Source organism: Megalops cyprinoides, chromosome 22, assembly GCF_013368585.1.
Source record: "Megalops cyprinoides isolate fMegCyp1 chromosome 22, fMegCyp1.pri, whole genome shotgun sequence".
Lineage (NCBI taxonomy): Eukaryota > Metazoa > Chordata > Actinopteri > Elopiformes > Megalopidae > Megalops > Megalops cyprinoides.
In genome coordinates, this window is record NC_050604.1 from 5,815,637 (window position 1) to 5,887,725 (window position 72,089).

At 40.3% G+C, this 72,089-nt stretch overlaps 3 protein-coding genes across 3 annotated transcripts; all 3 read right to left on the minus strand.

Moving 5' to 3' along the window:
* Positions 1-13,060: 13,060 nt before the first annotated feature.
* On the minus strand, positions 13,061-14,247 carry LOC118769356 (guanylate-binding protein 1-like). Its single transcript, XM_036516388.1, has 3 exons — positions 14,142-14,247; positions 13,464-13,636; positions 13,061-13,273 (listed from the first exon to the last, which is right to left on the minus strand). The coding sequence occupies exons 1-3, from the start codon at positions 14,173-14,175 to the stop codon at positions 13,061-13,063; spliced, it is 420 nt and encodes a 139-aa protein (XP_036372281.1). The 5' UTR covers positions 14,176-14,247.
* Positions 14,248-16,019: 1,772 nt separating this feature from the next.
* On the minus strand, positions 16,020-17,422 carry LOC118769388 (guanylate-binding protein 1-like). The gene is made up of 3 exons (XM_036516422.1): positions 17,317-17,422; positions 16,639-16,811; positions 16,020-16,448 (listed from the first exon to the last, which is right to left on the minus strand). The coding sequence occupies exons 1-3, from the start codon at positions 17,348-17,350 to the stop codon at positions 16,236-16,238; spliced, it is 420 nt and encodes a 139-aa protein (XP_036372315.1). The 5' UTR covers positions 17,351-17,422; the 3' UTR covers positions 16,020-16,235.
* A 1,772-nt stretch (positions 17,423-19,194) lies between these two features.
* On the minus strand, positions 19,195-52,996 carry LOC118769357 (guanylate-binding protein 1-like). Its single transcript, XM_036516389.1, has 20 exons — positions 52,813-52,996; positions 37,674-37,801; positions 35,623-35,732; positions 34,742-34,935; positions 32,226-32,468; positions 31,337-31,617; positions 30,930-31,130; positions 30,313-30,415; positions 29,716-29,888; positions 28,841-28,943; positions 28,288-28,460; positions 27,904-28,101; positions 25,343-25,447; positions 25,001-25,201; positions 23,571-23,673; positions 22,931-23,103; positions 22,588-22,788; positions 20,492-20,594; positions 19,814-19,986; positions 19,195-19,623 (listed from the first exon to the last, which is right to left on the minus strand). Exons 1-20 carry the CDS (start codon positions 52,985-52,987, stop codon positions 19,411-19,413), a joined length of 3,354 nt encoding a protein of 1,117 aa, XP_036372282.1. The 5' UTR covers positions 52,988-52,996; the 3' UTR covers positions 19,195-19,410.
* Between the last annotated feature and the right edge of the window lie 19,093 nt (positions 52,997-72,089).

Consider the following 72,089-nt stretch of genomic DNA (forward strand, 5'->3'; position numbering starts at 1 on the left):
CGCATCGTCGCACACACTATGAACGCAAGAATTACCGTAAATGCCGGTGAGTCGAGCTTATGTAACCCAGGTGTAATTTAGCCAGCTTGTGTTTGTTGATTTTTTTTTTTATTATTTTACTAAATAGTTGCTGTCACTTTAAGAGTACGACAGTAGAAGTTTTTTTTTCACTATTTTACATAACCCTGCAATATTTTCCTGCTAGGTGAGCATGGTTATTTCTGTATGATATTTTCTGTAATATGCTGTGCATTAAGTACAGTAGCTTTGAACTTGAGTATGTGAGAATTGTATTAAATTTACACCTACTGCCGATTGCTAAATTGCCGCCATTGCGGACAGGCTCGTTTAAGCGGGTTCCTGAGCTACCTCATTGTTTTAGCACGCAGTTTTCATGCGGGTTATGTTAAATGTTTAAGCTAACAAGCAAATACATTTTGTTAGAAGGTAACGTGGAGAAAATGTGAACGTAGCTGACGGAAATTTGACATGGTAAAACAGGATTTTGTTACATCCTAAGGGAATTGAGTATGAGTTGATTACTCAAAGAAGATGTGTTGTTTTATGTTGTTTTAACTGTAGTAACCAAGCCGCGGGTTCAGATCGCAGGTCTGAGGAGTTGTGTGGTCCTTGCCTGAGTTTCACTATTGTACATAACCCTGCAATATTTTCCTGCTAGACGGAATGTCTTTCTCTGGTAGTCCCGGATGCCGGACACGCTGCGGAGAAGAGCTGGCGGAGCTGTACTGGTCACCTCACCGGGACAACTTGAGTATAAAAGAAAAAAAAAGATACACACAGAGTTCTATGCATTTTTTGGGGGGGTACCCCTTATTTTCCTCTTTTATAGAATTTTTTTTTTTTTTTTGCTTTTAAACTGAAGTGCGGTGATAAGAACACGCACAGTTAGGATTCAGTTAATCTGTTGCCGAAGCAACAATTTATAAGATGGTTTAAGCACTGTCCACAACTGTTAATGGATTTTGTGTTTAATTAACGCCTTTGAAGTAGTAATTGGGGAAAATTTAAACTTTGTGAGAATTTATTTTTTTTGTATTGTTGAACAAAAGTTGAACAACATTGTTGAAAAAGTGTAATATAAACAAAGGTACAATAGAAAGGATATAGGACTATAGGTGGAACAAAAATCTTTATTTTGGTGAATAATTTACTTTATATGTGATCATACTGAAAAGAAACAGTAACATAAGTAACATCACTGGTTAAGGCTCCACTCTCGAACAGGAAGTACGTCACCTCCACTTCCCGGTAAATGTAGAAGTGGTATGCTGTAGGTCTTTTAATTACAATATTAGGTGCTTGTTTTTTGCGGGCACAACAGTTAGGCTAGGTTTCTCACTCTCCTCCTTTCCCCTCTCTAATATGAAAAGTTTGACTACTCCTTGGACTATTAGAAGTGTAGTTGTGCAAAAAAATGACAGAGAAAGATCAGCCTAGTTAGAGATTTGTTCATTTATTGTCTGAATTGTGTGAATTCATGCTCTGTCATAATTGTGTTTTGACACTGAACTGAACAGGTGTAGTGAAGTGGAACACTGTTTCAGTGAAGCACAAAGAGACCTACAGGAAGCCCTACACCATTTCCAGGTGCAGTCGCCTACAGTGTAGCAGGCTTTACAAAGACTGTGGGGCTGGCTACTGGGTCAGCGGGGAGCCCTTTGGGGGTTTTACTCTTCAGATGACCACCCTGGATACTGCAGCTGGGACTGCTATTTAGATGACGGAGGCCTTGAACAATAGCTGACTCCCTTTCATCCCTCAAACCCATTCTGTTTTCTTGTCCTTTTCAATTGTTGTTCTATTGTTGTTGTTCTGTTACTTCAGTGGTGTTTATATTTCTAAAGATAAGAAAGGAATAAATAATGAATAAATGAATGAATGAACAAGTGTGTTGTTAATATGTTTACTCTCTAAAATCTATGGAATGTTACGTTGGCTAGTTGAACTGTATGCGGAAAAAAATATGAACAAAGTCAAAATACGTAGGTTAAACGTATTGTGATGTTTTAATGTAAGTAGTACAAATTGCTGTGGAAAAATACTCTCGATGCCTTCCTCTCATATACAGTAAAAGCTTCGTCTAACGTTTCGATTCAACTACTTCCTTATTATCATCGCAAGTGGAGGTGACGTACTTCCTGTTCGAGAGTGGCGCTCCACTCGCCTCATAGGTCTACAGCCAGACCCTTGTGTCCAATTATCTAAACCTCATAGAATAAAAGGGGACAGCCTACCCAGGTTACAATTTCATTCCGAAGGAAAAAAAATTGTACGTGTAAACGTAGCTAGTGTGAACAGCTGTAGTCGGATCAACATTCTTTAAAAAACCGTTAAGAACGTTCTTCGGATTCCATCTTGCTCTTTCGAGTAAGTCTATTAAAATATTTTGAGAAATACTTTTAATGTACTGTTGTGATCATTTCATGCACCTGTTTGTCTAAATGTGAAAAGTTCAGTAAAATAGACCTTTTAATTAGTCTTTCCCCTTCATCATAAAACATCGGCAATGAGAATTATACTGGTGCACATTCTTTTAAAACTGTCATGACTCAAGTTTAGCTATTTAGATTTTGGCATCACTTGGATATACTTCCTGAGAATCACCCAACAAGTAGGCTATATGACACATTCACACTTTTACTTACATACTTTAAAAAATTAAAAACATAGTGTTCAGAAAGTAATCCAACTTATTTAAATTACGTTACCAGGCTTAGGGAGTAACGGAATACATGTAACGGCGTTACGTAATTAGGATACAAAAAAGGTAACGATATACTACCATGCACATGCGCACACATTAAAACACTTAACGAGTCTCACACCACTCTGGTCTCGAGTGAAACCATAGGCAATCTTACAGTTGCCAATTCATTATCATGGCCTCTAGTGAAAAAAAAATGCTCTCACTGGGTGGAAATTTCATCATTAGTTTGTCTTTAAAGCAGAAAAGGGGAACAACATCACACTACAGTGCAAGTTATGCCTTACAGCTGTGAAAATGCTGTCATTATCCAAGGACTCGACATATAATTTTAAGAAACAAATATAGGTAAGACCAACCGCTAATGTTAACTACACAGAAATCCAGTTAGCTAACGTTAACGTTTGATCGTTAGTAAAGTGCTTGAAAGCTAAATTAGCTAGCTAGCTACTTGCACATTCAACTGACAAGTACGAATACCACCTTACAAAGACAAATCTAGCTAGCTAGCTACAATACAAACAAAACAATAAACGTAACTAGCTAGCTACTATCACGCTGACAAATACAAATATCACCTTGCAAACAAACACATAGCAAGCTTAGCCAGCTACAATAAAAAAACAACGTAGAAAGCTAGATAGCTGGGGGTAAGTAGAGCGTGAGCCGTCCCTGTATGAATTGCCTTTGAAGTTTTTGTACCTGTGTCCCGGTTGTGGCGGGCGGATCTGATGGGAGAACCTGAGTTGGGTGACGGGGGTCTGCGTTGGCGTTTGTGGCTCCTGACATTTGCATCCCACTTTGTACGAAAAATAATATCACTATGCTGGAGACAATGCAGAAATTTGCTGTTATTTCAAAACCGGATTACTTGACAAGGGTAAGTTCTGCTGTTTATTTTGATATGCGGTACGTATGTATCGCATTATGTATGACTCTGTTAAGGGCTGTGAAAACACCTCTCTCAGGACCATAAACATCTGTTCTACTGATATGGCTTTTTATTGGTGGAGCTTTGAGGATCCTGGTTCATAAATACCTGCTGTCAAGCACTTTCCTCTCATAAGTGGTCTTAGCATGCCAACTAGCAATGAAGGTGAGCTATTTTACTCTTCTGTGAAAACACAATACTTGCTGGTAGTGGTATTCACTCACAGGGGGTGGGGACTGCTGCGCTTCCCCAGGAGGCTAATCAGGTTCTTTTGTGTTTTCAAAGGAATCCACCCATCTCCCCCCAGCAGACCCAGGATGCACAGAGTAAGATTCAGCTCTTTATTAGACATTAATTCATTAAAACATTCACACGTGCACACACACACACAGCCACAAAGACCTCCCTGTTGCTACCCTGACTTACTTTCTTTCTTCCTTTTTCTATTCCATGCCTAGAAGACCTGTTGTTAGACAGATGAGCTCTCAGGAGGTAATGAATTTGCACCCACTACACACACTTCACTCTAAGCATTTTTTCCCCTTTTTCACATCTGGTCCTGCTACACATGAAAATCTACTCAGCACTGCACCCCAGGTATCGTCACAATCAAAGATTTCCCCCCAGGACAGACACCTTCCACCCCACCATGTGACTCCCCTGTATATGACTATATTCCACCCTCTACTGGTAAGGCAAGAAACAGTAACAAGAGAGCCTGCGCACAACCACTCACACCCTCAAGGAAAATAAGTGGGGGTATAGTGTCATCCAGAGTCAGGCAGTATTTCTGTTTCTGTTACTTGTATCTGAAATACGTATTTCAATTACTCTTGAGTATTTTGTAATTTGTATTTGACAGGAATGAAAAAATTCAAATGTAATTTGTAACAAGACATTTTAGAGTGGAAGAATTTTGTATTTTCTATTTTCTAATACTTTTTCTATGACTCATAAAACATTTTTTTTTAAAATCATGTAAATACATCTTAAAAGGAAGAACAATACACTTGTTCTTCATCTTCTGTGAAGTGCCCCCCCCCCCCCCCCCCCCCACACGCACCTTAAGCAGGCCAGCAGATACTTCCTGCCTCAATCAGTGCAGTGGACTGTCCGTCAAGGTAAACATTCTATCTGAACTGCAATAACTATGTACAATTAATCTTACTTTTTAGGATGTACACATGTTGAACGCCGTAGCTAAAGGCTAAAGATAAAAACAATCGATACATGTGGCCCGGTGGTTGAGTAAGTGAGTGAGCCAGCAAGCTAGATATTAATTAGTGCTACAAGTTAGCTTAGATTAGTTAACATGAAACACCTCGACTAGCATATAAGACTGAACTGCTTAGCCATGGGTAGCCAGCAAGTGTTATCTAGATGTATAGTTTATGTCTGGCTAAATATTGCATGGTACATGGTGGTTAATATTATAATATATCAAGCAAGCGATGCCAACAAGCTAGTGACGCTAGCAAACTGTCTAGGCTGGTGCACAGCTAGTGGCTTGCAAGTTAGCTTCTCAGTTGGGTAGCTATGGGAAGAGGGAGATCAGGAGCTTGTACACATTTTATGTTTATTATAACCTTATCAATAGATGTCTGACCTAATTCTTTTCAACTGCCATGTCTTTGAATTGGACAGAGAACAGGTTTCTACATACTGTACAATACTATTTTCAGTGTTTTTTTTTTTTGTTTTTTTACAGTTTTTCTTAGATACAGTAGCATTCTACTTCCTGTTCGTCCTTCCTGTAGGGTTCAAACTCTCACCAAAGCCTTGTGTATATTATAATATCTGAATCTTCTGCCATTTTGTACAAATTCTGTCAGGGCACAGGCGCAGACAGGGGTGGAGGATGCACAAGGGTTTTATTTAAATCCTTAGGGAGAATCCAGAAAATGGGGTCCAAACAGGCAATGTCAAAAATCCAGATTGCTGGTTGCGACACAGAATAACTGGGACGAACTGGCAATGAGCTAGGAAAGAGACGGGGTATAAATGCACACGCTAACAAGCAAACAAGACACAGGTGAACAAGCGGGCAGGTGAAACAGATGAACATTCAAGCCACAGGCGGAGAAATAAGGGGCAGGGCAGGCAAATGAGAGCACAGAAAACAAAAGCACATGGCCGGGAAAACAAAAACAAACCAGCTACAAAGCCCCAGTACTGACAAATTCAAAATGCCCAATGTTACAAATGTATTTTCCTGTATTTTGAAAATACAAAACACATATATTTTATCTTGATACATTTTCTGGCACCAGTAGTTTGTATTTTATTTTGATACACTTATTTGAGGGGTATTTTGTAGCAAGATGCGTTTTGATGCATCTTTGCCCATCTCTGGGATCATCCCATGCCAGTCTCACACCTAGGAAAGTTCATTAAATGTAAAATTGCAAACTAAGATGTGTTTGTTTTATCATTTTGTAATTTATACAACAATTTTATTTGGGTCATGTTATAGGAATAATGAAATTTGTTTAGCTTTAGGTACCTTAGTTTTAGATACAATAGTGTGGCATTAGTAAAACTATCATAATATGGGTGACACTGGGTAGGTCAACAATTATATACAATAAGATATTAAAAGAATAATAAATGAGTTATGTTTTAAGATAACATTTTAATGAGAATTTGAACAGAGGATAAATGGGAGATGTTTATTTTGGTAAACTGTGTGGTGATAATGAAATTAGTTAAAATGTTGTGTAAAGTATCCCAATGTGCATCTACTGCAAATATGGGACAACTGAGTGTCCTGTCCCAACGGAGTCGCTCCTCTCAGACATGATTCCTGTCTATACTGGTCCCTCAGTGGTGGAAGGAACTCCCCATGGAGGTTAGGACAGCGGAATCGCTGTCCACCTTTGACGCAGAGTGAAGACCCACCTCTTCAGACTGCACCTCAGTTCCACCTCAATCCCTGCCCCCTAACACCTGATACCTCTAGTATTTGATATTTAATTTATGTGTAGTGTTGTGATGTATTTTAGATTCTGTGTTCTAGGGACTATTGTATCGTAGAATCCTTGGCTTCCATCAGGCTGCACAAGTTAACTGGTGGTAGCGCTCGAATACTGTTATGCTCATACTCACTGGTCTGTGAGTGTTGTTAGCCTGGTCCGACATTTTTTCTCATTTCAACTTGAAAGGGTACGCTTATGTTCTATTGTGCTGGAAGTCAGTCTGGATAAGAGCGCCTGTTAAGTACATGCAATGCATTGTAATGTAATGCAATATAGCTAAAGTATCACAGCCTGTATGAAATCAAATCTTAAACACAAAAGTATCTTTTTGTTAATCAATTTATTGTGAATTTTTGAATATTCAACATAAAGCCCCAAGGAATTTTTAGAAGCAACCACAAACAGCATAAGTACAACAATGGTGAAAGAGGGTGTAATATTACTTTTTTTGTCAACTAAAAATTAACAAAGTGCATGACCAACAGCATTACCATTGTTCTGTTGGGAAGAGAACACCAGAGAGATTTCCCGATTTAACCCCTACCTGTAACCATATGGGAGTTTTCACTTGCTAGTAGCCAAAAAAGAACCTGTAGTACTTACTTTATCTATATTCCCAATGGTGATTGCTGTTTTAAATGCTGTTCCTGTCACATAGATACATTTATTAAACCTGGACCAACACTCTTACTAACTACCTATGTAATATTGGCCTTACAGCTTTCTCGGGAAAACCATTGCGAACGTCCCCTCATACCAAGTGAAAACAAATGAGACATTACTATGATAACCAAATGAGCTTCACACATCATAAATCAAATTAAACAGACATTTTAAGCTCTCCTTTTAAATACAAGCAAGAAAGGCAAAATTACAGACAAGATGCAGTAATAATAATTTGCAGGCATTCCATGTTGAGGAGTTAGAACACCTGACTAATGGTGAATGTTTCACATTAGATTTCAGACAGAGTTGTGGTCTGAAGGCCATTCACTTTCTGTGACAGCTCAAATTCTGACCAGCATTAAACTGGAATAAATAAAAGCAATAATCTGAGGTTAGTAGTCTACAATATGAACACATGATAATTTTTATTTAATCACAGAAAATTCCACAGTTACTACATTGGTTTCACTTCTTCTCATTAAATTTTTCATTTTATTTAATACTTTATTGAACTTTATTGAACATGCTAAATTTGAGGGAATGCGCTACTGCTGCTGTGACACTGTGTAACTGACTCTGTCACTGATTCCACACTTCACTGTCTCATATTTGATGTCCTTATTATTCATTTTTTTCTCAGATCAACTTCGAGTTTTGACTTTGCCTTTGCAGACATTGATACTAAAACACAATACCTGTTCCCATTGCATTCCAGAGTATTTCCATCTGCTTTAGCTCCCATGAATGCACCTTCCTTCTCATACATCTTTTTAAGTAGTTGTTCATCACAGTTAACTGACGACTTAACAAAGCCAACAGCAAACCTGTTTGTATAAAGAGCATAATTGTATGGCACAGAGAACATTATAGCAAGACATTCCTGTGAATCCTTGTCATCTTCATAGATGTTGTACATCAGCACCCCAGTAACACCAAAAGTTCCAAACATCTTGGTGAATGAACAGGTTTCTGTTTCCTGGGGTCCAATGGTAGATTGGGGATGATCCTTGTTTTCACCATAATTAATGTGGAACCTGTTATAAAGTAAATACATACAAGGTAGCTTTTTAACAAATTAATGTGCACAGTTAAATTGAAATACATAATAAATTACAAACGAAATGTTTTTCAGAGCTTTAGCCTACTTGGTAGTCTGATATGCAAGGACAATAGCCTATGAATAGAAAATGTGAGGATGCACAAAAATTGATGTATTTTTTTAAAGTCACAGTTCAGTAAGAAGGACTGGCTAAAAGTATAGTTAATATCTTTGCATCATTTTGTCATTTGCATCATTTAGTCACTTAGCTCAAATATAATTAGCATGCACTAACAAACTACAAATTGAGAGATTAATGGAAATAGCCACTGACTAACAACCACCAAGTGGTTAGTTAATTTTTTGGAATGGTTTTAATATAGATGTAATTAATAATGCTGCAGCCAACAGACTAGATGGCTGCTATACCAGGTTGCTAAGAACAGCGCTCAACATTAGAGATGATGCTTCGCATCACATCTCAAATGAAGACCTCTATGGTGAGCTACCATGTCTCACTAACATGATCATATGGAGAAAGATGAGGTTCGCAGGACACTGCTTTTGCTGCAAAGACGAAGTAGTGAGTGACCTCTTGTTCTGGATCCCCACCCATGGAAACAGAAGACAAGGGAGACCAGCATACAACTACATAGATCAAACTAAAGCAGGACACAAGGCTTGACAGCATCAAGGAGATCCAAAGTGTTATGGGCAACTGTGCCACCTGGAGGCCCATCAGTGATTGAGACCAGCGGATGGCTCGATCAAAGTAAAAGTAAGTATAATTAATAATACCATAGGAAACTAGGTCATCAAATCATTTTATAATATATAAGGTTATTGCAAAATTAATAACTTAGATTAATACTGTAGAAGACTTCATATGAATTACTGTTGCACAAGAAAATACTATTTTACATTTTGAAAGTACACACATAATTGGCAAATTCTCATGCTGCTTTCAGGCACATAGGTCACTCCAGCAGTGTTTGTCCAAAGATCATCCAGTGTTCGACCTTTGCATTTACTGAGAATAATCTTCAGATTCTCATAAAGAAGGATCCCATGAATATTGATGAAAGTTTGGAGGAGGGATTTTATCCAAGCCACAAAACGTTCATGTAATGCCACTATACAATAAACAAGTGTTATGTGTATTTATATAATAGATATGGATAAATCATAAGATTTGGGCGGTAGTCCTTGGGGAATGAAAAATTCAACCCTGGAGAGTCCCAACTGGTTCAGCCAGCAAGGCCTTCACTTTGAGCACATGCTGACCTCTATAGCCTGGGTCCAAAACTCAGCCATTTGCTGACAATGGCTGGGATTCCACAGCAATGGAACAAGGTGACTTCATTCTACCAGGGAATGGAGTGGTCCATGTCATTTTTTATGATATAAATTTAACAATATAATAATTTAGGTTACTTGAATATGTAAAATGTGTTGTATCCTCTTTTAATGTTGATTTTTATTGAAAGTTTTGAAAGCTTTTTTTCATTTTCTCCAACTCTAATTTGCTCCAATTGGCTAACAGCGTATACAACAAGTACAGTATGGCTTACTTGTAGGGCTTACAGGTATGACATGTGGCTTGCTCAAAAGTGCAATATTGTATCTGACTCAAAGCCTATAACAAGTTAGAGAAAATATGTTTAGAGACAAATGACATGTTGCTCTGGCATAAATTGTAAAAAAGCGCAGATTAAAGAGATGGGGGTCCTCTGCGTAATCCTCACACTGAGTGAAATCCTGAATAATCAACCTTGTCTCTTAAAAGACACTGTCCTTGAAATGTCATGCTGTCTGTCCTATAAAAGACAGGCCTACCAGTATTGTGCCCATCATGATTTCTCTTTTCTTTTCATGATTTTCCCCATGCTGGGGCGATTTTGAGTCTGGAGCAACCCCATGTGAACATCCCAGCAATTAATATACATTCTATGCAGTTAAACTCCTACCACCATGAATCCATTGAACATAGTCTTAAATGAGTTGCTAGCAAATAGACAGTCCTACTTAAATTATATGTAAATATCTCAAGATTAATGCTATAAAGATTCAGAATTTACCTGGGGTCTTTCAGGTAAAGGTTGTCAGTGTCATTGGATATCACACATGTCACACTTCGACTGGCGTTATCCTCTTTGGATGCTCCACCCTATAAAAAAAAAACAACATTGTAAAATGAACCATGTGTGTCAGTGCTCCCCCCCACTATCTGTTGTGTTTTTCTCTTCCCCACCTGTCATCGCGGTCCATGCGCTTTTGTTTTTCCTTGTGTTCCAGCCCTGCACCCCCGCCCCCCGCCCCCCCCCCCGCCTTGTCTCCACCCGCCTGATTGCCTGCACACCTGCTCCCCATCCCCTCGTCAGCCCTGCCCTATATCTTCCCTGCGTGTCTCTGTCCTGTTGCTAGTTCGTTGCAGTGTGTTCCTACCTGTTTCGTTCCCGCCATTGTTTCCGCCTGTTTGCTTTCCCATGTTCCGACCTTGCCTGTGCTCTGACCTGGTTCCTGCCTGCCGCCTTGCCCCAATCGCCTGATAGCCTGCCTGCCTGGTCCTCGGCCCTGCCTGCTCCTGTTCCTGATCCTGGGTTTCCCTACGGACTGCCTTCCTGGACTCCACCCTGCCTGTTCTGAGTTTGCAATTTTGCCTGACGATTTAAATAAACCCGCCTGGAACCAGAACTCCCGTGGACTGCGACTGAGTCCTTGCCTGAGCCGTAACACATGTGTATACATTAAAAAATGGGGAGACAGTTTTCCTTAACAAAATCAATATGGCATACTAATCTATAATATTTTCTGACAATGACACCACACCATCAAAATCAGGCCCTTTTAATCTTTGTTTTGTGTTTTCAATATTTGTCATTGAACATTACTCCATTTTTGAACATTAGTCCATTTTTGTCATTACATCAGACAGTAGTTGCTTTTAATGATTAAGATTCTTCTTTTTAATTGATGCTTTCATGTGTATGATTGTAAATTCTTTGATGGAAATTTAAATTTATGCAGCTTATTTTTTCATAAAAAAAAATGAACTCAATGTTGCCCACTCATATTCACCATTCTTTTCATAAGCTGTTTCATAGCCAGCTTCTGTGTTTTTATGATGTCATTCATGGGTATTACCTCTGCTTCTGCTTTTTCACGCCGTTTCCCTTTCTTTATTTTATTGTCTTTATCTGTTGAAGAAACAAATAATGAATTACGACCCACATCCTGTTTTTTTTTCCAATTAGCTGTTGGTAATGTACACAACATATATTTACACCAAGATTTAATCTGTCTTCTTTGTTCTATCCAAAACTATGGATTTGACTGGCTGTTTGAGTGTTTTTAAGTGGCTTTTTTATTACAAGACCAACATCAGTAGTGCTCAATATTACTGAAAAATACATCAATAAAAAAATGAGTTTTAGCTATATACCTATGATTGCTCATTCTACAATTGCAAGATAACATCCCAAGAAAAAAGGCATATATTAGAAATTATGGCCCAACAGAGATCCTCAAGTGTCAGATTTCATGTGGGATATTATGATTCTCCCTGATTAGGTCCCCTCATAACATCTATGTTACCCTTGATTTCCTGGTCTTTCTCTGTGAAGCATTTGTCTGCTTGTTCGACGACTGCTTGAAGTCTCTTTTGATTTTCCAGATATGTTTCCAATGCATGATCTGCCTGTAATGCAAAGTCAAGTGCTTGTTACATTCTACAAAATTTAATGAATAAAGGAACACTTATGGAATTGGCATTAACAACCCTTTTGACACATAAAATATACATTTGTGTGATTTATAATATGTTAAGCTCAAAATGCGATGTAGGCCTAATTTTAAACTGCTAAATGTTACCATACAGCTCATGTGGGATTATTTTAGGAAGGATGCTAGATAGCCAACTAACATCTGGAAAAAAATACATTTTTGAAATGAATGAACAGACTTGTCTTTACATTAGTGTGTTTTGCATTCAAAGAAGCTTTATAAGCTGTGGAGAAAAAAGAATGAGACAAGACTATAGCGTTCGGTCTGTGTCTGTGTGAAGATGCGTTTGGAAAGGAAAACAAATGGAGGTATAGTTCTGCGTTATCGATATATGTTGTATTTAAGTAAGCGTGACCTAATATAGCCTAATATACTGACTTAGTTACTTTATTAATTGTTGGTTCAGTCCCTTCTGAATATTACTCAGCCACCCCACAGTCAGTGGTTTAAACAATGCTATGGCCACCACTGACATGTTCTAAAATTGATTTTAGTTATTTAAAACCGTGCCTTCAGTTTTCTTTGCCCTGTTTGTGTTTCCCCTCTTTGTTTGTCTTCCTTATCAGTTCCAGCATTGTTTCACACAATGTGTTCAATCATCCCAAGCAAGGATACAATGTAAATACAATGGAAAACATGATTTCCAGTACTGATTAAACTTTAAAACTCAGAATTCCCCCACATCTTTTCCATCATAACTGAAGCCAATACTGAGGAAATTATAGTAGTTCACAGGGGATGATAATGAGGATAATGTGAATATGATGTGCTGGTAAAGAGCCAAGGCAAGGTTTTCCTTACTGTAATGCACAGAGGTTCAAACAGAGTAGCCATTTTGCGTAGATATAGACACAAGATTGAAATTATAACCTCACAACTGCAATGGATTATCCAATTTCACAAAACACTATATGTGTGAGATTTGCGTTTAAATATTGTCATTAAAATGGTACCCCAATGCCTTTGCCAGGTGTATCTTTGTACTTCTGAATGATGGTGTCCAGTTGCATCTTGTATTCTTCATAACCTCCTGATTTCATGAAAGCCTGTGGGATCAGTCCTGCTGACAGCTGGTTTAGTAGAGCGCTGCAGTGTCTCTCAGAGAGGTCTGCATTCTCCTTACACTTCCTCTCATACTCCTCATTCATAAGCCCCTTTTAACACAAAAACAACAACAACACTTTCACTGATGGTAAACATTAGCATTGCCAAGCATTAAAAATTAGTTAAATTCTTTACTAGCATCTCGTGAAATTGCTTTCAATATTATATTAATATAAAATGTTAAAACCTGAACAGACAGTCTCCACAATAGATTTTGGTATTGAAATAGTTCAATCTTACAGTGAGTTCTCTCTCGCACTGCTGATTCTCATCCTTAAAGTTGCAGGCCTTGAAGAGCTGCAGTGCCACCTCCTGGCTGTCCTCATGAACTCTGTCGAGCTCCTCCTGTGTTTCAGTGGGCAGCTTCAATCGCTTTCCCAACAGGTGCTTGTAGTGGGCGTGTGATTCCTTTACTGCAGTGGAGATTTCATGGTGAGTCAGGGCTAACACTACATTCTTATATGAATTATAATCCAGATCTTTAAATACCTCATTTTAAAAAATATATCGATACGTTAAGAATGGGATCAATTAAGAGACAGGGTGATACTTTAGGGACAAGGACCACCCATCCCTGTTTTGTGAACAAGCTGTTGGTATTTTACATAGCAATGAGCTAGACTCTGATTTATTCTATTTCTTATTGGTTTTATCCTAACTGTGTATTTCAGCAAGTGGCCTTTTTTCAGAACTTGACCAACCTCAATAGTGCTCATTACTAGTTAAAAGTAAATTCATGTAAAATGAGTAGCGATAAGACATGAACAGTTTTGATTACTAACTATAATATTACAAGCCAACAACAGAAGAGAGAAAGGCATTTGTTAGATATTAGTGTCTATCAGACTGTCCTCAGGTCTGATTTCATGTGTGTTACTCTGTCTCTCTGTTAACATTCTTTCATACCATGCATATTACCTTTTTTTTCTTTCTCTTTGTCTACAAGGCCCATCTCTGCTTGTTGGATGACTCCTTGAAGGCTCTTCTGTTTTTCTAAAAATGTCTCCAAAACAATATCAGCCTGTAATGCAGGGTTTGTTGAATGAGATCAGGCAAGTGCTTGTACCATTCTACTGAATGTCCTGAAGAATGAAACCTTGATCACTGACCCTATCAATGAATGATGAATCCAGCAGTGGCATGCCATCAGGGCAAGCAAGGCAAGCACTGCTTACCTAACTTTTTCTTTCCTACGTGAAAATAAATGTCAAAAGGTATATCTCTTAAGCGTGATAATTTTCCACGTAATATATGTACAATACACAATCTGCTACTGTCCATTTTAATACATTTCTCCAACCATCCACTCAACGCCCTCTTGTGGCGTTTTTGCCCTGTCTCGCTGTGCTTTTCTGCCGAGAATAAGTTGTGCTTGCTCACAGCTTGTTAAACACAACGGCGGGTCTGTTCAGCTGACGTCATGTGTCCCGTTGAAAAAAGTAGGCGAAGGCAAGCGGTTTTAAAATCGCTTGCCCTGTCCTGACATCAGTTTTTGCATTAAAAGTTTGAAAAAACACACTCACGCTTGCATATTGTGACCCTCCGATGACACTATGGCAAAACTAGCCAACTAGCATGCTACTTTTACCAACGTTTCCACTGAACTCTCTACAGTTGATGTTATACAGCTAACATAGCTGTAACATAGGAAAGGCAAGTGGTCTTAAAACTGCTTGCCATGTTCTGAGATCAGTTGTGTATTTGGGTATTTGTGTCCTACTGCGGCGGGCAGTAAAACGATTGAAACGGTCCACTGGTAGAGACTGCCATCCACTACACAATTTTAACAGACTTTTTACCGGATTGAACAAAGCTGTATATGGCAACTCATGTACACTATATGGACAAAAGTATTTGGCCACACCTGTTTTTCAGGGTTTGGGCTAAGGCCCCTTATCTCCAGTGAAGGCCAATCTTAATGCTTCAGCATACCAAGACATTTTGGACAATGCTATGCTTCCAACTTTGTGGCAACAGTTTGGGGAAGGCCCTTTTCTATTCCAACATGACTGTGCCCCAGTGCACAAAGCAAGGACTATAAAGACATGGTTTGATGAGTTGGGTGTGGAAGAACTTGACTGGCCCGCACAGAGCCCTGACCTCAACCCCATCCAGCACCTTTGGGATGAACTGGAACGGAGATTGCGAGCCAGGCCTTCTTGTCCAACATCAGTGCCTGACTTCATAAATGCTCTACAGAATGAATGGGCACAAATTCCCACAGAAACACTCCAAAATCTTGTGGAAAGCCTTCCAAGGAGAGTGGAAGCTGTTATAGCTGCAAAAGGGGGACCAACTCCATATTAAAGTATATGGATTTGAATACAATGTCATTACAGTCCCTGTTGGTGTAATGGTCAGGCATCCGAATACTTTTGTCCATATAGTGTATTTCTCTGTTTTAACTTCATGAGCTCTGAGCAACTGGCACACTTATCATACTAAGGCTTAATAAATTGATTCTATTATATTATTAAATATTGGTTCAGCCACCTCTGAATATTACTCATCCAGTCCTCAGCCAATGCAGTAATATAGTGCTATCACCAACACTGATATAACATTCTAAAATTACTGTCAGTTATTTAAATCTTCATTTCCACTTTTTTGTCTTCCTTATCAGTTCCAGCATTGTTTCACACAATGTGTTCAACCATCCCAGGCAGGGATACAATGTAACTACAATGGAAAACATGATTTCCAGTACTGATTAAACTTTAAAACTGAATGGCCCCACAGCTTTCCCATCATAACTGAAACCAATACTGAGGAAATTATAGTAGTTCACAGGGGATGATGATGAGGGTAATGTGAATATGATGTGCTGGTAAAGAGCCAAGGCAAGGTTTTCCTGACTGTAATGGACAGAGGCTCAAACAGAGTAGCCATTTTGCATTGAGATAGACACAAGATTGAACTTATAACCTCACAACTGCAATGGATTTTCTAATTTCACAAAACACTATATGTGTGAGATTTGTAAGATTTAAATTTCACGTTTAAATATTGTCATTAAAATGGTACCCCAATGCCTTTGCCAGGTGTATCTTTGTACTTCTGAATGATGGTGTCCAGTTGCATCTTGTATTCTTCATAACCTCCTGATTTCATGAAAGCCTGTGGGATCAGTCCTGCTGACAGCTGGTTTAGTAGAGCGCTGCAGTGTCTCTCAGAGAGGTCTGCATTCTCCTTACACTTCCTCTCATACTCCTCATTCATAAGCCCCTTTTAACACAAAAACAACAACAACACTTTCACTGATGGTAAACATTAGCATTGCCAAGCATTAAAAATTAGTTAAATTCTTTACTAGCATCTCGTGAAATTGCTTTCAATATTATATTAATATAAAATGTTAAAACCTGAACAGACAGTCTCCACAATAGATTTTGGTATTGAAATAGTTCAATCTTACAGTGAGTTCTCTCTCGCACTGCTGATTCTCATCCTTAAAGTTGCAGGCCTTGAAGAGCTGCAGTGCCACCTCCTGGCTGTCCTCATGAACTCTGTCGAGCTCCTCCTGTGTTTCAGTGGGCAGCTTCAATCGCTTTCCCAACAGGTGCTTGTAGTGGGCGTGTGATTCCTTTACTGCAGTGGAGATCTCATGGTGAGTCAGGGCTAACACTACATTCTTATATGAATTATAATCCAGATCTTTAAATACCTCATTTTAAAAAATATATCGATACGTTAAGAATGGGATCAATTAAGAGACAGGGTGATACTTTAGGGACAAGGACCACCCATCCCTGTTTTGTGAACAAGCTGTTGGTATTTTACATAGCAATGAGCTAGACTCTGATTTATTCTATTTCTTATTGGTTTTATCCTAACTGTGTATTTCAGCAAGTGGCCTTTTTTCAGAACTTGACCAACCTCAATAGTGCTCATTACTAGTTAAAAGTAAATTCATGTAAAATGAGTAGCGATAAGACATGAACAGTTTTGATTACTAACTATAATATTACAAGCCAACAACAGAAGAGAGAAAGGCATTTGTTAGATATTAGTGTCTATCAGACTGTCCTCAGGTCTGATTTCATGTGTGTTATTCTGTCTCTCTGTTAACATTCTTTCATACCATGCATATTACCTTTTTTTTCTTTCTCTTTGTCTACAAGGCCCATCTCTGCTTGTTGGATGACTCCTTGAAGGCTCTTCTGTTTTTCTAAAAATGTCTCCAAAACAATATCAGCCTGTAATGCAGGGTTTGTTGAATGAGATCAGGCAAGTGCTTGTACCATTCTACTGAATGTCCTGAAGAATGAAACCTTGATCACTGACCCTATCAATGAATGATGAATCCAGCAGTGGCATGCCATTAGGGCAAGCAAGGCAAGCACTGCTTACCTAACTTTTTCTTTCCTACGTGAAAATAAATGTCAAAAGGTATATCTCTTAAGCGTGATAATTTTCCACGTAATATATGTACAATACACAATCTGCTACTGTCCATTTTAATACATTTCTCCAACCATCCACTCAACGCCCTCTTGTGGCGTTTTTGCCCTGTCTCGCTGTGCTTTTCTGCCGAGAATAAGTTGTGCTTGCTCACAGCTTGTTAAACACAACGGCGGGTCTGTTCAGCTGACGTCATGTGTCCCGTTGAAAAAAGTAGGCGAAGGCAAGCGGTTTTAAAATCGCTTGCCCTGTCCTGACATCAGTTTTTGCATTAAAAGTTTGAAAAAACACACTCACGCTTGCATATTGTGACCCTCCAATGACACTATGGCAAAACTAGCCAACTAGCATGCTACTTTTACCAACGTTTCCACTGAACTCTCTACAGTTGATGTTATACAGCTAACATAGCTGTAACATAGGAAAGGCAAGTGGTCTTAAAACTGCTTGCCATGTTCTGAGATCAGTTGTGTATTTGGGTATTTGTGTCCTACTGCGGCGGGCAGTAAAACGATTGAAACGGTCCACTGGTAGAGACTGCCATCCACTACACAATTTTAACAGACTTTTTACCGGATTGAACAAAGCTGTATATGGCAACTCATGTACACTATATGGACAAAAGTATTTGGCCACACCTGTTTTTCAGGGTTTGGGCTAAGGCCCCTTATCTCCAGTGAAGGCCAATCTTAATGCTTCAGCATACCAAGACATTTTGGACAATGCTATGCTTCCAACTTTGTGGCAACAGTTTGGGGAAGGCCCTTTTCTATTCCAACATGACTGTGCCCCAGTGCACAAAGCAAGGACTATAAAGACATGGTTTGATGAGTTGGGTGTGGAAGAACTTGACTGGCCCGCACAGAGCCCTGACCTCAACCCCATCCAGCACCTTTGGGATGAACTGGAACGGAGATTGCGAGCCAGGCCTTCTTGTCCAACATCAGTGCCTGACTTCATAAATGCTCTACAGAATGAATGGGCACAAATTCCCACAGAAACACTCCAAAATCTTGTGGAAAGCCTTCCAAGGAGAGTGGAAGCTGTTATAGCTGCAAAAGGGGGACCAACTCCATATTAAAGTATATGGATTTGAATACAATGTCATTACAGTCCCTGTTGGTGTAATGGTCAGGCATCCGAATACTTTTGTCCATATAGTGTATTTCTCTGTTTTAACTTCATGAGCTCTGAGCAACTGGCACACTTATCATACTAAGGCTTAATAAATTGATTCTATTATATTATTAAATATTGGTTCAGCCACCTCTGAATATTACTCATCCAGTCCTCAGCCAATGCAGTAATATAGTGCTATCACCAACACTGATATAACATTCTAAAATTACTGTCAGTTATTTAAATCTTCATTTCCACTTTTTTGTCTTCCTTATCAGTTCCAGCATTGTTTCACACAATGTGTTCAACCATCCCAGGCAGGGATACAATGTAACTACAATGGAAAACATGATTTCCAGTACTGATTAAACTTTAAAACTGAATGGCCCCACAGCTTTCCCATCATAACTGAAACCAATACTGAGGAAATTATAGTAGTTCACAGGGGATGATGATGAGGGTAATGTGAATATGATGTGCTGGTAAAGAGCCAAGGCAAGGTTTTCCTGACTGTAATGGACAGAGGCTCAAACAGAGTAGCCATTTTGCATTGAGATAGACACAAGATTGAACTTATAACCTCACAACTGCAATGGATTTTCTAATTTCACAAAACACTATATGTGTGAGATTTGTAAGATTTAAATTTCACGTTTAAATATTGTCATTAAAATGGTACCCCAATGCCTTTGCCAGGTGTATCTTTGTACTTCTGAATGATGGTGTCCAGTTGCATCTTGTATTCTTCATAACCTCCTGATTTCATGAAAGCCTGTGGGATCAGTCCTGCTGACAGCTGGTTTAGTAGAGCGCTGCAGTGTCTCTCAGAGAGGTCTGCATTCTCCTTACACTTCCTCTCATACTCCTCATTCATAAGCCCCTTTTAACACAAAAACAACAACAACACTTTCACTGATGGTAAACATTAGCATTGCCAAGCATTAAAAATTAGTTAAATTCTTTACTAGCATCTCGTGAAATTGCTTTCAATATTATATTAATATAAAATGTTAAAACCTGAACAGACAGTCTCCACAATAGATTTTGGTATTGAAATAGTTCAATCTTACAGTGAGTTCTCTCTCGCACTGCTGATTCTCATCCTTAAAGTTGCAGGCCTTGAAGAGCTGCAGTGCCACCTCCTGGCTGTCCTCATGAACTCTGTCGAGCTCCTCCTGTGTTTCAGTGGGCAGCTTCAATCGCTTTCCCAACAGGTGCTTGTAGTGGGCGTGTGATTCCTTTACTGCAGTGGAGATCTCATGGTGAGTCAGGGCTAACACTACATTCTTATATGAATTATAATCCAAATCTTTAAATACCTCATTTTAAAAAATATATTGATACGTTAAGAATGGGATCAATTAAGAGACAGGGTGATACTTTAGGGACAAGGACCACCCATCCCTGTTTTGTGAACAAGCTGTTGGTATTTTACATAGCAATGAGCTAGACTCTGATTTATTCTGTTTCTTATTGGTTTTATCCTAACTGTGTATTTCAGCAAGTGGCCTTTTTTCAGAACTTGACCAACCTCAATAGTGCTCATTACTAGTTAAAAGTAAATTCATGTAAAATGAGTAGCGATAAGACATGAACAGTTTTGATTACTAACTATAATATTACAAGCCAACAACAGAAGAGAGAAAGGCATTTGTTAGATATTAGTGTCTATCAGACTGTCCTCAGGTCTGATTTCATGTGTGTTATTCTGTCTCTCTGTTAACATTCTTTCATACCATGCATATTACCTTTTTTTTCTTTCTCTTTGTCTACAAGGCCCATCTCTGCTTGTTGGATGACTCCTTGAAGGCTCTTCTGTTTTTCTAAAAATGTCTCCAAAACAATATCAGCCTGTAATGCAGGGTTTGTTGAATGAGATCAGGCAAGTGCTTGTACCATTCTACTGAATGTCCTGAAGAATAAACCTTGATCACTGACCCTATCAATGAATGATGAATCCAGCAGTGGCATGCCATCAGGGCAAGCAAGGCAAGCACTGCTTACCTAACTTTTTCTTTCCTACGTGAAAATAAATGTCAAAAGGTATATCTCTTAAGCGTGATAATTTTCCACGTAATATATGTACAATATACAATCTGCTACTGTCCATTTTAATACATTTCTCCAACCATCCACTCAACGCCCTCTTGTGGCGTTTTTGCCCTGTCTCGCTGTGCTTTTCTGCCGAGAATAAGTTGTGCTTGCTCACAGCTTGTTAAACACAACGGCGGGTCTGTTCAGCTGACGTCATGTGTCCCGTTGAAAAAAGTAGGCGAAGGCAAGCAGTTTTAAAATCGCTTGCCCTGTCCTGACATCAGTTTTTGCATTAAAAGTTTGAAAAAACACACTCACGCTTGCATATTGTGACCCTCCGATGACACTATGGCAAAACTAGCCAACTAGCATGCTACTTTTACCAACGTTTCCACTGAACTCTCTACAGTTGATGTTATACAGCTAACATATCTGTAACATAGGAAAGGCAAGTGGTCTTAAAACTGCTTGCCATGTTCTGAGATCAGTTGTGTATTTGGGTATTTGTGTCCTGCTGCGGCGGGCAGTAAAACGATTGAAACGGTCCACTGGTAGAGACTGCCATCCACTACACAATTTTAACAGACTTTTTACCGGATTGAACAAAGCTGTATATGGCAACTCATGTACACTATATGGACAAAAGTATTTGGCCACACCTGTTTTTCAAGGTTTGGGCTAAGGCCCCTTATCTCCAGTGAAGGCCAATCTTAATGCTTCAGCATACCAAGACATTTTGGACAATGCTATGCTTCCAACTTTGTGGCAACAGTTTGGGGAAGGCCCTTTTCTATTCCAACATGACTGTGCCCCAGTGCACAAAGCAAGGACTATAAAGACATGGTTTGATGAGTTGGGTGTGGAAGAACTTGACTGGCCCGCACAGAGCCCTGACCTCAACCCCATCCAGCACCTTTGGGATGAACTGGAACGGAGATTGCGAGCCAGGCCTTCTTGTCCAACATCAGTGCCTGACTTCATAAATGCTCTACAGAATGAATGGGCACAAATTCCCACAGAAACACTCCAAAATCTTGTGGAAAGCCTTCCAAGGAGAGTGGAAGCTGTTATAGCTGCAAAAGGGGGACCAACTCCATATTAAAGTATATGGATTTGAATACAATGTCATTACAGTCCCTGTTGGTGTAATGGTCAGGCATCCGAATACTTTTGTCCATATAGTGTATTTCTCTGTTTTAACTTCATGAGCTCTGAGCAACTGGCACACTTATCATACTAAGGCTTAATAAATTGATTCTATTATATTATTAAATATTGGTTCAGCCACCTCTGAATATTACTCATCCAGTCCTCAGCCAATGCAGTAATATAGTGCTATCACCAACACTGATATAACATTCTAAAATTACTGTCAGTTATTTAAATCTTCATTTCCACTTTTTTGTCTTCCTTATCAGTTCCAGCATTGTTTCACACAATGTGTTCAACCATCCCAGGCAGGGATACAATGTAACTACAATGGAAAACATGATTTCCAGTACTGATTAAACTTTAAAACTGAATGGCCCCACAGCTTTCCCATCATAACTGAAACCAATACTGAGGAAATTATAGCAGTTCACAGGGGATGATGATGAGGGTAATGTGAATATGATGTGCTGGTAAAGAGCCAAGGCAAGGTTTTCCTGACTGTAATGGACAGAGGCTCAAACAGAGTAGCCATTTTGCATTGAGATAGACACAAGATTGAACTTATAACCTCACAACTGCAATGGATTTTCTAATTTCACAAAACACTATATGTGTAAGATTTAAATTTTCAGTTTAAATATAAACATTAAGGTGGTACCTTGATGCCTTTGCCAGGTGTATCTTTGTACTTCTGAATGATGGTGCCCAGTTGCCTCTTATATTCTTCAAAACCTCCTGATTTCATGAAGAATTCTGGAATCAGTCTGACCGACAGCTGTTTTAGTATATCTTTGCACCGTTTTTCTGAGAGGTCAGCATTTTCTTTCCTTTTCTGCTCGTATTCCTCATTTATAAGTGTCTGTCAAAATAGAGAAACATTAGCAATGCTTTCAGCGGTGGTGTTCATTTTTATTGCTAGAAATGTAATGTCTGTACAGGATTCATTACCAGCATCTAATGACATGTTTTGCCACTCTGGTTATGAAATAGATCAAGCTTACAGTGATTAATGTCCTGCACTGCTGGTTCTCATCCTCAAAGTTGCAGGCCATGAAGAGCTGCAGCACCTCCTTCAGGCAGTCCTCATGAACTCTTTCAAGCTCCTCCTGTGTGTCAGTGGGCAGCTTCAATCGCTTTCCCAGCAGCTGCTTGTAGAGGTCACATGACTCCTTTACTGCAGTGGAGTTATTGATGTGAAATAGAGATGACACTGTATTCTCATCTGAATTATAACCCAGATATTCAAAGACCTCATTTAAAAAATATTAAAATATTGAGGATCAACTTCAAGACAAGGTATAAAGATCACCCTACCTTGTTTTCTGAGCCATTCGTTCATATCTTACATAATAAAGACTCATATTTAATCTATGCCGTATTTGCTTTGTGGCAAATAAGTGGCCTTTCGTGGCAAATAAGTGGCCTTTTTTCAATACTTGACCACATCACTAGTGCTTAAAGGTAATTTTATTACAATTGAGTAGTGGGAAGTTGTGATCACCAATTATAATACTACAAGCCAAACACCCAAGAAACAATGGACTATATTAGGTATTACTGTTCAGTAGGCAGTCCTTGAGTCACATTTCATGTAGGATAATGGGACTGTCTGTTAACATTCTACCATATTATGCATATTACCCTTTTCTTCTGTCTCTTTGTTTAGGAAACTGTTCTCTGCTTGTTGGATGATTTCTTGAAAGCTCTCCTGATTTTCCAGAAATGTCTTCAATACTTGTTGAGCCTGTAATGCAGAGTTTGTTGAATGAGAATTGGCAACTGCTCATACCATTCTACTAAATGTCATGAATAAATAACATAACTGCACATATACAAAAAGCAAGGGTGGCAGGAGGTGGGGGCTTTTGATGGCTTAATCACCCCTACACAATCCCATTCCCCCCCACTTTGCCGCTCCTACAACTTACCTACACACCTAATACAAATAAGAAACTACAAACAAATATAGCCTCCATTAATGGCTTGAACAACCATTTCACATATAAATAAAAAAGAGGTTGAGCATAAAATGCAATATAGACATCATTTTAAACTGCTGAATGTTACCAACATGGCTCATGTGAGAGTATTTTACAACAGACACTAGTCAACTAACCTCGGGAAAAAATTTAATCCTGAAATCTAAGAAAGGAGTTGCCCTGATATGTCTTCAATTGGTTTGCATGTAAAGGAGCCATTAAACTAGTTATGCTTCATGAAATTTCTGGTGGGGTTAAAGCAAATGTTCATTCGCTCTGTTGTTATAAGCTGGTGAGAAAAAGAAGGAGACAAGACTATACTGCTCTGTGTGTGTGTGTATGTGTGTGTGTGTGTGTGTGTGTGTGTGTGTGCGTCTGTATCTGCACGAAGACACATTTGGGAATGGGGAAAGAAATAGAGTTCTGTGTTATCAATACATGTTGTGTGTTTAAGTAACCTTGACTTGCTAAAGGCTTTTTCAAATTTTTAATAATATATTCTTTCCTTTTTAGCTTCATCATTTATGAGGAACTGGCACATTTATCATACCTGGGATTAATAGATTGAAGATCTGGCTATTACTCAGCCCCCCCTCAGCCACTGCAGTAAAAACGGGCTATTACCACCACTGACATGTTCTAAAATTAATGTCAGTTATTTAAAACTGTACCTCTACAGTTTGCTTTCCCCCTTTACCAATTCCAACGTTGCGTCATACAATGTGTTCAGCTATCCCAGCCAGGGACACAATGTGAATCGAATGGAAAAAATGGTTTCCAGAATTACTCAAACTTCCAATGTTTGTGTACATCTTTCCCCGTCTTTCCCAGCATAACTTAAAAGTGAGTAATGAAGTCTTTGTAGGGGAAAATGATGAGGGTAATGTAAGTATGATGTGCTGCCAAAGAGCCAGGGCAAGGGTTTCCTGGTTGTAATGCACAGAAGCTCTAACAGAGCAGCTATTTTGCATAGAAAATGGAATGAATTTAAAAACTCACAACTGTCAAGATTTTCTTTTCTCACAGAACACTACATCTGTGCAATTTGTAAGATTTAAGTTTCAAATTTAAATAATGAGATTAATGTGATACCTTGATGCCTTTACCAGGTGTATCTTTGTACTTCTGAATGATGGTGTCCAGTTGGGTCTGGTAGTTTTTATATCCGCCCACTTTCATGAAGAATTGTGGGATCAGTGTGACTGACAGATGTTTCAGTAGATCTGTGCAGTGTTTTTCTGAGAGGTCAGCATTTTTTTCACACTTCCGCCTATAGTCCTCCTTAATAAGCCTCTGTTAATATAGAGAAACAACAGGAATGCTTTTAGTGGTGGTAGACATTTGTCTTGCCATAAATGTAATGTATGGGCAGGATTCTTTAACAGGGTCTAATGACACAGTTTGCTTTTCTTGTTGTGAAATAGTTCAGCTTACAGTGAGTTCTCTCTGGCACTGCTGGTTCTCATCCTCAAAGTTGCAGGCGATGAAGAGCTGCAGTGCCTCCCTCAGGCAGTCCTCATGAATGCTAGAGAGCTCCTCCTGTGTGTCAGTGGGCAGATTCACTCGCTCTTCCATCAGCCACTTGTAATGGTCATATGACTGCTTTACTGCAATGGAGTTACTGAGTTAACATTGCTCTACTGTTTGCTTTAGTATGGATTTGAGCAAGTGGACTTCATTCAATAACAAACTCAAGTTCACAACTACTCAAAATGCAGCAACACAAGAAACAATGGCAAAAATTACATTGTATATACATTATCCACTATAGGAGTGTCCATTAAACAATATTCAGTCCTCAAGTGCCTGATTTAATGTGGAATATTATATTTGACATCGCCTCATACTGTGTATGTTACCCTTTATGTCATTTTCTTTTTCCATGAGGTAGATATCTGCTTGATGGATGAATTTTTGAAAGCAACTGTGTTTTTCCAAGAAGGTATCCAGTGCATGTTCAGCCTGTAATACAAGATTTGCTTGATGAGATCAGAACAATAAGACATCACACACATACAGAGTTTCAAAGGTACATTATTTTAAGATATGTCTCTGCCTTCTTCTCCCTCAGCATTTGCAGTGTTTTTCAAACATTGTGTTTATTTACATGAGCAGAGATTCAATGTAAATTCCAGTGGTAGGGTTGCAGATTTATCCTGTTGCAATACACACACACATACACACACACACACCATTCATTCTATACCTTATATATTCCAGATATATAATGCTTCCTATGGAAGCATTTTGGAATCCGGGGTGACTGGTTTAACATAAGAAAGGGTTTCAGAGTAGCATGTCCTGTCATTTAATATGTCATTGCACAACTGATATGGCTAGCCAGCTTGGTAACCTTGTCCACTGTGCCAGCATTTTGTTTCCTTGCTGTATTAACGTTTGCTAGCCAGCTAACATTAACTATTAAGAGTTCATGTTATTGATTAGCTTGTAGCCTGTAACTATAAATGCATATACAGAGATAACTAGCTAGCTGTCAGTCAAGCAAACATCACTATGTAGTTTCTTAGTTCGTTGTAAAGAGAAGACATTATCTGCAACACTGTAGCTTATGAGCAATTTTAACAATTTTAACTTAATTATTTTTTGCACTATTCAAATGGAAAAGGAAATACAACAAATGGGGTTAACATAGCTTTTCCATACAATAACTTCCAGGACTCTGGCTAGACAACGCTCCCCAGTTACATGGTCTGAATTGTGCCACACAAGAGATAGAAGCATAATAGTGACACCGGGTAAGTGCTAGGAGCACCCATTAAAATAAATTTAAAAATAATAATAAAACCTGCCATACTGAGGTCCTCACCTACTAATGCTGATATGATGAAAAATGCAAATATTAGCCTCATGGATCAGCCCAGGTGATCAACTGACTGACCTCTATGAGGCAATGTAAGCTTTGCAACATATTTGTGAGAGGAGTGTGAGAGCACTAAACTACAACATTTCAGGATGCAACAAGAATAACTTAACAAGGACGTGCATATGACCTTCCAACACACAGAACCTGATGTTATGCAGTTATAGGTGATGAGCATTTGCCCAAGACTTGCCTTGATGTTGAGAATCGGGTAAGGGTAGACATGTCATTGGGGTTATTAAGTGGGTACATCTTTGATGTTTCATTGATGAGCCCAAAACATCTCAAGAAGGTTCAAACAGTGAGTACTGTCATCCCCGAACCACCCCCTGTATATCTACCCAGACTGTGTTCCCTTGTGCCCGGTAGGGCTCCTTGTGCCAAGAGCAAAGCCTCTTCTTCCCTATATAGCACTTGCCTTGTTAATGCTCCTGTGTCTAAGGGCTGATTTTGAGCAATAATGTCTTTTGGAGTCCATTTCCATCCTGTTGACACTGTGTGTAGCACCACTTGGTGCCATGTCTTGAGATTCTTTTAGTGTCATCTCTAGTCTTTGGTGTGTTTGAATTTCTTAGCAAGACCAGAAGCAGCCCGATTGAGGACTCCTTTCCTATACAACTCTATCATGGCTGAGACATCATGGATCTCAAAGCTGTTTCCTCACAAATGAGATAACTGTCATCTCCATCCTCTCAAGTTTTGTGAGCAAGACCAGAAGCAGCCCGATTGAGGACGCCTTTCCTATACAACTCTATCATGGCTGAGACATCATGGATCTCAAAGCTGTTACCTCACAAATGAGATAACTGTCATCTCCATCCTCTCAAGTTTTGTGACGGACACATCACACACAGATAGCAGCTACATCAGCTCACAGAACAGTGTATCTTGAGATTTAGGGCCATCACTGCCACTGACATGTTCTAAAACCAGCCAGGGCAAGGCTAATTGTAAGGAACAGAGGCTCTAACAGAGTAGCCATTTCACACAGAGACAGACATGATCGTGACATTATGATCTCACAACTTTAAAGATTATCTTTTTTCACACAACGCTGTATCTGAGATTTATAAGGTTTAAGTTTCAAGTTTTAATATTGACATTAAGGTGGTACCTTGACGCCTTTGCCAGTTGTGTTGTTGTACTTCTGAATGATGGCGTCCAGTTGCAGCTTGTAGTCTTTAGAAACTCCTAACTTCATGAATTCTGGGATCAGTCTGACTGACAACTGGTTTAGTAGATCTGTGGAGTGTTTCTCTGAAAAGTTTGCATTTTCCTTACACTTTCGTTTATACTTCCCATTTATATGTCTCTGTTAACACAGAAACAACAACAATGCTCTCACTGGTTGTGTTTATTAGTACTGCCAAAATTTAAGATATGTAAAAGATACTTAATCAGCATCTGATTACATTTTTGCCATGTCATATTAAAATGTTTAATGATAAATTCACATAGTCTACATGATACATTCTGGTTGTGAATAGTTCAAGCTTACAACAATTTTGCTCTGGCACTGCTGGTTCTCATCCTCAAAGTTGCAGTCCATGAAGAGCTGCAGCGCCTCCTTCAGGCAGTCCTCATGAACTCTGTCGAGCTCCTCCTGTGTCTCAGTGGGCAGCGTCACTCGCTCTTCCATCAGCTGCTTGTAGTGGTCATATGACTCCTTTACTGTAATGGAGTTATCATTGTCAGACATGGTCAACAATACGACCAACAGACATGCAACAATACGAATTACATCCCAGATCTCCCAAGACCTCATTTTAATAACTAGAAATGAGTTGATATCTGATCATCTTCAGAACAGAATGATTATTCCAGGAATGGTTAAATAATCCATGAACCTTGGATATAAGCAGGGGGTATTTTTCAATACTTCATCTCACTACTATTAAAAGTAAATTGGAAAAAAGTAGTTTTTCATTATGTGTCACAGTGATTACTACTTTCTACATTCACAAGAAAACAACACAAAAATGCCATATATTGGATATGAATTGGCATTAGAAAAATCCTCATTATGGAATCATGTAATATTAGGGAATTACCCTTTATTTCCTTCTCTTTTTCTGTGAGGCATTTGTCTGCTTGTTTGATGATTTCTTGAATGATCTTGCATTTTTCCAGGAAGACCTCCAATGCATTTCCAGCCTGTAATACATGGTTTATGGGATTTACTGGATGAGATTAAACAGGTATTCTGACCATTTTTCTAAATGACATCATGAAAAGAATAGTAATGAGAACAATAATAGTAGTTACAAGCTTTTCTCCAGAGACTGTCTGTATAATGTAGATGCTGTAGCAGGTCTTTTATGACATCACCTGCACAGCTGCATGTGTGAGAATGTTCAGATTCTGAACATTCTATCCATGTTAGTCAACAGAAGATTTTTCAATGTAAATGTTATTAAATGTTAATATCTAAAAAAACACATTAAGACTTAACTGTGATTTCATAACTATGATTTTTTCATTTTTTCGTTGAAGAAAATTATACACTTGAGATTTGCCAACTTTTAGGTTTCAGTATTGACATTAAGGTGGTACCTTGATGCCTTTGCCAGGTGTATCATTGTATTTCTGAATAATGGTGTCTAGATGGTTCTGGTAGGCTGTATAACCTCCAGATTTCACAAATGATTCTGGAATCAGTCTGTCTGAAAGCTGTTGTAGTAGATCCGTGCTGCATTTCTCAGAGATGTCAGTATTTTCTTTACGCATCCGCTTATGGTCTTCATTTATAAGGCTCTGTTAACAAGCATAAACATTAGCGATGCTGCAAGAAAGTTAAGATATGTACAGGATTCTTTACTGGCATCTAATGACATCTTTTGTCAAGCTATACTAACTTCAAATGTAAAAAATCACAAGTTCACACAGTCTATGATAAATTCTGGGTGTGAAATAGTTCAGTCCTTACAATGAGTTCTCTCTGGCACTGCTGATTCTCATCCTCAAAGTTGCAGGCCATGAAGAGCTGCAGTGCCTCCCTCTTGCATTCCTCATGAACTCTGTCAAGCTCCTCCTGTGTCTCAGTGGGCAGCTTCACTCGCTCTTCTATCAGCTGCTTGTAGTGGGCATATGACTCCTTTACTGTAATGGAGTTATTGATGTGAGACAAGGTTAACACTGCATTCTTACATGTGTCATAATCCAAATTTCCCAAGCACTCATTTTACTAAGTAGCAATTTAAAAATCAAATCAGCATCAGCACAGAATGATTATTTCAGGGACAGAGATTGTCCAACCTGTTTTTGTAAACCAGCTGCTGCTATTTCACTTCACTGACATCACTAGTGCTCACCATTACTTAAAAATAATGTGCATAAAAATAATTCATTTTAGCTATATGTAGCTATGATAGTCTATTTTACATTTACAAACCAACAACACAAGAAGCAATAGCATATTTTATATTAGTAATAGTTTCCCACAGACCATATTCTCAAGTGTTTGATTTCATGTGGGATATTCTAATTTTTCTCTGTTTACATTCCCTCACACTGTGGATATTACCCTTTATTTCCTTCTCTTTCTCTGTGAGGCGGATGTCTTCTTGTTGGATGAATCCTTGAATTGTCTTATTTTGTTCCATGAACGCCTTCAATACATGTTCAGCCTGTAACAGGGGATTTTGTTAAAGAGATCAGGTAGGCATTCCTACGATTTTACTATTTCACTAAATATCACAATGAAAGTAATGCTAATGAAAACAATTGCATAACATTACACATACAAATTCAAATTTCCACAATGAAGTCATTTAAGTTATTTGGTGTTATTTTGATGTTGTGTCTCTGCCTTGTTATTCTGCCTCAGCTATTCTTGTATTGTTTGACACAATGTGTTCAATTGTATTTTCCCCAGGAGGGGAAATAAATGTAAATCCAATGGCAAAAATGGTTTTCAGAATTTCTCAAATTTCCAAACTTTAAATGCACCCATCTTTCTTAGCATAACTAAAAACTATACTCAGTAAACAAGTCTTTTTCTCATAAGGGTAGTGTGAATATAACCTTTAAAATATTGACTTACAAAGGTCACAGTCAGCTTTTTCATACACAAACAATGTTTCGTCTTTGAGGATTGCCACAAGCAAGTTTTAAGTTCAAATATTAACATTGAGATGGTACCTTGATGCCTTTGCCAGGTGTATCTTTGTATTTCTGAATTATGATGTTCAGCTGGATCATGTAATCTTTGTAACCTCCTCGTCTCTTGAAGGAGTCTGAGTCCAGGCAACTCAACATCTGCTTCAGTAAATCAGTGCAGTGTTTCTGGGAACACTCTGCGTTTTCCTGACACTTTTTCTCATAATCATCATTTATGTGCTTCTGTCAAAACACAGAAGCAACTAAGTCAATAACAGCAATGGTCACTGGTAGTATTAATTACTGCTATTCCATATTTCAGATACATGCATGATTCTTTAGTAGCACTGAATGGCATACTGTGCCAAACTGTGTTGAAATAAAACATTGGTTCAAACAATCGACACAATACATTCTGGTACATTGGTTGTGAAATAGTGTAAGCCTACAATGAGTTCATTCTGGTAGTGCTGGTTATCATCCTTGAAAGAGCTGGCCATGAAGAGCTGCAGTGCCTCCTTCTTGCAGTCCTCATGAACACTGGAGAGCTCCTCCTGTGTCTCAGTGGGCAGCTTCACTTGCTCTCCCAGCAGCTGCCTGTAGAGGGTGTGTGACTGCTGAACGGCTTTGGAGTTTTTGATTTCAGACAGGACCAATACCGCATTCTCTAGACATGGAACCTGCCCACTCCGAACAGTGTCCACATAGGTAACCACCAGATGAGCCAGCACTGCAGGCACACAGCAAAGAAATATCAATAATGAGAACCTATGAATAAAAGTAATCTCCACTAACTTTAAACAAAACAACAACAAAATGTGAAATAACTCTTAGATAGGAATCCTACAGAATAAATCCTGTTTAGGCTTTAGCATTACTCAACCAGATGAGGTAAATAATCTTGCTAAAAAAGGCAGCTGTGTCAATCAAATTTAACCTCGTAACACAGGTGCAACAACCTAACTTTGACTGGTTTGTTACCTTGTTGTTTGATTGTATACCCCCCTACATGTTTACCCCCTATAGCCATGAGACAAATTAAGAGCACAATTGCACCAATTTGTTTTGAAGTTTCTGACAGATCGACTGGTTTGTACATGTTCTGTATGGTATTAAATTATTTTCCACCACTAACCTTAGCAAAGACTAGTTTTCAAATAATTGTTTTCCCACTTGAAATTAGTTTCAGTTTCTCAAGTTTAGGTAATTAACTTGTACTTAAGTCATGCTCTTACATCTCCTTAGTGATACTAAACTAGTTTGTTGTTTGTTTGCTTTATGTATGGCGAGCATTATGGAGATATGTAATCATCTGTACAACATACACACTATACATACTATTCCCAGTGACAGCCATCTTCCCATCAACAACCTTCTTCTCAGTCCATCTGAGAATGGTACTGATGAAGTCAGTTGTTTGACTGACAAAGGTAGCATCTAGGTCATCACTGCTCATTTGCTCCAATGTCTGTAGTTTCTCCTTTGAGGAAGGCATGTCGAACACAAAGCACTTCCGCTGGGGGAAATACTTCCTGATGCTCTCACGTGGAGCATTATAGGCAGCAGTTTCCTTAATATCACCTTGATGGAAGAGGAATAAAAATGTTGATTAATTCATCTGATACCCAATGGAAAAAATCACCATCTTCAGAAAAGAAAAAATGTAATCTGGTCACTGATATTCACATGAAAAACTTTTTTGAAAGGTTCATGATTAGGGCATAGAGATTTACTCATTTTTTTTTAATCATCTCAATTTTTTAGGGGGCAGGTTCTTAAGGATTCTGGTCACTCTGCATCTGGAACACTGGCCTAGTATGTTTCTATGTAGTGGCTAAAGCAGTTGCTTACCAGAAGGTGACAATATACAATTGGTAAATTTTATGCAGCAACTAATGTTTAAGTATGTACAGTAACCATACTTACATGACCACTTCCTTTATTTCACTGAGGACTATACTGTATATTTGGCTGTTGAATATAAAGTGTGAGTCTTCAACAATCTACCCTGTAGTGAGTACATGCTGTGTGAAGTAGCCCGATGTAGCTAAAGTGCCATAGCATGCATCAAATCAGTATTATGAAAAGCCTTAGTAATACTTTTCTACAGGCAGAGTTTAATGCAGAGGTAATTTCATGAAATTCCCATCTTTTGTGGATTTTGCCAGTCTTCAGCATAAAAGTGTTTTTCTTTATTTGTTAATGAACTCATTACGGTGATACTTTTTTTTAGTGACATTGTTGCCCAGCTAGGTTTTCTAATCACACATTCTCATTCTCTAGCCAATGCATTTCCAGTGAAAGAGAAGCTTTGTCTAACATCGTGCTCAGTCCTTGGTTGAAATTTAACAGCTTAGAAAGCTGTTAAATTCATGGTTTAGATCAAATCTTTATAGTGAGTTGACCAGTATGACAAGCCCTTGGCTACGGTGGAAAAGGGGCAATTAGTACTAAGGCTGGAAGTTTGGTAAGGCCCTTGAATTTCAGACTTGCTTGTGTGTACTGCTCTGTTGAATGGTTCTTTTCCTTTATCTTTTTGCTCACTATTTAACTAATGGTGCACCCACAGATGCACCCACATAGTACTGTTCTTTGGGTCAGCTTGTGTATAAGCTATTAAGGACATGGGTTAGTAGTTCTATTTCAATAATGTTTGCAATCCTGAAACTAAGTGTATCACTAATTTGTATTTCATGGCAGGTGCATTGCTCAGTCACTGTTTTAACTTGTTGCTGTTTTTTCTATAGTGTTTTGGAATCGGATTGATACGCCTCAGTGCTATTACTGTAGCTTTTACAATGTGTTACTGAGGGCAATTGTGTGTGTGTGTGTGTGTGTGTGTGTGTGTGTGTGTGTGTATGTGTGTCATGTGTGATAGGAGAGCAGGCACCTTAGCATGCACTGCACCATAAGGGGAAGGGAGCACAACTGTTGTTCAAAAAAAAGTCTATAGATAGTATAGGTCACCAGACCTAGGGTTCCAACATTTATGTCTTCTGACAGAGTCAATATCTTGGACATTGTACAATATTTCAAGTTGGGATTAAGGCAATTGTTTGTTGCAGTATGACGTACTCACTACTGATTGCGCAAATCAATTTATAAACCTAAGGATGTGTAGCTCTCGTTTTTGTTCTTAAATCATGTGTATTACTCTCATGTGTAGTGAAGTCCTTTCTTTTTTTGGGGGGGGGGGGGGGGGGGGGGGGCTCTGGGAAACTGGAAGCATGTTTGTAACAATCATAGCTTCCCTCTTATTTGGTAATTGGCACAATGGTTTATCATATTGGATTAAAGTTCTAATTCTAAGGGGGCCCTGTGAAATATCAGTCTCCTGTCCTGATTTATTTTGATTGTGAACCACATCCATCTGTTCATTTAGCTGAATAGTTCCTGTACAGCACCTTTTCCTTCAAGTTTTAAATACTGCTCTCCCATCACTTAAAGCTGGGAGTGGTGTTGTGCTGCAGGTAGATGGTTTTTAGACTCCTATTGGTCACAAATGTTTTTTTTATTTTTTTCAGATTGTTGCGATGCCTGGTCAGTGTTCAGTTTTGTGTATGCATCATTTGGCTCATTTGTTTTCACTGGCAGCACACAGTTGACAGGACAGCATTCAGTTCAAGAGAGATGATATACAGGAACATAAGACAGTTACTCCATATCCACACCAGGATACAGGGAACTTCAGGAGACTGTCCATTCCACAAATGGTAGATACTCTGAATGCTTATCAGATTCTCAGATTGCACTAGATAAAGAGTATGAGATATTGTGTTCAAATGGAGAGCTGAAACCTGTGTTACTGTCCTCTTTTATTCTTTCTGTCCTTTGGCTTCTTTCTGGTTGCTTACCTTCTTTACGTTTTAGAGCCATCTCCAGATATTCATCAGCAGAGATTTTTTTTCCACTGAGCTTCAAGTTCAGGGTGAAGTCTCTCACTGCCCACACAAAGGAGGGGAAGAAATGGACAAACTCGGAGGAGGATTTATCCTCATCTTCACTGCTCGATCTCACCTTGATGAACTTTGTCAACTCTGTCATAAACCTGTTCAACATTGTCATTATGGAAGAATAACTCAGGAAAAGGTTTCAAGGGTGATAACATAGCAAATTGCTAGGTTATTTGCTATGTTAATTGCTATTGCAATGTTATGGTTTAGCCATGGCAAGGGTTAAACAGAATCAGTGGAAAAATATGTTCACATCTGCAAATATTTTACCAAAATATTCAGAATTTAATGGAACTGTCCTTACCTTTTTTTCTGCAAATCTTAATCAACAAAAACAAAGACAGACAGGGGAAAACACATAGAACAGGATGACCTCAGGGGGTCCTGACAGTGATGGTTTACTGTGTTGCAAACAAATCTGGTAAAATGAAACTTGAAAAGACTTGAATTGAACAGCAAAATATTATGACAAAGGCCAGCAAATATTAATTGTGTTAATTAAAATAATTGTTAATTTGACAGTTTTGTTAATTCAATCCTCTATATTGATCAAACAATCCAACATCGATTAGTACTGAATTACTACAGCCAGATTTCCATTGTCCTATTCAGAAAGTAATTCTGTATCATGATACAACCAATACTTTTTTGACTAGTATCTGACCAAGGTTCAGGTTAGTGTTCTTAACATGTTAAAATAACTGAAAGTGTCCTATGGGTGTGTGTTATAACCCATGCCCTCACATCCTGGCACACTAGGATTTACTTGGTCATAAGGATACTGTAGTTTCATTATTGCATCGTTGTCGATGGTGCCCATGCTGTTGTAGATCAAGGTGCTGCTCAGGAGGATAGCCAGTACAAAAATCCATGTGTCATATTTCTCATCTCCCTGTTGAAAAGAGAATTCTTTTAAGGATAATGTCTTGAATGGACAACATGTTGGAACTCCACACAGTACAACAGGCATTTACTGTTTAAAAGGTAAATTAATTGCAGGGTAGAATATTTTTTTTTTGTGATCATTTTATTATTTTTACCAAAAAAGAAGGGGTTACACAGAAATACACATATCCACATTGTACAGAACTATACATAAAGTGAGAGAACTTGAGAATACAAATACATATACAGAATAATAAAAAAAAATAGCTCATAAAATGGACACATTGCCATGATATTTCAAAACGCAGCAGTTAAATCCCACAGACATATATGGGGGGTGCTGGATCACTAGAGCACAAGATATCTTCATTAGTTTTTGATGTGCAATGTCCCAGGCTTGAAAAGTAGTGAGTCAGGCTTTATTAATACAGGCTACTGAACGTTCAGTTTGAACATTTTTTTAAAATGATTTAGTCACACAGGCAAAGAGAGAGAGAGAGAGAGAGAGAAAGAGAGAGAAAGAGAGAGAGAGAGAGAGAGAGAGAGAGAGAGAGAGAGAGAATAGTTTTCCTAGCTGTCGGTCCAAGCATGAAATGATTTTGGATTACAATGAGATGGAGAGACAAGTCATCATTAAACAGAAACAGGTGTGGATGGTTGGGTAAGTTAATGCTTAACTGCTAAATATGTTGAATATCTGACGCCAAAAGATGGATATTTTTCACTTTCCCAAAACATACAAATAAATAGGAACCTTTATAAGAATTAAAAGACTTTAGACATAGTGGATTTGGAGCCAACTTCATTTTAAGTGGAGTTGCTTTATGAGCAAGCTTAACGTGAATAAATTGATAAAATGGATTATTTGAGGATATAAATGCCAAGTGTACACCAAATTCCTCTATTTCTCACAACTATACAGGTCTCACCCAGGTCCTTACATTTTACTTTTATCAGATGACCATATAATTATATAATAATAACAAACAGAACAGTGCTGGGAGGAGGAGATACCCTTGCCTGGTATCATATTGCAGATGAAAAGATTCAGAAAGCTGAGACTCAGGTGTATTATAGGACCACACTAGGAGCAAATCCATAATGTTCTAGTAATACCCAGAAAAACAACCCCATTCAAGCCCATCTGTCAGCACTCCAGCCTGAGCTGCTTGTTTCTCCCTGTCTGTCAGTGTGGGTATGTCTTTTGCTTGTTTTTTTCCATGCATTTGCTTTTGTGCTTATTGCGCATCTGTTCCCTGTGTACTCATCATCAGCCTGTGTATATATACCCTGCTGTTTCCGTTGTTCTTTGCCTGATCATCTCAGTTTTGTTCCTGTGTCGTTCTCGTCTTTCGTAAGTTCTGATCCATTTGGTGTTTGTCTCTGCCTGTCCCAGATTTACTCTTTCGACTGCCATTTTTTGATGCTATCTGCTTTTAGCTCTGGATTTTTTTGGCTACCAATTTGGACTGTTCTTTTGACTACGATTTTTTCCTGTGCATTTGGACCCTTGATTAAAGGACATCTTAGCAAACTGCCTGTTTTGTCTGCGCCTGGGTACTTTCCCTGCAAACCCTGACACCATTAAATACTTTGTCTGCACCCAGTGAAAGATTGCTGCCTGTTGTATAATTTCAGTTATATTAATAACATGAAGGAGACATTTCTATTGTGATTGTTATGAATTCAGCTGACTAGCTGGATCATTAGCCAGTTCTCCCAAATAAGGTTGCACTCTAGTGACAAGGACTTTGGCAATAGTTTAGGTTCTGTGGAAATGAGGGGCACAGGCCTGTAACTACTGCACACCAGAGGATCTTTACTGCTTATTAAATAAAATATACCAGAACAAAACTTTAATGAAAAGAAAAGAACCAGTTTGTAAAATTGTAAAATTCATGAAATTCAACTATTGACCTACTGACCTACCGATTTACTATTGACCCACCTTCTCCACATCTCCTAGACCCTCAGTGTCCAGCAGAACCAGTGTATGGTCATCTTTGTAGGGGTGAGGCAAACACCACATCCAGATGCCCTTTGTCTCAGACTGGACAGTCGAGCCCAGAGGGAAGCCTGAAGCCAATGACAGAAAGTTGGATCAGCACAACCCTAAACTACAAACTTCAAAGGAAAGCTGCACTGTGACAGAAAGCTGTGTGTCCTTATTCCAAAAAGACATGTAGGAAAGGCTCTGAGTTACACACCCCTGCAACATTACATGTTAATTTTGTTTAATCTGTTGATGTACAACAAACATCAACCTAAAAGTAACTTCCATGCATTCCAAATGATGTGAAGCAGTTGATGATTTCACTGAGAGATTGTCCCCCTAATTCTGAAACAGAGATTGCAGGGGTGGCAGTGTAGCATAGTCATTAAGGAGCAGGACTTGTAACCAAAAGGTTGTAGGTTTGATTCCCTACTGGAGCACTGCTGCTGTACCCTTGGGCAAAGTACTGAACCCACAATTGCTTTGCTAAATATCCAGCTGTATGAATGCATGACATTGTAAGAAACTGTAACCGATTTAAGTCACTCTGGATAAGAGTGTCAGCTAAATGGCAATAATATAATGTCATAATGGGTTATGGGTGTTGTGCACTGAGTGGGAATTGTTGCTCATTTCTTGCACTTTTCCTTCAGTTTTGACCACTCTGGGACGAAACACATAAAATGCCAGCTAAATTTTGATTAATCAGCATAGAAAAATCTTACCAGCTTTTGTATCTGTGAATATTTCAAGAAGGAAAAATAACCAATTTGGCAACATTGTGAGGGACATATGGTTATCAGTCAGTATAATATTGTAGTGAGCTGGGACTTACCCGCGGCACATTACCCATAATTCCCGGCCAATGCACCATATACAGTTTTGTTGTTGTTTAACTGCTTAGTTATGTGTTTGTTTAATTATTGTTTATATTGGTTATGTTATTTAGGTCCTTTGCTTTCATTGTCCATGATTGTTTGAGTTTGGTAGGGTGTCACCGTTAAGTGGTTTGTGTTGCCATTTGTTGACTTCCCTTCCCCCTTCTCCTTTGTTGGTTGTAAAATAAATGTGTGTTTGTGGGCTGTCTTGTTAAAGATGGAATAGAGTACCTTGAAAAAGCACAAATGCTTCAGCCTTTTTCTTCTATACAATAGAACCCCCAGCTCACCACAGTATCATTATGGGATGTGTTATATTAAACTCAAAATCTATTTTTTTCTGTCACTCTTGAAAAGAAATGCCAAAGTGCTGTACTGAAGTCAGTTACCCCACTCAAAGAATCAAAGCCTTGGTCAATCAATTGGCAGATAACAACAAATCTAGAACTAATATTGTACAGAATGAATTTGTAGAGTTTAAAAAGGTTTAAAGACATGAACATGAAAGGTTTGGCTCCAGAAATGTATCTGTTCAGAACATGGGAACCTACTTATATATCAGACATTACAGTTTAACATACTGAGTCTGTGGTAATGATATCACCTTTTGTGGCTTAAAATTATTACAAATAAATTATTTTATGGCATTAAATTGCATTGTGTCAAAAAATTTCACAATGCAGTTGCATTACTGATTATAGGCATTTGTAATGTTGTGGACTTGACACATATGAGCTAGCAATACTGGTTGTTGGTTACAATACTGTGTTGTTTGGTTGTTATCACTTCTTGGCACATGACACTGTATTTACAGTATTTGTACAACAGTTTAGTCAAGATTCAGCCAGCATGCAAAACAGAATCAAAGTATCTGTTTTTACCTTATGTGATGATGTTATTTACTATTTTCAGTTAAACACTGTAGAATTGAAAATCTGGAATAATTTTGAATGTTTTAATTTAAATCAGAGTATCATTTAGTCTTGATTGCAGTTTAGACTAATCCCTTCTGAGCTGAAGCTCAGAGCTTCTGAGCTTGTTGGGGAAACTTAGTAACATTTATGTTTAAGTGGTAGAATGGTAACAAGGCTGTGTTTTGCCATCTGACTACAACATCGAGTCAAAATAACACCAAGGTGTTATTTTGAGTATGTACCACAGAGATGTGTACTGAACGATGATAGGGTAACAGGAACTTTCCAGGTTTTGATTTTCTGGCAGCCATCACTTATAAGCCTCAGATATTTCAAGGAAAGGTTTGTTGTTGCAGCAAGCTCTGACATATGAAGGAACCGATTTTGTTGCCAGAATATGCTTCCTTTTCAGTGAAAGGTTGCTTTGACAAATTATGGGGAAACTATATTTTTACACCATAGTGAATGCTTTTTGAAAAACAGTAATCAACAAACAGTTCAATAATTTAGCTAAGTAGCCAATTGCTCAAAGTTTGCATCATCCATTAGTTGGAAATATATATAAAAAGTTTAGACTTTATGCCCTATAATCCTGTCAGTCCATACTGCCATAAGTTAATGTATTTTATTTTTTAAGGTATTTTGGTACTTTCTCTAAATCACCCAGCATGTTGCTTGAACAGAATATACTAGCCTGTCTTTTTTTTACTTTTCCCCATTAATGCAACCCTGTTTTAGAATCAGCAGTTATACTAGATTTGCGAGCAGGAGAAAGCTGTTTTTGCACTACAGAGCACACAGTATACTCCAGCAGAGTAAGAGCACACTGAAGGATAGGGGATACTTCACTGATATCATCAAACCAATTCATAAACAACTGATAAATTGCAGGGTGCCTGACAGCAATGAGAGGAGGAAGTCTTGGCTGACTTACCCACCACTATCCCGGAGAGGATCCTAGCCATTGTTGGATAAAGGCTTTTCACACAGCATATTGTTAGCTCAGGCCTATCGTTAGCCCTGGGCTAAGAGTTGACCCTGGGATAACTTCACCCCTTTTCACACACACATTGTTAACCCAGGGTTAACCTAAGCCCAGGGCTATATGATTCAGACTGCTCTTCTACTAGCCCTGGGTTAAATGTCAGTTGGAACACGCGACTAATGTTTACATTCTAGAATGACGCGTGACTAGTCTTTAACAGCAAGCAGTAGCGTCACCATTAGCAGGGCTTTATGTAAGAGCGGTGTTGAAACCCCAATTTTTTGAGCTTTTGTCTGAGTTGTTCTGGTGTCCTATTGAAACCTGCCTCTGCTAGCTTTCTGACAGATGGTGGAAAACCTTTCTGTTGCAGCATGTTCCGTCTAGTTTGTCTTGAACGCACTTTTCCAACCACAAACTCAGGAACAATGCCGTTTCCGCCCGCGACCAATTAGATCTGTTTAAGTCTGTTCCGGACATATTATTGTTGTTTTAAGTTAGCTAGCTTGCTAGGTACAGTACCTTTAACATCTGAATATTGCCTGTTTCGGTTGGTAGTAGTTACAACGTAAACATAAAGCACACACATACTGTTATGACACAACGAAGAAGTCGTGTGATTGGACAACAAAAACCGGACGATTGTGCCAGTGTGAAAGCTTTCTTAGCCTGGGCCTAACAGCTTCCTTAGCCTGGGGCTAAGAAGGTTCTAAGAATGCTTTTAGCCCTCGGCTAAGTCCAGTGTGAAAAGCCTTATAATGGTGCAGCTGGTTTTAAACCTGGACCATGTCTGATTTACCACCTCAGTGGCTAACCCCCCAGAAATTCTGACATCTGATAAATTGTTAGTCAAGTTGATCAACTCAATCAGGTAGGACCAGTGGCACGTTGTTCAAGTGAAAGCTGATCTGATATCAGTATTAGACTTTCCTCAAGTATCATTTGGTGTGGGAAAGCTGATACTCAGTGGGTACTCAGTGGCATTCACACCCAGAACCAGAAAACTACAAAGCATTAAATTTCAAAACAACAAACTGAACAACCACTACGAGGACAAGTCAGACTAAAAGAGAGAACAATGGGGAAGACAGAAGAGTGTATTTCATTAGTTGTAGAGTGAGTGTCAGTGTTCTTCTAGATCAGATTAAATTCACTTTTGATTACCAATTAGTGTAAACAACATTATTTTAAGCTATTACTCACATTATCTTGAGATTTGAAACTATAGTTTGCAGCTTTTAACATTGTTTTCAAAGCTGTATTATTTTGTTTTTTGCGTGTTATTGTTTGCTGCCAAGTTAGTTTTATTGTTTTGATAATTAGCGAGGCATGTTAGTTTTCCACGCAGCGCTATTTAGTTAGAGGCTGATTGAGCAGGTCATTAGAAGAGTGTCTCCACAACTGCATTAGTAGTTAACAGCTGTTGCAGCAGCCTTGGTCAGATGAACACTCAGTCGGACAAAGACAAGGGAGTCTATCTGTGGGAGTCTATTGAGGGAGAACATCAGGGTGAACAGCAATGTACTATGCATCATCCATTCCCTGTGAACGTCTCCTGCAGGGAGTGACGCACTTGTCGTCACTGTCCTCCTTGGTCTCAAAATGTCTCAAACCTTGTCTACTTGACATTGACCTCTGTTGACAACCTGCCTATTGTTGGAAGCTTGTGGAACTGTCAGTCTGCAACCAGAAAGGCTGACTTCATCACAGAGTATGCCTTCCTCCTCTCTCTCCAGGTCCTTGCCCTCACAGAGACATGGATCACCCTGGACAACACTGCAACCCCAGCAGCCCGCTCTGCTGCAATCTCATTCTCCCACAGTCCTCAACCCCTCTGGCCGAGGTACGAGGCTCCTTATATCCAAGGCCTGGAAATTCTCTGTGTACCCAGCATGGTTTTAGGACCCAGGGGGGGATGGGAGGGAATAAGAGGGGAGCGAGAGCTGACACTGGCGTTGTTGCGTTAGTGGGCATATCGCGAGAGCATCAAGTTCACATTTGTACAGAAGTGCTTCGGGCAAGGTGGCTTACGACCTCATCCCCTCGGTATGTTTAAAATCTTTTTTGGCTAGCTAGCATTATTGCAAGCTTTTTAATACTTTGGTTTAATGTGGAATCATGGTGTGTTATGGATACAGCAGTGATAGATGTTTGATGCTTCTCCCCTAGCACTGCTACCTTTAGTAACTTGCAGGGTGCAGAATAGTCTGGAGGACAGCCTGTGTGTATGTGCCGTTTAGGCAGGTGCAGCTTGATAAGCAGTATGTGCAGTAAATTGGTGTGCATAGAGGTTTTTATATCAATTTGCAGGTTTCTCTGCATTATGCTGGACCACTCACATGCTGTAATATGTGTTCTAGCTGCACGTTAAGTGCTACTTCCCCAAGGGAGAGCATAGGGTAGATATTCGGGAGGACTGTCATCTCAGGTAGTAAACTCTGACTTCAGAAGTTAACGCCTGCAATAAACGGTGTATTGTTTTTATTTTAAGACCGGGTGTATTCTTTCTTACTGCAGTGGCCAGTGCACAAGGAAATAACCTTCAGTACTGACCCTGTGAAGCAGGTGGCCCACTCATTTGCCGCTGCGTTTCCCATGATAAGAGATAACTAGCTCTGCCTCTTATGTGTGCGTGGCTGGTCCACGCACGTTTAGATCTGTGTAGTTTCTTTAAATTGATATGTAACATTTGGAGTACTTAAAGAACACCGGGCCTTTGTGTGGTAATCTCTTTATACTGGCAGTACTGTATCATTTTTGGATAACTATACCCACCTCTGACCGTGTGGTTAGTGTATGTCTTCCAACTCCTTTTAGTTTCTTCAAATTGGCGCCATATAGCTATCGCTAGTAGTGCTTGCTTTTACTGGAGTCTTTAGTGGGCGCCTGAAGTAGTTTCTTTAAATTATTGGCTGCATATTAAGCATTTGGGCTAAACCTACTGTTAAAGGTGTGGCTGGTAGGCACCTACTTGTATGTAGTTTCTTTAAATTGTTAATTGCACACTACACGCTCTGGGCTAATGGCGCCTAGGGTGAGGGCCTAGTTAGTGTGTATGTTCCTGGTCCACTATAGTTTCTTCAAGTTACAACCAGTGCTTTAAACCTGTTGGGATAATTGTACTTATTGTTGCCTGCGTGTGGCTGATATAGGGGCTGCTGTAGGAAATGCCAGTTGGTTTTGGACTAGCAAAAATTGTATATTTGTATACTGGGTTTAGTGTGGGCATTCAGGCCTAAATTAACACCTATGCAGTGAGATTGGAATGTGGGTTGGGTTTCTATATATAATTACAGGAGAGTAGTGAAGTTTTCATGGTGGTTGTTTTGCTACCCCTTGAATGAGAATAGTGTGTAGTATGAAATGCCTTCTGTAGTAGTAGGCCCTTTATGCCCTCACTTTGCCCAGTCTAACATGGTTAGAGCGTAGCACATTGCTGCCCTGTATGGTGTCCATGCACAGGTTGGCGTTTGGTATGATCCCTCCCTTAGTGGTGTCTATGTAATCTCTGGACTGCCACTTATGGTCCCATGATGATTCCTTTTATTTATTTATTTTTTATTTTTTATAAAAATAAAGGATATTTTTGATACCTCAGCCTCTTGTCCTGGTTATTCTGGACGCCTGCTTTCTGGGGAACCCAGTTCTGGTAATCGCAAGGGTCCCTTGTCCCTATAAGCAAGGGTGACGTAGTCTAAGTTATAGCGGTTTGTTTTCATCTAACTCCCTACTATCAGTTTACGCCACAACTGCACTCCCTCTCTCGCATCTATCTCCTGTTTTGAATTTCACGCTGTTACTGTTACTAATCCCTCTAGAATGTGTATTGCTGTTGTTTACAGACCACCTCCCCCCAGGAGACATCCTTGACAAACTGAATATTCTCCTCAGCTCCTTCCCAGATGGAACCCCCCTGATCCTACTGGGGGACTTCAAAATTCACCTGGAGACCTCTCAAGCTTCTGGATTCCTCCCACTGCTCCACTCCTTTGAATTCACCCTAATGCAGTCACCTCCAACACACAAGGCAGGCAAACAGCTGAATCTGTCTTCCTCAAGGACAGCTCCACCTCAGATCTAAAAGCAGTGGCGATCCTAGGCTCTGGGGGGCCCCAGGCAAAGAAGCCCACCAAGGCCCTCTATAGAAGCTCCTCCACCAATCTCCTGAACTGTCAACCACTCCTCTCTGCCTTCTCTGCAAGTGTGACATTGGCAAAGGCTTCCTTTTCTGAATCAAAAATTCAAAGCTCACTTTCTAATCCACGCAGACTATTTTCTACTTGCTCTTCTCTCCTTAATCCTCCTTCTCCCCTACCCCCTTTGATCTCTCTGCAGATGACTTTGAAGGTCATTACAACCTAAAGACTGTAAACATTCGTAACTCCCTCCAATTCCCACAGCCCTCCTCTCTCGCTTCTTCCTCTTTTTCCTCCCTACCACTAACCACCCTTCCCCTCTCTAAATTTACCCCTCTTTGAGATGCTGATGTTGTTCTTGTCCTTACATCTCATTGACTGACTGCCTGTGTCCTGCATCCCATTCCTTCACCTCTCCAGCAGAGCGTCACTCCCAGTCTTCTTCCATTCATCACCGCTTGGCGTAATGTTTGATTGCCAACTGTCCTTCTCCTCTCAGGTGGCAGCAGTGTGTTGAGCTAGCAGATTCTTCCTGTAAAACATCCAAAGGGTCTGCCCCTATCTCACTATGTATTAGGGTTGGGTATTGTTTGAATTTTATTGATTCCGATTGTGCTTATCGATTCCGATTCTTATCGATTCCCCACCTCAATTCCAAAATGGTAAAAAAGAGGTCAAATGTTTAGATAACAAAAATATCTTTATTCTTTTAAGCGTTAACCGAACATTCACAAAGTAAATAGTATTTACTAAATACATACAATAAAAATGTATGATCCACAGATGTGCATTAAAAAAAGATGAATCTAGAGCAGTTAATCAAACTAACTGCTAGTTGTTTTGGAGAGACTATTTTAATGTTCTGGTGACAAACACATGCATCTTTACTTGTCCTATATTTTACTAGTCACGGACATCACACACTATCCCCACTATCAACAAATAAACACCTCGTTCAGAGGTAATTTTAACCATCAAAACAAGCAAATGTAAAAAGGATTATACTTAGGGTTGGTATCGTTTGAATTTTATGGATTCCGATTCCGATTTTGCTTATTCTTGCTTATTGCAAGACATCAAACACCGTACAGTCTTTCGGATTGATGCTGTGCTGCCTTAAATGTTTGGTCAGATTTGATGTGCAATCTGACTTCCAGCTAATTAGCTTCCCACATGCATTGCACTTTTCCTTGTCATCGTTTTCTTTTCTAAAGTGAAGCCACACTTTTGACCGTTTACTGCAGTCCATCTTTCACACTGTTGTGACATTAGCCATGCATGCTAACTTGTCTTTAACCCTGTCGCACGTAACTTATTTGTATGCTATGTAGCGCGCGTTACGTTACATGGTTTGTTATGTTTTCATCAGCGTTATTAAGCTTCTCATAGTTTTCAGTTAGCATTTGCTATATTTTTAACGTTAAATTGCTGTTTCCTCAAAGCTAAAATTAGCTAGAATTTTTCCAATCTAGTGTTCTAATCGTACTGGTTTTAGCATATGCGCTAAACGGCTAATCATACCGGTATGACCGGACGCGTGAAAGGGCTAAACAAATGGATATGCTGATGCGTGACGTAGTCACGTATAGACAGGTCCGGCCAGATAGCTACGTATGTCCTTGCAGATATGTTGCCTTTGTTTCCAATAATAAAGGGTTATCACATTTAGGAACCGATAAGCAGAACCAAAATTCAGTTTTTTTATGTGTACCTTGGCATTTTGGATTCGGTTATAATTTGAAACCAAGTTTCGGTTCCCAATCCTTCTATGTATTCAACACAGCACCTAGTTCAGGCCCTGGGCTTCTCAAGCCTGGACTACTGCAATTCCCTCTTTGCATGCCTTTCTGCCTGTGCAATCAAATCTCTACAACTAATCAAAAATGCAGCTGCTTGATCTACAATCAGACATGATCACTGTCTGTAATGGTCCCTCAGTGGTGGAATGAATTCCGCATGAAGATTAGGACAGCAGAATCGCTGGCCGTCTTCTGACGCAGGCTGAAGAACCACATCTCCAGACTGCATTTCGGTTCCACTTTAATCTCTGCCCCTAGCAACTGATACCTGTAGTTTTTGATACATGTAAAATAAGTATTTTTATTTTGTGCTCTAGGGACTGTTGTATCATCGTATACTTGGCTTCTGTCAGAGGGCATGTTAACCTGTGGTAGGGCTTGAATAGTGTTATGCTTACACTCTCTAGTCTGAGAATGTTATTAGCCTGAACTGACACTGTTGCTTGTTAAATTGAGTGCATACACTTATGTTCTATTGTGCTGGAAGTCGCTCTGGATTACACCGTCCGCTAAATGAATGTAATGTAATGTAATATAACGAGACTAAACAGGTTAGTCATCATGTTTAGTTAGAACTAATTTATTTGGACTGTTACATTATTTGGGAGTTTGTTTAACTTGGCAACTTGATTTTGATGATACTGCTGCTGAAATGTAACTTGGTGCCTCTGGTATGGGGGAACGAATGTTAACTAATCAGCTAGCTAACCTGGACTGCCTTGAGATGAGCAGTAACATAATCCATATTGATTTGCAACTAAATACATAGTTAACCTGTCCTGACTCGTACATGCCAATGAACATTGACAATACTGAATGCATTATTATGATTTCCCCAGAAATCATAGGAAGCAAAGCCAGTTCTCCCTCACCCTCTCCTCATCTCCTGCAACCCACAAAGCTGGCAACCAGCTCAAACTTGTGTTCACAAAGAACTGCGCCACATCTGATTTCATGGTGACCCCCCCCCCCCCCCCCCCATGTATCCAATCACTACTTTGTATCTTTCTCTCTCTCTCTCCCTGCCACTCTCAACTCCTCTGACATCCTCACTACTACCTTTAGGAGGAACCTCCTTCTCAAACATGCCTGCTAATGCTGCTACAACTGTCTTTAACACATGTCTGTCTCAGTCTCTAGATGCTCTCTGTCCCCTTATCTCCAGGACACCACGGCCGTTGCCGTCCTCCCCATGGTTGACCGACTTCCTCTGCTCCGATAGAGCTGCACTGCAGGCTGCCAAGAGGAGGTGGAGGAAATCCAGATCCTCTGATGATCTTGTGTCCTACCACTCCCTACTGACAGCATTTACAGCTGCAACAACAATAGCTAAGTCCTCATATTTCCAAAACAAAATCAACGCTAACATCACTAACCCCTGCAACCTCTTCTCTACCTTTTTCACTTTCCTTTTCCCTCCTCCTCCCCCTTCCCCTTCTCTCCTTCCTGCAGAAGACTTCAAGGTTCACTTTGAGAAGAAGGTGTCCTGCATGCGGGACTCCTTCACTGCTCCATCCACAACCTCAACCACCAGAAAGGCATCCAGCCAACACCTGTTCTCCTTCTCTACACTCAGCAGCTCAGAAGTTCTTCAAGTCATCACAACCCACCATGCTACAACCTGCCCTCTCGACCCCATTCCTTCCACCCTCCTCCAGTCTGTATCTGGTAAGATCGCCCCATATCTCTCCCCCATCATCAACTCATCTCTGACTACTGGTCTTGTTCCCACAGATCTTAAAAATGCTCTGGTTATTCCCCTGCTGAAAAAACCTACCGCTGACCCATCTGACATGAACAATTACCGTCCTGTATCTCTCTTCCCATTTGTATCCAAATTCCTTGAACGTGCTGTACTTAACCAACTGTCTCCCTTTCGCCACAAGCACAACCTCCTGGATCCCCACCAGTCTGGGTTCAGACCCGGCCACTCAACCGAAATGGCACTCCTGGTGGTGAGGCCCTCCACACAGCTAGAGCCTCTGACCTGTCTTTGGTCCTAATCCTCCTTGACCTCTCCACTGCATTTGATAACGTCAATCACCAGCTGCTCATTGCCAAGCTCTCCAAGATTGGCATCTGTGGGACCGCCCTTTCCTGGTTCAGGTCTACTGGAAAGGCTCTACCTCCACACCCACTCCCCTCACTACTAGTGTCCCCCAGGGCTCTGTATTGGGACCCCTCCTCTTCTCCATCTACACCAACTCACTTGGTTCAGTCATTAATTCACATGGTTTCTCCTATCACTGCTATGCTGATGACACTCAACTAATCTTTTCTTTTCCTCCCTCCACCCCCCCAGGTCAACGAAAAGATCTCTGCATGCCTGGCTGACATCTCCAGATGGATGGCCTCCAACCACCTCAAGCTTAACCTGGACAAGACCGATCTACTGTTCATCTCAGCCAAGCCCTCTCCTCTTCAAGAGCTCTCAGTTACTGTTGACGGTACCACAGTAACTTCCTCCACTTCTGTGAAGAGCCTGGGCGTCACCCTTGACAACAGGCTGGACTTCACTGACTACATCTCCCAGACAACATGCTCCTGTCGATTCCTCCTCGTCAACATCAGGAGGATCCGCCCTTTTTTGACCACCTACTCCACCCAGCTGCTTGTCCAGGCCACCGTGCTCTCCCACTTGGACCACTGCAATGCCCTCCTTGCAGGCCTCCCAGCCTGCACCATTCAGCCGCTGCAGCTCATCCAAAACGCAGCTGCTAGGCTGATCTACAATCTCCCGAAGTTCTCCCACATCACCCCCTTACTGAGATCCCTCCACTGGCTCCCAATCGCAGCCAGGATCCGCTTCAAAACCTTGTCCCTCACCTTTTTTGCTGCAAGAAAGACCGCCCCGACCTACCTCCAGGACCTCATTCTACCCTACACACACGCTTGACAACTTCGCTCTGCTACATCCGGACGCCTCGCTCCTTTCACCAACAGAACGAAAGGCCCACACTCCTCTCAACGTTGTTTTTCCATCATCGCTCCCCAGTGGTGGAATGAACTCCCTATGCCCCTGAGAACAACAACCTCACTCCAACCCTTCAGACGTGGGCTGAAGACACACCTCTTCAGACTCTACCTGGACTGATACCCTTGCCATTTTGACCTTGTAACTTTGACCTTGTAACTCCTAGCTTGTACTTGTAACTCTGTCTCTTACCTTGTATTGTGCACTTTCTTGCCTAGGTAGTAGAGCGGTACTTTATTGTCCCTGTGATTGTATTCAATATGTGTCTAATCTTAGATCAGATTAGTTCTGGCTCGCTATACCGACCTCACGCTCAGCTTCAGCACTATCTGCATTGTATGACCCGTACACATCTTGCCCTTCTGCTCGTTTGCCCACTATATGCACTTTTGTACGTTGCTTTGGATAAAAGCATCTGCTAAATGTATAAATGTAAATGTAAATGTAATTAAATGAAGCCAGTTAACAGTGAAGCCTCTCAGACAAAAAAGACTGTTTCACATGGACTAATAGAACCCATAAAACACACACAAAACACATACCAAAAATGGTACTAAAAGATTAAATTTCAGTTATACTCCTTTGCACTGGCACATCTGAACTATGCAAATAGTCATATCCATATGGATATGATTGTCAGGAATATAGATTGTCATATAGATCAGTGTTTCTCAAACCCCTCCTGGAGAACCCCTTGTCCTGCATGTTTTAGATCTCTCCCTGCTCCAACACAGCTGATTCAAATGATCAGTTTGTTATTAAGCAGCTTCAGGAGTTCAAAAGTTGATCGTTTGAATCAGCTGTGTTGGAGCAGGGAGAGAACTAAAACATGCAGGACAAGGGGTCCTCTAGGAGAAGTTTGAGAAACACTGATATAGATTGCCAGGAATGCAGCTGTTGCTTCCTTGGTTGGCTAACAGATGTCCACATCCTGTGTTTTCCGTCTCGTTTAGTTACTGTGTTTCAGCTGTTATTGTTTACACCTGGGTTCACTGTTATTTAATTCCTGCCCTTTGTTCATGTCTATGCTCAGTCTTGAATTTCCATGTTGTCTCTGTCTCTGTCCTGAGTTCTCCCTGCATTTGGGTTCACTCTGCTCCTTGTCACATAGATAAACACCACACTGCACACAACCTGTTCTCAAGTTTAAGTGTAAAAGTAAATCAGTCAAGTAAAAGATGACACTGATGACATAATGTAATCCGCAAGACCAGCTATTACTGTCATTGCATTTTTGTCTTCAGGCACTCTGCCTGGGAGTGACCAGTGGCATTCAGACAATGATACAGACAGAACCCTCCAACACCTGCACATCAGTGCAACAGTGATGACAGTGACAAAGTCCATCAAAAGACACTTCCATTAATCTAATCAGACTTGCACTTCCATCTGGATCCAACATCATGGTACATGGTACATCATACTGCCTTACCAGGATGCCTCTGAATTGGTGTTTGGGCACACGATTCGCAGACCATTGAAACTGCTCCGGGAAACCGTAGTGTCTTAGTGTCAAGGCTACTTCACACTTGTTGCACCTGTCTGTATCAGCCTGTACTGACATAATACAGTTGATTCAAAGCCATCCATCTATATTTCTGATGGCCCGACTCAAACCTCTGTGCTGTTGCATGACATCGATGTTGGTGAACATGCTCCCATTAAACAGCACGCCTACCGTGTGAATCCAGCAAAGAAGATCACAATGCAGAAATAGGTTGAATACTTGCTAGAGAATGGTCTTGCCATCCCAAGCTCTAGTCCATGGAGCTCTCTGTGTATTTTAGTGCCTAAGCCAGTTTGGTTCTGTACCGACTACCGGAGAGTAAACGCAAACCAGATTCTTTCCCATTACCTCGCATGGAGGACTGTGTAGATAAGGTTGTTACTGCGCGGTTCGTAACCAAACTGGACCTGCTTAAAGGTTACTGGCAGGTACCATTAACTCCTCGTTCCTCTGAAGTATCTGCCTTCGTTACTCCAGATAGTTTTTTACTGGACACAGTTTTACCATTCGGTCTTTGGAACGCGCCCGCCACGTTTCAAAGGTTGATGAACCTGGTGCTGGCTGAAGCGCAAAACTGTGAAGCCTATACATCCACTTGGGCTGCACATATGGAGGTTCTTTCCACTGTGTTTGGGCGGTTGCGACACGCTTCGCTCACACTGAACCTGGCAAAGTGTGAGTCACCTATTTGGGTAAACAGGTTGGCCAAGATCAGGTGCGACCTGCGGAGGCTAAAGTCGCTGCCATGGCGGATTTTCCTGTGCCCACAACGAGGTGAGACTTGCGACGATTCCAAGGCATGGCCGGTTATTACCACGCCTTTTGCTGTAATTTTTCTAGTGTTGTGTCTCCGCTCACTGATCTGCTCCGGGCAGATAAAAAGTTTGTGTGGACGGTGGAGTGCTCTGTAACGCATCTGTGCTTGCTGCTCCAGATTTCATCCAGCCGTTTAAATTAGGGGTGGATGTGAGTGCTGCTGGTGCGGTTTTACTGCAGGAGGATTCCTCTGGCATTGACCATTCTGTTAGTTTCTACTCTAAAAAGTTCACCAAACACCAAATCAATTATGGTACCATTGAGAAGGAAACCTTGGCCCTCCTGCTGGCGCTACAGCAGTTTGAAGTATATCTTGGGTCAAGCACTCGCCCCATCATGGTTTACACCGACCACAACCCGCTTGTGTTTTTAAGCCATATGTGGGTGACTTCTGGGGTGTAAAATAATTACCACTGTGTGATTGATTTGGTTCATTTTAGGTGCCATATTGTGTACAAACATTAATGTTTGTTTTTGAGTGTTACATCCTAGAATGCATTCGTGTGTGTGTGTCTCTCTCTCCTCCTCTTGCTCCCCATCCAGGTTACGGCACGATTGTCGGATTGCGGTGATTGGCTGGAAGATGGGCAGGGAGATTTGAAAAGCGGCATGTGGGCAGGAGCAGGACCTCTTTTTCCCTGCTGCGAACCCCCTTGCTGCTTACATTGCTGGCGAGTGTGTACTGGAGTTGGGTGCCATTTTTTGTTTAATGACCGTTTTCCCCTTTTTTGTTAGTTACGGAGTTAGGCAAGTTGTTTTGTATTTCATTTTATTTTTTTTTTTTTCAGTAGGTTAGCTAACTTCCCTCTTCCCCAGTTAGTTGAGTTTTGTTTATTATTTTGGCTCACCCCTGAAGTATTTTTCATTCAAAGAAAAAAAGAAAAAAAAATGAAAAAGGCTGACGTGAAATATGCAGTGTGTGTGTGTGTTGGTCAGGTAGCAGGGGTCAGAGGACGTCTAGTTTATGTTCACCCCACCCTAGACAGGGTCGTGACAGTGATTCGATGGAGTTATTCACCTTTTCCCTTTGTCTTTACACTTTAATATTCAGTTCATAATCGGTTTACTCTGCATTTGCTCTGTCTTACCTGTGGTCTTCCCAGCCAGTCTGTTCATCAGGTAAGATTTGCCAGTGCGGTATTTGCCCACAATGGACACCACCACCACAGGCTGCTCAGAGGAGCTCAGGATCTTCAGGGCCTCCTGGTTCACCTTCAGTTGATTTGTTGTCGTGCACTCAATCAGACAGAGTGGCATTTCCATGGTGTAAATCTGTGCCTAAAAACAAAATAAGCTTTTACATTTACCTACCTCAGTATTAACATCAAAAACTGATAGGAGCATTTTTAAATCTGTATTTAAATACATATACCAGACGCATTTAGCAGTACTTTTATTATTATTACTGGATTCATGATGGTTGCTGAAAAGCTGCTACAACTGATAATAATAATAACACTAATAATAAAATTGGCTCATATCTAAAAAGGAAGGAAAGCCTATGCTGTATTACCTAAAATCACTTGGACAAAAAAAGACCAAGAATTCTTTAAATTCTTTAAATAACAGTTATTTCTCAGTTTGCTTGAACTGGATGTAAATGGTCTCCACTAGAGAGAAAAAACTGTATATGTTATCAAAAATCATGTAACAGGTGGTATCTTGCTGCGTTGTGTAGTAGATGTTATGTGGGTCGGCGAGCGGGCGAGTTTTGAATCGAGATTCTCACTGTTCGCTACCAACCCCCTTAAAGTCAGCGTCATTACCAGTTCAACTAAAAGGAAATTGCAATTAGCCCATCCGCAACAATGCTATTTAACCAGGTCTCGGGGGAGTGACGTAGCCACTGCAACCGCTCGGCTACCTGCTACCCGCTACCTAAGGCTTTACGCAGGACTCACACGAGCTAATTACTTCAGCTCTGCTACACTTGCATGTTGTTGGGGGTGTTGTGGAAAATTTCTGATTAAGTGTATACCCCATGTGGAAATTGTAAGCATTGCCACTTTCACCCCACCAGAGAAAAGCGGAGCTTGACGTGGTACGATTAAGCTTGTTACTTGGTGGAGATAAATTATTGCCAGCAAACATTATAAGCATTGCCAATAGATGTTAGTTTTTTTAATTTAACTGCAGTTATTGATATATTAACTGAAGTTGATATTGATATATGAGCCATTTACTCTATTAATTAAACAACCTAACACTATAGGCCTTAAATAAATAATAATGTATCCTATTATACTTTGTATTACTGTGAGCAGAAACTAGCAAGAAGGGTCAAGAGAGTACAGGAGACTGCGGGAGGGGTATGCAGCTGTGAGATACCTGTATGTCAAGTAAGGCCTGTTGTGGGGCTGTTAATGACAGTTGGACACTGTCCGAGCGCTGCTTGGAGGATGGACCCTGAGTGTAAGATAAAAGAGTTGGACTCTAAAAAAGAGGGGTCACAAACAGGGATTCTTTATGGAGTATAGCCAAGGCAGAGCAGGTCAAGAAAGGACAGTTATTTTTTATAGATTAGATATGCGCAGTCTTGGAGATAATAGTGTACAGCCAAGGCGGGGTAATTATTTTTAATTAGACAGGTGTGATCTTGGAAAATAGTGCACAGAATGTGTGTTATGAAACTGAAGGAGGGGGTCTGAGTCTAAGCTCCAGGAGGGGCTAAGAGAATAAGCATAAAAAGGGAGATGCATTTGGGGATTTAGCTGACTGCGTTGGGGGGACTGCTTGCCTGACTGCTTGGGGGGACTGCTTGCCTGACTGCTTAGGGGACTGCTTGGGGGGACTGCTTGCCTGACTGCTTGGGGGGACTGCTTGCCTGACTGCTTAGGGGACTGCTTGGGGGGTCCGCTTGCCTGACTACTTAGGGGACTGCTTGGAGGGACTGCTTGCCTGACTGCTTAGGGGACTGCTTGGGGGAACTGTTTGCCTGACTGCTTAGGGGACTGCTTTAGGGGACTGCTTTAGGGGACTGCTTAGGGGACTGCTTTGGGGGACTGCTTGGGGTTATGACTGATGACGCTACTGCTCCGCGTGGACCAGCCCAGTTTACTGTGACTTTGGACCATGTACAATAAACCTTTTGCATCAGACTTTGAGGAATATTTTGTATTAATTTTTGGAGATTATTCATTTTTGCATTTGATATAGCTTCCTAGCGGCGCATTAGCAGATAACGGCGGGGAGTGGTGAGGTCACCACAGGGGGTTGGGGGAGGAGGGTGTGGGGGTGGATTTCTGAAATTGAAGGCCCACGGTGAGAGGGCATGGTCCGCCACTGCATAAGGGTGATCAAAAACAAGGCTTTACGCTGGACTCAAAAAGTAAGCCAGACAATAATAAAGCAGTTCCATCACTGAAATTGCTTAGCAATATGAAGCCAAGTCACAAACTGAACAAGCACTATTCCTTAGTAGTGCTAATCAATATGTCCTAAATGTATTTTTTTTATAACTTGGTGCCGTGTTTTCTCACATCTGGTGTCTCAAACTCTCTTTTCTTTTTATATTGTGCGGATTAGAAAAGTGAGGTACAATGACAGTTATCATATGAACTGGTGCAGTATGGCAGAAAAGAATGATGGAAATATTGTTTGTCACATGGTTCTTTCACAGAGGCTTGTAAACCCCACAGGTGTTCCCCTGAAGAGTTCTATTACCAGTAGTGGTACCAAGTTGCCCATATGGGATATTGATTTCCCCAAAAATAAAGTGTGCCTTAGGGTGTTTTCAGACCTATAATTCGATTGCTTTGGTCCTCAGCAGGGAATAAATTGTTACAATGTTGCATAATGATGTAGGTTCGGTTCGGTTTCGCATAGCATTATTTCTAAATGGACCTTTTTTCGTGGACAGAATTCCTTCTGTGCTACGAAACGCATAAATTCATTACAAAACCATATAACACCGTAACGCCTTTTGTCCACGAAAAACACAAACGCGTTAGCATTGTGTCCACGAAATATTGAAGAGAGCACATACTTTCGTGCACAGGAAACAAAACGGATAATTCATTTCGTGCACTGAATTGACCATTGTGCTTTTCATTTTGTGGATTTTGTTTGAATGCACTTCGCACTATATGGACAAAAGAAACTCATTTTGTAGACAAAAGTGATTCTGTCCACGTAACAGATGTCCTAGGCCAGCATTTATGCCGTTTGTTCACTTAACTGTTATGCTATATTACTGAAAGAATGATGTGCACGAAAGGGATTTAGCACAATATATTCCGTGACTCCGCAGTTACAGAAGGCATTCCGTCCACGAAAGCAAAGGCTGCTGGAACTTTCGTATACATCAGTATTTTCGTGGACACAATGCTAACGCGTTTGTGCTTTTCGTGATTTCACGCGTTACAGTGTTACATGGTTTCCTAATGAATTTATGCGTTTTGTAGCACAGAAAGCATTCTGTCTGCGAAGGTAAAACACTGCGCCACTTTCCAATTTCACAATGGATGGACAACTACGCGGGTTGATCTTGGCCCTTTTCATCATTTATTACAGCGTTTGCATTTATCACTTTAGGCAAATGATACAGGTTGAAAATGAGACGTGGCTGCGTCTGGAAAATAATGTGTTGATGCGACGCTACTCTTGCAGGAATCACAGGCAGACAGGATGGGTTGGGTTCACAGCGCATGTTCATTTAGCACTGACAATTAAACAGCATAAGTTAAGTTGTCAATATATACAGTACAATAATGTAACGCGTCTCCGGTTCCACACTCATCGCCTAAAGCATAAAGAAAAGGATAACAATATGACCACATAGTTACATTTATTCATTTAGCAGACATTTATCCAAAGCGACTTACATAGGTTACAGTTCTTTACAATGTTATCCATTTATACAGCTGGATATTTACTGAGGCAATTGTGGGTTAAGTACCTTGCCCAAGGATACAGCAGCAGTGTCCCAGCGGGGATCGAACCGGCAACCTTTCGGTTATGAGTCCTGCTCCTTAACCACTATGCTACACTTGAGCTTGTGATCATGTAGTTTTACATATTACATATTCCATGATGATTGTATAGTTTTTAATGCCACACAGTACAGTTACATGTATCGCTAGAACCCATTTTGTCTTTGGCAACAATATCAAATTACCTGGCAAAGCTCAAAATACAGTAGCCACTTTAGCTAGTTTGGGATATCAGAAGTAGCTAGCTAAAAATACATTTCAAACACATATACAATCCAATTTAACGTACCTGGCAATAAAACAGCATAAGTAGGTTGCCAATATATACAGTCACAGCTATTGGATAGTTTTGGTCCTGATTGGTTCGGGTTGCTTTCTCACCAGTGGGAATGCACCAGAGTTCGCCAGATGATGCAAATCGAGACCACCTCTCTTTGGGGTCCTATGAGTATGGACCCTTTTTGATAGCAGTTTTGGAACAGTAACCCACGTTAAGCATTTTAGAATGTTCCCTTGATATTCATGATAGCGTAAATCTTGACTCCCACAATAGTCTACTAACATTTATTTGCAGAACTACAACAATTCATGAATTATTCAATAATCCCATTTTTCCATGTAATATATTGCATTACACCTTTGGGACATAGAAGCATTTGACGTAGCTTGCAAACTCATCAATGTATAAAAATGAGTAATGTCCAATCTGAGTTTTTGCCTATAACGAAAGCTGTGCCACAAGGCTCCATATTAGGTCCAATTTTATTTTCTATCTTTATTAATGATATTATCTCATCCTTAACTGACTGTCATGTCCACCTTTATGCGGATGATACTATTGTGTATTGTCTTGCAGACTCTGTTCAAGCAGCTGTTACGAACCTACATATTTCCTTTAATGCTCTGCAAGATGTGCTTATGGATCTAAATTTAGTTTTGAATGCACATAAAACAAAGTTTATGTTGGTTTCTAGAGCCAGTACTATAGACAACGGTAACCTACATAGATCCACTGTAGATGGTCCCAGAATTGAGAGAGTCACAGAATATAAATATCTTGTCATCTGGCTAGACGAAAAACTTACCTTTAAATATCATCTAGACAATCTTGTGACTAAACTACGACAGAAGATTGGGTTCCTGTATAGATATTGAGCCAACTTCCCAGTACAGAATGTACTTAGATTTTAATGACATTTTGTTCTAATGGACATCACAAGGCACAGACCACACAAAGAAAAGCAGATATTGCGACCAATTTTTTGTAGATCATTACATCATTACATATCAGGTCCTAACTGGAAAATGAACACATAGTTCAGTGTCCAAATGGCATGGCTGCTAAGATACAATCAGTTTGTAGCACTTAAAATAGGCACATCTTCTGCACCTTTTGACCTATTGCCACAACTAATACACTAAATACTGTTGATGAAACACTTGGACTTTCCATATTGGCCTGAATGTTAGACAGCAGTTTTTTTTTCTACTTCAGAAATTGCATCTGAAAAGTGGGGTTGTCTTACATGGGAGGACCAGACTTTTTAATGTCATTATACATTAAGAACAGCATTTATCTGAGATTGTTGAGTGGTATTAGAAATCCCAGTAGACTAGTTTATTTTTATTTTTATTTAAATGTGGTAATTTCATCTAACATATGTAGAAAATATATCAGAGTACCTTGTTTTATTCAGTGTATTTTATTAAATTGATTTCAGATTGAGATTTCCTTTATTGTCATTTTATCACACACTTGCGTACAATCAAGAATGAAATGCGGGTTCTCCTATATCACCAGTCTATGTAAATTACAAAGACAATTAAAACAATATATAACCATAAACAATACACTCACTTCTGTAAACATTTGGAGGGGAATAGCAGCATGTACTGTCAATAAATGATCTTTTTTTGTCTGTACAAAAAGTGCCAGGTGCAGCATGAAATGGATTGCACTAGCGGAGAATAGTGTCTGTCTGGTCCTATGGGGGGGATTAATGGTTCAGTGGGGGGGGGGAGTGTTCATGATCTTCACAGCCTGAGGTATGAAGCTATTTAGAAGACTGGTGGTATCAAATGAAATGATTTCTTTAAATAAATAAGATTTGAAAGACTTTGAAAAAGCCAAAAAAGGTTTTAAAAAATGAGGGGTCCTTTTCTAATCAGGGACATTTTATTATATTCAGCTAATATGGTATGTTCTTTGCCATTTTTCATATGATTTTGGATTTTTTCAAATACCCAAAAATTGCACTCCTCCAACAGCATTGGCACTTCTCATTGCAATATCCCAAGAAGGCACACTGCATTTTATGGCACTGCTAATGTTTAAGCTTGACATATGTGCAGTGGGCGGCAGTGCAGTGCTGCAAATGGGTAGTAGTACTTACTAACATTATTGAGGTTTCAAGTTCGGGCTGCATTCAAGTTGTATCTTGTCCTTGTGGTTTTCCTCTGGGTATTCTGGTTTTTCTACCACAGTCCAAACACAGTCAGGTAATATTAATTGGACATGCTATATTGCCCATAGGTGTGAGTATAAGAGTGGGTGTCAATGTGTCTGTTCAGCCTGTGATGGATTGGTGTCTTGGTCAAGGGTTGTTCTCATTAGTTGTCCACCTGGTGGCCCTGAGGTGCTTGGCCCGTTCATTGTTGCTTGCAGCTATATCTTCATTTTTTTTTTTTTACTTAATGTTTATTCAGTTGGAAAATCTATCCAATGATAGGCAGCTCCCGGGTGTATCTCCCATACGCCCCTCACGAAAAAAAAAGCGCGCAGCCTGCCTGACTCGCAAGACAGTAGAATGGAGAGTGAGACAGGAAGCAACCAGCGCAACGCGTTTATGTCGTGGAAATACCGGGACCATTTTACTTTAAAATTCGGTAAAGGTCGCAACAGTACAATGCAAGCTGTGTTTGCCAGCAACCAAACTGCTATCTGCTTCAAAAGAGTCAACCTCTAACCCGAAGAAGCATCTTAAAGTAAGCCCTCTTTTTCATTATTTAAGATAATATTGATTGCTAGCTAGTTATCTTACATAGTTTGGCTGAACTGGATTAGCTATTAAGATAACTAGTAGGCTAGTAGGTATAGTATTAAAGCTAACTAGCTAACGAGTAGATACAGTGACAAAACAAGTGAAATTTCACGTTCAAAACTGCGATTACTCCAACAATTTTACACTACGCATATTATACATTAAATTGATAAGCTACTCCTTTCTCACTCACAGTGTATTTTGGGTTGCTTGTGCCTTTTCTGACTCATGTTTTCGTGTAATGAACAGTTTACAATTCTGAAGAAACTGCAATGAAATGCCCATAGCCTTAACATGGGGGTGCCAAAATGTTCGGCACAACAATGCTAAGTGAACATTCTAAAATATAACCTAACCTTAAGAACCTTAGTTGGATGAACATTCTTTAAAAAACCGTTAAGACCGTTCTTCGGTGCACATCCTTATAAAACCTTCAGAAAATGCTTTAAGTGTTTTTTTTCCGCGTGAAATGTTATCATAATTAAAAAATTGTCTGTATTTTATGTATTGGCGTGAAAAAAAATCACTCAGGTTTAGCTATTTAGATTTCGACATCACTTCGACAGTTTGTGAAAATCACCCAACCAGTATATTGTGACGGTTGGGGAAGTGGGCGGAGCCCGACCAGCAAGCTCTGCGGTATGTGATTTGATGTATGTACAAAGTTGCCTACCGTGACTGTGTGTTGTAGCGTATTTAGTTAGTCCCTTCCCTTTGCATGTGAGTCTGTGTTGTGTTACTAATAGAAGGATGTATTCTTGAACCCCCGTGTGAACGCTGCATATGCCATGTTCACAGTTTTTTTTTTACTTGCATAGCTTAAATAATTAAAAACAGTCGTCAGTAGTAGAAAGTAATACCTTATTTACCCTGAGTAATCTATCAGAATACATTATAAATAACAGTTTTGGGCAAGTAGTCTGTAGTGGAATAAATATTAAAAGTAACCCAACCTGTCAATTCTACATTATTATGCATTGTGGAAAGGATAGTGGAAGCAAATGAAAGGAAACATTATAACTGAATATATATTTTGTATTCCATTCCACTTACTTCTGTATGATGTATTGTAGTGTACTGCAACTGATCAAATGTATGTTTCAGAGAGGGGATGACTGGCAGAAAATAAGGTTCAGCAATAGTTTAGGACTGTTCACAAACATTAACTTGCACATGAAAAGACACAGGAAGTGGATCCCCTGGTTCATAATGTCTTCCTGGGGAGACTTTATGAACCTGTTTGTATTTGCACTGTGTTTGCCTAATCATTGTGTGATTGTTCACACTTTTGTAGTTAGTCTTGATTGTTTGCTGCATTTAAACCCTGCCTGTTGTATATTATTATTATAACATATATTTGATAACTGGAACCACACCAAATTTAATGAGACCCATAGATACAACTGACATTTAAAAAAGGAGACCTGATTGCACACTCAAAAACACTCCTAAAAGGCTACAAATATACACTATATGGACAAAAGTATTTCGTCACACCGGTTTTTCAGGGTTTGGGCTAGGCCCCTTATCTCCAGTGAAGGGCAATCTTAATGCTTCAGCATACCAAGACATTTTGGACAATGCTATGCTTCCAACTTTGTGGCAACAGTTTGGGGAAGGCCCTTTTCTATTCCAACATGACTATGCCCCAGTGCACAAAGCAAGGACTATAAAGACATGGTTTGATGAGGTCAGTGTGGAAGAACTTGACTGGCCCGCACAGAGCCCTGACCTCAACCCCATCGAGCACCTTTGGGATGAACTGGAACGGAGATTGCGAGCCAGGCCTTCTCGTCCAACATCAGTGCCTGACCTCATAAATGCTCTACAGAATGAATGGGCACAAATTCCCACAGAAACACTCCAAAATCTTGTGGAAAGCCTTCCGAGAAGAGTGGAAGCTGTTATAGCTGCAAAAGGGGGACCAACTCCATATTAAAGCATTAAGTATTAAAGTATTAAAGTTTGAATACAATGTACAAGGTGAGAAACCTAGCTAGCTTGGCGAACACAGGCTGTCTTATTTACCATCGCATTCTCTCCTTATGGAGCTGCGATATTTATTTTGAATTAGCAGAGACACAATGAGGTTACAGAAGAAGTTATTCGCTGTCCAGTGTCTTTGTGTAAGTGTACAAACACAAAAATCACGCCCTCTTTTTGAGTCCCAAAGCAGGAACTAGGCGATCGCGGGTTGTCTTGTTTTATTTCCCATTGCCGTCTCTGCTTCCGGAGCCGTGTTATTTAAATTTTTTCTCACGCCCCCTCCAGAAGCAGAGAAAAGCTTAGCAGCACACAGCTAGCATCCTCACAGGGTCAAAAACCTAGCTAGGAGTCGGTCGAAACCATTAGGACCTCAGTTCGAGTCCCAAAGCACAAGCTCGGCGATTGCGGGCTGTCTTGTTTCATTTCAAATCGCATTCTCTCCTTACGGAGCCGCGTTATTTAAAAATGGTCTCACAGCCCGTCCAGAAGCAGAGGAAAGCTTAGCAGCACACAGAGCTTCCTCTAGCTCTAGCATCCTCCCAGAGTGAGAAACTTAGCAATATATTTTACCCCTCCTTGCATCACTGGTGCTTTACAAGCATTGCAATTAGCAATTTTGTTATCTATTTCAGATGCTTCGAAATACTTCCATACAGCTGACATGCTAAAGCTTGTTGCTGGCATTCATAATAAACATTTGGCGTCATCACGTGCGCATAGTCAACGCATGATCTTATTGGCCAGGCATATCGGCAGAAATTTTCATATCGGCCGATGCCAATAATTAACTTCTTAAGTTTTTATCGGCCGATGCCGATGTCATGCCGATATCATCGTGCATCCCTAATTCTGGTAATAAACTCAAAGAAAGCCAATGTTCTCTGTCGTGGTATTTTTTGAAACAAAGTGGTAGGAGACTCAAAAGTGAGTCAATAGTAAATAATATAACTAACAATAGTAAAACATATTGCTATTGATCACTAAAAGCAGTGTAAAGATGACAATAGAAAGTCTAAAAGAAAGCTTCAGAGTTTTATCACAGTAATCCATATGCAGGTTTCCAAAGTACTTCATCTAGTGAACAGAAATAAGTACTGCAGATTTCAGAAAGTTTAGTGATGTTCTGAAAGAGACATGCCTGGATTCCACAGTGTCTACAGACACTTCTTTTTTGGAATGTTTACTCAATACTGGACAGCGAGGAGTTCATCTTTTCAGAGAGAACAGTGCTACCCAAAACAAGTCTAAAACAAAAGACAGAAACCTGAATCACCAGAACCCTCCATCATCACAGGAAAGCTGAGGTACACAGTAACTGTAACACTGCAACAGTCACCATGTAACCTTCAGCAAAAAGGAACTGACAAAATGATGGACACCTGCAGGAGTGGGACATATTGGAGGGAGGTGTCAATCTCTTTCTCTAGTTTCTGCTTCATTTAGAAGCTTCTAGTGTCCCCAGTATGAGAGAAAATTACAAACTATGTTGGAGCATTTGAACATTTTTCAGCCTTCCATGCTTTCAGTCATAAATTCCCACACAAGTCCAAACCTTAACTAATTTAAACAAAACATATATAGGTATTATTTAAGTCATGTTTTACTGACTGGGCAAATATTGTTTCAAACTTTGCACAGTCTTTCCCCATGCCAGACATTAAAATCAATTATTTGTTTGTTGCAAACATGTATTTCAGGTCATGCTATCAGTTCACATGTACCTTTGCTTCAAAGGGAAGCCTGACTGGACTCTGTTCTTCAAGATATGTGTAATATGTTAAGAACAATTATGGTACACTTCAAAGCAGAGAGGGAAATTGCTTCAATGGAAAATATTTAAAAATAACAATTTGAATGTTAAGTCCTCTTCTCATGTTCCCTTCTCATCTGGGCATAGAATGTAGAGCCTTTTATCTCATTATAGACAATGTAAGAGGTTGGTATGCTGGTTCCTTTTTGCTCAATCTCTTTCCACCTTCCAGCTCTCTTTACATTCTGAATTCTCATTACAAACACGGCTCGATGGTAATTGTATGATTAAATGTTGTCCCTTTGGGTGAAAATCAAAGTAGCTATTTGTTATAAAATGTTGAACTCGCTTATAGTGTTTTCTGACATTCCTGTCACTAATTAAATTTTAGTTTTAAATAGTACAGTATTAGAATTATTAAACTGCCTAATAACAATTAAATAAAATGCTCTGATACTTTTTTTAATCGTGAAAATCCACTATTGAGTATGGTTATTGATTATTTAAGCAATGGACTGCATTCACTACTCACTATAATGCAATTCTTTTCTGTTATTAGATTAAAAAGAAAATGATACCCTGCTATCCCATAGCAAAGATTGTCCTAGCCACCAACCCCAAGCCCATGATGGTAATAAGTTTATGTATCATGTAATCTCCCTTTACAATGTGACCTTTTTATTGGCCCCACTCTGCCTTACACATATCCAATGTATATGAATGGATGTATTTAATACAATTTTGTACATACAAATTTTGTAATATTCTTCACATTATCTTAATCTGTAGATTGGTAGAAGCAAAAAAAACAATATACAGTACATTTCACTCATTTGACTATATCCTTTTTGGGGGAAAAAAAAAAAACTTCACTATTTTTTTCCACACACACACAGCTGCCAAATGATACATTTTTGTGCAGAAAGATGGTGTCACTAACATACCTAGTCAGAGTCTCTCCTTGACCCCAAGATCATCAGATATTTTTTCATCTTACCTTAAACTAAAAGTTGCAAAATGGACCTCTTCACAAACCTCCTCTTTTCAACTTCCCAGAGGAGAAACTAACAACGTTGATGTGAGTGCTCGTATTTATGTGCCCTCGCCAGGGCGTTGTCCAGTAGATTGTTTCACTTTCAAATGTCAACCACAGCTGTTCTGCCCTGTTGCTGATTTCCTGTAGTCAGAACGGCAGAGGGGAAAACCAGGGTGATATAACACTATGCAAATCACTATACAAATCACCCGATCTCACAGGAAAATGTATGCAGTAGGGCATGTCACAGCTAAAGCCAATGAATAACCACTTTTTCTGTTTTCTTTTTAGGTTCAAATCCCGGGCCACAACAACAGCACCAAGAGGAGTCAGAGGTAAGTATAAAAATGTAGTTTATTTTCTAATAACAGACTAAAAAATATTTGTATCTTAAAAGAGATTTCTGGATGGAAATGAATAGACACTTTTACCACAATACTATTTTGGGCAGTGGTTCAGGCAGCCTGAAGTGGAGTGGTGTGTGGGCAGGGCACAGTGTTTATGGAATAACTGAATAATGAGCAAGTGATGCCAGACACCTGTGAGCAGGGAGTGTAGGGGAGCTTCACAGCCTTTTAAAAGGCTGCGGGTTTGGCAGGAAAGTGAGACAGCCGCCTGGAGAAAGCAGCAGGAGTGCGTGGGGATGCACCCTGTCTTGGCGTTTATTGAGTTGCTTTTTCTTTTCCTTTTTGTATTAGTTTTTGGGGTTTTCTTTCGTTCGGTTTTGTCTAAGTGTTTGTGTTCGTGCGGGACTTAAGCAAGGTGGAGCGTTGCCGGAGCAGAGAGCCGGGAAAGGGGAAGATTGTCGACTACAGACCCGCCGTGGAGAAGCTGCTGCCCGGCTGGTCAACTGGCGCAAACAGCAGGAGCATCCACCCTGCTTACCAGAAGGAAAGTGGTGCATTTCACCCTGTACGAGGCGTGTGCGTGTGTGACCAGGGGTGGCTCCGCTGTGCTTCTCAGTTCCCTCTGTGCATTTGCAGGAGTTGCAGAGTGCGGCGAGGGAACAGATTGGGGAGGCAGTGTAATTCCACTCGGCAGCATGACTACATGGAGCTTGGCGTCCGGGCACCAAAAGACTCTTTTATTGGACCCGAGGGTGTTTTGAGGGTTTCTTTCTGGTTTGGTTAACAGATTTGTTTTTTTTATTTTCTGTTTTGTGTGTGTGTGTGTGTGTGTGTATGTGTGAGTGCTCCCAGTGGCAGCCTGCGACCCCCACCCGGGTAGCCCCATTGCGGGACTGACCCCCAAGCTAGAGGGAGGTTCCAACTGCAGCTTGCGAGGGAATTGCAGCTCTTGCTGTCTGCCAGAGTGAGAGGGGACCACTGTGTGCTGTGGATTTGGAGTGTGTGCACGTACCTGTGGGGGGCGCTATCCTTGGGGAGGGGGTGGCTACGTTCCCACCGGGGCTTACAGTGGGAGAGCAGGCAAAGGGGGTGACTCCAGGGTGTGCTGTCAATGATTTTTTTTTTTGTGTAAGCTTTTTAACCTCAACTTGTGCAAATTTGGATTTTGCTTGGATTTTGCTATTTACCTGGTCTCGTGTCCTGGTGGGCTGACAGTGCTCGGGGCAGTTCGGTGTCCGGGTCTACTAACTTGTGACAACAATTTAAAACGGTATACAAAATGTCCAAGAAAAAAAATGTCTTTTACATGTGATAAAACCACCAAAGTTCATGCGATGGAATCAGCTCCGCTCCACCGAGTCTGATCCGCGAAGTCCAGTCCAAGCGCAGACGGAATCCAGTCCGATCCTTACAGGCACCCGCAAATGTCAGCGACCTCCTGATGACGTAACCCGGATCCTATCGGCCAGAAAACAAGGAACCGTTTAGGGGCAATGGTGGCACAATTCAACAGGATCTCAGCCACCACCACACACGCCACCCAAATCGCACACTTTCCTTTATGGAATCTGCAGATCGCGATGGTGTTTTTCTTAGGGCATCCGTCAGACAGCTCTGCATTCCCCGTCAGCACGCCATTCCAACTCCCGCGGACCAGCACGTAGGCTGTACCTGGTTAAAAGAAGGCACCCTTACTTTGCCGCAACAATCCACCCCAACACACTCTCACCCATTAAAAAAGTATGTACACTTCCCTCTATTCCCAGAGAGGACGAGCCCATCAACTTTGATCCGTATCCGAGTCCAGATTTCAGGAGGCGGAGAACGGGCACCAATGTCGCAGGCGGAGTGATGTGCAGCGCTTCACAGAGAGAATCCCCCTACCCCAGTAAGTCCATTTCTGTCTCTTTATGGGGTTCAGGAACAGCTGACCAGTGAATGGCCTTACAGATGTAATTAATGATGGGAGTTCTCTAGGTAGCATGACTAGTGAGGTATGTTTGTTACGACAAATCGCTATACAAACGTGTAGAGAAAAAAATCACACTGTAAATCACTTTGTGCAGATAACAACCCTTTTGCAAAAAAACAAAAATTTCAAGTGACAATTTGTGGTACACTGCAAACATATGTGATCCACAGGTCAGCATCTACCTTGTGACATCTTCCCCCCCTTTTTTTAGGTGGCTGTCCCGATTACCCACATTATCATATTAACTTACACGTAAAGCCTACTCCTAGTACCTTTGAGGTCTCCTACCCTTGTTTTGTCTTTGGGAGCATCTGACGGGGGCCTCGCCTACATCCATTTCTAACCCTGGGGGGTCCAGTTCAGGGACTTTACCTTATACGTCATGCAACTGCCGGGCTCCACTCCCTCCGGAGATGCTACTGGGGCTGTTGGAGGAATAGCTACAGGTAAAAATAATGGCCTCCTCATACCCATACTATTGTTAGGCCTGATGCTCTGGCATTGGTGCAGACTCTGCATGGACATAGATTGTTGTGGTGGATAGTCTTCTCAGGCCCGCTCCGCCCCTCTGGGTGTATGTGATATACTGGAAGGCTGCACTGCAACTGTGTCACAATGACAAAAGGTGTGGGTTGCCAGCGGGGTGCCAATTTCCCTTGATCATGTCTGCAAAAATTTTGAAGTAGGACCCTCTCTCCTGGAAGCAGTGGGACATCATTACTCTGAAGATCATACTTTCTCTTATTCCTTTTTTGTTGCTTCTGTGCCCGAGCTGTAACTTGCCTATATGCACTCATTAAAGTTCTGTAGTGTGCATGGATCCATCCTTCCAACTCATATCTCTTTTCCCATATATCTGCCCCTGTGGCTAGCTCTACCGGTAACCTAGCATGACGTCCATGCAGGATAAAATGGGGGTTAGGCCAGTGCTGCTATGGACAGTGTTATTATAAACTTGCAGCAGGGCAGGTAGGTAGTCAGGCCATCTTGCTTGTTCACCTTCCTCCAGTGAACATAACAAAGATAACAGAGTTTGGTTGAAACGTTCACATGCTCCATTACCCTGGAGATGGTAATGGGTCATGCGCACCTTTGTGCATCCGTACAGGTGACAGAGTTGTTCAACTAAAGAGGATTCAAAAGCTGGACAACTGTGTGAGAGAATCTTTTCCGGACATCCCCATGTCTGGATCAGGGTACGCCAGAGGGCTCGGGTGGTGGTGGTAGCTGTCTGGTCTTTAGTAGGCACCGCCCAGCCACACCTACAGAAAAGGTCAGTCATCACCAGAACATAGGGAAAGGGATCGTCTGACCTCCCCAGAGACAAATAATCAATTGCAGCGATCTCCAGAGGGTAGGAGGTGACAATAGGGTGTAGTGGCGCTCTTACCTTGGGCCTTGCCTTGTTCTGGAGACGATTTGCGTACATCATTGCCCAGACCTGGCCAGAAGTATCTTCTCTGCAGCAAAGCCATTTTTAAATGGTCTCGCGCTCCTCCAGCCCGCAATTGCCAAGCTTGTGCATTGGGACTCGAACAGAGGTCCTGATGGTTTCAATCAACCCCTAGCTAGGTTTCCACCCTGGGAGGATGCTAAATGTGTGCTGCTAAGCTTTTCTCTGTTTCTGGAGGGAGCGTGAGAAAATTTTTAAATAACGCCGCCCCGGAAGCAGAGACAGCAATGGAAAGTAAGACAACCCACGATCTCCTAGTTCCTGCTTTGGGACTTGAACAGAGGGCATAATTTTTGTGTTTGTACACTTACACAACGACACGCTGGACAGTGAATGTTTTCTGTAACTTTATTGTCTGCTCATTCAAAAGCAGCTCCATAAGGAGAGAATGCGATGGGAAATAAGACAGCGATCATAATAAAACAGATAAGCTTCTCTCTGCTTCCGGAGGGGAGCGATACCATTTTTACATTACGCGGCACTATATATATATATATATATATATATATATATACACATGATGTCGATGTCGACATCGGCAATCGGCCAAAATGAGTCTGAAAATATTGGCAAATCGGATATCGGCAAAAATCAAATATCGTGTATCCCTAGTTGAAATACAGTACGGTACTGTATGTTTACAGTATCTTGGCTACAGTAGCCTACTCCATATAGGTTTGCTGAGTATATAGTACGGTCACAATGGTGTTCGCACAATGTCCAAATCATATAACGTCCTATTTCACAGAATGTATCATGGACATTAAGCAATGCATGACTTAATGCTGTCACATCGTAGTTACGCTGGAAAATCCATACAGAAGAAGGAAATAAACTGGTCTAAACAGTGTTCTGTTTCAAGAATATGCAAATACAAACATACACGCAAAAAAGGGGGCAAAAAACCTGCAAAAAAGGCCGCTCCGACATACCTCCAGGACCTGATCCAACCCTACGCACCCGCTCGATAACTCCTCTCTGCTACATCCGGACGCCTCGCTCCTCCCACCATCAGAACGAAAGGCCCACGCTCCTCACGGCTTCATTTTTCCGTAATCGCCCCCAATGGTGGAACAAACTCCCCACCCCCCTGAGAACAACCCCTTCAATCCAACCCTTCAGATGTGGTCTGAAGACACACCTCTTCAGACTCTACCTGGACTGACACCCTTTCCATTTTTGACCTCGTAGATCTAAGATTCTTGGCATGTACTTGTAGCTCTATCTCTTACCTTACTTTATTGTCCTAATGATTGTATTTCATATATCTAGATCAGATTAGCTCTGTCTCGCTACACTGACCTTGTGCTCAGCTTCAGCACTATCTGCTTTGTAGGATATGTACACATCTTGCCCTTGTGCCTGCGCCGGTTTGCTGTATGCACTTTGGTATGTTGCTTTGGATAAAAGTATCTGCTAAATGAATAAATGTAAATGTAATGTAAATTCATTCTTAATAGCAGATGGGCATTTAGCTACCTCTGAGGCTGAGGCAAAAAAGGTGCCAGCTCCTCTACACCACTGACAACGTGTAATGTTTGCACAAGAGTAGGTAACACTGAAAGCTTAAGTTTACATTATTGACAAGCTATTAGCAAGCTAGACAGACAAACCATGACATTTTCCCCCATTCCGAAGTCCCCACATCATGCATTGAGCTAAAAGTTAACTAGTCCTCTTAGAAGGCTGAAAAATCTCCGGAGCGCTGTCACTGCCTTCCGCCATGTTTTCACTGACAAAAAACAAACCCACGTTGCATGCTGTGCTTGCTTGCCTGCGTCTGAGAGACTGTTGCTTTGGTTGATGCTGGACAGTATTTAAGTTTTAATTTTTGATTTTTTCAAAGCAGGGTAATCAACCACGGTTTTAACGATAATTAAAATTTGAAATGGTAATACTGTCAGGAATTTTACCATGGTTTTACCGTGGAACTGGTAACCGTTTCATCCCTAGCCTTACCAACTGAGCGTCTCAGGAGCCTTTAACAAACTAATCAGTACTTGGAAGCCTAATTTCCCAGACCGCATTTCATACACAGAATAATTAAAAGTTCGAGTTAGGAGCAATTTTCATTTCAGTATGGAAAGTAGATACGTTTTAGACAAAAAAATATATACCTCTAAATAAAGGCAGGTTTAAAGTAGTGAGATATGACATTGAAGAAGAGACAGTTTGAATAAACAGTGGTTCAACATTATCCAAGTAGCTAATATATGCAAACAGTTGAATAGTAACCTGGAGATGCTGTAACCTGTATAAGAAGCTACAAGAAGGAATATACTCCACTTCTGCAGTGGTATTCTATAGCTGCAAATGAAGGGTTATGTATGTTCAAGTGCGAAAGTTTTCCTGTATCCCATACATTGAATTGGATTGGATTCATAATTTCCACGATTTTTGTGGGTAAAAATTCTTTTTTTCATGCTATGAGTCATTTTAATGTTAAATTCATACAATCATGTCTTTATGCAAGGTTGAATTGAGCAAAATTTAAGCTCTATATAATACAAAGTGTTAAAAGTGTATACTAATGAAGTACATGTTTACCTCCTGTGTTTGAAGTTATAGTTTATTTCTTCCTAAGCAAATCCACAAAAAAAAAATCCCACAGCTCTACTTTGATTACAGATCTGCCCTGTGGTGACATTGTTGCATTAACAATAAGACCATCTGCATCATGTCAGTAAATTCCCTTTACTCTTTGTCTTGCAAACATGTTGGATGTTTCATTATAGTACATCTTTTTAAACAGAGAATCATCACATGATACTGATATTGGAAACTCTCCAACAGCCAAAAAAATTTCATACCAGAGAAAACAACAACATAACCAGAGAACAACACAGCGAGGCGGCCATCAACCTGATCTCCCCCTCTCCTCCAGATGTTGCAGGTCAGGACACCAACACTGCCACACGCAAAACCACGGGTCTTACTGAAAGAACAGGCTTCCATTGTCTGAGGCTTGATGGTTGGTTGAGGAGGATCATGATTGTAACCACTGAAGGTGTAAACTCTGTAAGTCACAAAATCACAATATCAGTAAACACAAGATCTGGTGATTTCTGCTTGCCATTCACTCAAAAAGGTTATTTTTCTCTTTAAAGTGCAATGTCAGCATTCTTGTCCCTGGTGTGATACCAGGGGTGAAACAACATGGTGTATATGCAAGATGTGACTGATCGGACCTCTACGACTCACCCCCAACCCACCCACACATGCATGCTCGCACCTTCCCAAACAATTATTGCTGAAATCACATTTACATTTTTGTCATTTAGCAGACACTCTTTTCCAGAGTTATGAGAGATGTTTTTCATCATTAAAAAAATTATAATCTAAGCTATACCCTATCTGCATGTTATATGAGCTTCACTGTGTGCTGTGTTCAGAGAAGCTATATCTCCTCAATAATTACAGGTAATTCATGGGGTTGTAAACAGTCATTAGCGTACTGGAAAGCACTAGGTAAAGCAAAAGATGAAAGCACTCTACAGTAAATCCTTATAACTGTAAGCAGCAGAGACCCATCTTAGTAGTGTTCTCTGACTGGCTCTGTATATAGACATTTTCATGAAACTAATTTCTAGGACAGCTGCATTCATTTAAATGGGGCATCACAAATGTAGCCTGCATCAATAAAGTAAAATCTGTAGCTTTGGTTTCAATCTTTAAGCTGCATCTTTAACTTTGTTTTCAAGTCTATATCCAGCCCTACCTCACTCAATATGCTACCCAGCTTCTGGCTATGGTTATCTCCCACCTCGACTATTGTCCTCCTAGCTGGCCTCCCAGTATGTGTGGTGAAACCACTACAAATGGTTCAAAATTAAAAACTGGAGTGTCCTG

Excerpts from the sequence above, each read along its gene's own strand:
- LOC118769356 (XM_036516388.1), bottom strand. The coding sequence starts at position 14,175 with ATGGGCCTTGTAGACAAAGAGAAAGAAAAAAAAG. Across the intron at positions 13,637-14,141 it reads CAAAGAGAAAGAAAAAAAAG|TAAAGGAATCACACGCCCAC; the intron begins GTAATATGCATG and ends TCTCCACTGCAG. Across the intron at positions 13,274-13,463 it reads AGTGCGAGAGAGAACTCACT|GGGCTTATGAATGAGGAGTA; the intron begins GTAAGATTGAAC and ends TTGTGTTAAAAG.
- LOC118769388 (XM_036516422.1), bottom strand. The coding sequence starts at position 17,350 with ATGGGCCTTGTAGACAAAGAGAAAGAAAAAAAAG. Across the intron at positions 16,812-17,316 it reads CAAAGAGAAAGAAAAAAAAG|TAAAGGAATCACACGCCCAC; the intron begins GTAATATGCATG and ends TCTCCACTGCAG. Across the intron at positions 16,449-16,638 it reads AGTGCGAGAGAGAACTCACT|GGGCTTATGAATGAGGAGTA; the intron begins GTAAGATTGAAC and ends TTGTGTTAAAAG.
- LOC118769357 (XM_036516389.1), bottom strand. The coding sequence starts at position 52,987 with ATGGAAATGCCACTCTGTCTGATTGAGTGCACGACAACAAATCAACTG. Across the intron at positions 37,802-52,812 it reads ACTGGCTGGGAAGACCACAG|GCTTCCCTCTGGGCTCGACT; the intron begins GTAAGACAGAGC and ends CATTGGCTTCAG. Across the intron at positions 25,202-25,342 it reads AGTGCCAGAGAGAACTCACT|AGGCTTATTAAGGAGGACTA; the intron begins GTAAGCTGAACT and ends CTATATTAACAG.